This window comes from Vitis riparia, chromosome 7 (genome assembly GCF_004353265.1).
Source record: "Vitis riparia cultivar Riparia Gloire de Montpellier isolate 1030 chromosome 7, EGFV_Vit.rip_1.0, whole genome shotgun sequence".
NCBI classification, from domain to species: Eukaryota; Viridiplantae; Streptophyta; class Magnoliopsida; order Vitales; family Vitaceae; genus Vitis; species Vitis riparia.
The window spans coordinates 15,663,254-15,729,906 of record NC_048437.1 but is presented as its reverse complement, the minus strand read 5'-3'; the positions used below and the strand labels follow the sequence as shown (position 1 = coordinate 15,729,906).

Below are 66,653 nucleotides of genomic sequence, written 5' to 3'. Positions count from 1 at the left end.
AACTGTCTCGCAGGCCTCTGTGCATATGGTCTAGGTGGCGGGAAAGTAGTGACTCTCGAATGTGGTGGTCGTGGCTGCATGCTAGTTTGAGCAATGTAAGGCTACTGAACATAAACAGATTGATACTGATACTGTGGATAAGAGAAATGAGCTCTGACTGTAAAAGGCCTGTAAGGTGAGTGATGTGTGCGCCTTTGATGCTGATAACTAATAGCGTCAACCTCTCTAGATCTACTAGATGATCCAACTGGCTTCTTTCCCTTACTATTAGGGAAATGAACAGTATTTGTCCACAATTCTCGAGCAATGACCTCCTTAACACTAAAAGTTGCATGAACCAGACTCCTAAGATTCTAAAATTGAATGCCCATAAGGCGCCTAACAAAACTCAGCTCTAGGTTCCGAAGATCCATATCAATCTGATCTTGCTCCTGAGGCCAGTCTATCATACCAACCACTTTTGCCCTCCGATGACTGACAAAGGAAGAAATGGACTCGTCTGGCCTCTGTCTGGTGGCCTCCAACTCTCATCTAGATACATCAATGTTGGCTCTAAGAGCGAACTGAGTCAAGAACTCATGAGCCACATCCTCCCAGGTGCGAAGTCTCGAAGGCTCAACTGAGGCAAACCATCTTTGAGCTGCCCCACTAAGTGACATGGAGAAGAGAGCCACTGACTGTCATGCAATCACACATAAACAAGAAACTCATGCAATCACACGGAATGAGAGAAGTCATGTAACAGATAATCATGCAAAGCACATGTATATCATTCAAATCTACACACAAGCTAAGCAAGAAATATGATAATCATGATGAATATCTAACAAGAATAAATGGCATGCTCAGAGTTGATCAAAATAGTATATTACATAAAAAATCAAGATATAAAGATGAAAAGATGAGCGACATTGAGAATATACAAGTCAAGATGAGCACAGTAATCATACAACAAGAAGAGTCAATATGTGAGTATAGGCAAAATGATCAATCAATATGATCAACATGCCAATGCCTCAAACTAATACAATAACCAAGCATGCATCAAGGATAATGATATCAAGAACTTTCAATATGTAATCAACAGTCAAGCAAACAAAAGCACAAAGAGAGGTGGGTACCCACTGATGGACCAATCAAAAGCCACATTTGCCTCAACTGAAGTTCAAGCTTGACCCTCTAATGATCCCCAGTGGAGTCGCCATTTTGTGGACCCCGTATTTAGCGCACGCATGCGTTTCCCACTTAAATGGCACAAACTCGCTTTTTATTTTGAAAAAAATGATTTTTTTGAAATTTTTTTGGAGTTGCCACTTATTTTTGTTTTATTTTTAAAGGGAAAAACAAAGTAAGAAAGAAAAACCCTAAGTATAACTCCTAAAGGAAAAACAGGTTTATGAAAAAAACCAAGTCTAGGCCCAGGAGTCGGGTTACCTATTGAGAAGGTACGGTGATAGACCGTACCACCCCTCTAAGCCCTAAGAATTAAGTCTCTACTAATTAAGTTAAAGTAAGTGTGACAATTAATTGATCAAATATGAATACCAAAAAAATATCAATCTAAAAAATAATTAGATGAACAAGAAAGGCAAAAAGTGTACCTGAGTAATGAGCTAATTGCTTCATGAAAAATAAAGGTTAGTAAATGAACACAGAATAATCACATGCATGTTATAGAGTAGGGCAAGTCAATCAAGCATAACAATCCATCAATCAATGGGAAAATCTCATATGTTGGGTCCCACTAAAGCCCGATTTATTTTTGCACAAATTAATTCCATGAATTCCATTATTTGAAATTATGAAATTTATTTGTGCTTATTTTAAAACATTTAAAAATCAAGGAAAATGTGAAAAACACTTGACGAAGAGAAAATGGCAAAATTTTTTATTAAAAATGATGTTTTTAGGACCTAAAAAATTCTAAGGATGAAAAATTGAAGAGTTGAAATTATTTGGAAACTAGAATTTCAAGAATTATTTGAAAACAGGAGTTTGGGAAATTATTTTAAAATCAAAGATGAAGAAATAACAAGAGATGACACGTGGCTACAAAGATTGCATGCCAATGATGGCCATGCAAATTGGAAACCTGTAGGTGTGGGCCCAGGGTAGAGTGATGCTGACAGGAACGAGGAATTATTCTTTTGAGTCTGGTCTTTCATCATGTTTCCTCCGCTTGTGTCATTACTCTATTGATTTCCTGTCCTATAGTAGTGTATAATGAGGAATGTTTAGTATGATCCAGACATGTAATATTGCAACAAATGTATTTCTTGGTTTCGGCCATTCCAAAGTGCTATCAAACCTTCTTTCAAAGCAATAGTAACGATAGTAGGCATGCTCTTGTATTTAGGTAAACCCACTTCATTTTTCTCTTTGTTTCTTGCCTTCTTCATGTCATCCAATACCAAATTATTAACCTTTCAATCCGTCTTCCATAAATCCTCACTAAAATCCTAAGATGGTGCGGCCACTGCTGCGCTAAGCATTTGCTCAAGGCCACCATTCTCCATCTATGATACAACCTTGCGAATAATGATCAAAAACATCTCATCGATTGTTTATTTTTCGCAATCAGTATATACTTCCATGAGCTTTCCACACATTATCCAGACAAATCGGGAAAGGAAATCATTCATGGTTCCATCGTCAGAATCATCAGATTCAAATTCTGGGTCCGTGCCCGAGCCGCCCAATTTAGCTTATGAGGAACAAGGTAGTTAAGGTTGGTAAAAGCTGGTCGCTCGATGTCAAGGGGGCGCCTGAAAATATCATAGATGGCCTCATTGTCAAGAAGCACAACAACATTAGTGTGCTCCCGCAAGGAGTGAGCAGAGAGGATGAGGAAAATGGTGGGTTCAATGATGAATTTGGTAGATATGACTGATGGAGAGATGAAGGTGGCCATGTGCATGAGACTTCATCTGCGTGGGAAGGGGAAGGAAGTGAACCTAAAACAAGTTAAGTGGTGTGGTCTAAGAGGTGATGAGCTAAGTGGGTGAGGCAATTGTGGTGATCAGGTTCAGTGGGTATGAAGGATGGGGACCGGTTGACTGTTGTGGGTATGGTGTTGGAAATAAGTGAAAGACGATGGGTATGTTGATAAGTTTGGTGAGTATACAAGATGGGAAAATGGGTATGGTTATTGAATTTGGTGGGTATGAAGGATATAGAGAGATGAGGATGGTGAGTTGGGCACTTGTGAAGGTTGGTATAGGATATTCAATCATGGATTCGAGTAGCTACAAGGCAACAATGATAGGTTTATTTAGATGCCTGCACAGTTGAACAATCTCTTACTGAGTAGATGGGACTTTCTCTAATGGGATTTGAGCACCCAAATCTCCTCTGGTTACCATAGCTTCATCTAACGCTTGAATGATATCTTCCAAGTTCTTTAATGAGTCAATGTTCTCTATTTTTGCAATAACAACAATGTCACTATCATGAGATCTTGCAGCAATATAGCTTTTGAGATGCTTAATCCCTTCAATAGACTTGACAAATGATATTGCAATAAAATCAACATCCTCTGCAATCCTAAAATCTATGTCCAGTTAATCCTTAGAAGAAATTGTGGGGAGCATGGCATTACGTTCTCGCACCAAACTCCCATCCCACTAGAACATTAAATTAGCCCTTGGTAGCTGTAGTCCAGGATCAGTACACCAACACTTAACATCTGGACCAATCTTCTCAATCACATCAAACCTCACCATTCCACCATCCACAAGGAGTTCATCACCAACTTTCATATCTTCGGCAAAACCATCATAGTTGATGTTGATAGTACATTCCAGGCGAGGTGAATCAAATTTATATGGAAAAGATTAAAAATTTATAAGAAAAATTGAAAACATATGCTCCTTTAATGGAGCTTACAACATAACCTATGAAGAAACAAAGAAAGAAAATAATTATCCCATTCAATCAACACATGCAATAATAAAAAAGAAACATATATGCATCCCTTGGCCATGAGATAATATAAAAGTTGCAAAAAAGAGGTTAGTACACCCTAAATAAAGATCTAAGCATGCTTATAACATTATGCACTAATACCAATTGTTGGCATCTTATATCTAAGCAATGGAAGTAATACCAAATTTTCATAAAATTTATATTTTAAGGTTAAAGTACTAATCTTTAGGTTTGGATGTTCCCAAACCTTAAATTTCAAGTGTTGAAGAATCAAATTAAAGTTCTTGAAAGTCTCGTAGACCCACAATCTTTTGCCCAATGGCTTTTCCTTGATCTTGGCACACTTTCGGTGAGGGGGGAAGAAATAGTAGAGGCTATGACTCATTTTCTCTCTATAGGTGGAAGACAAACTCTGTGGAAAACTAAGAGGGATATTTAGAGGGTTCCTTAGTGGGCTTAAGTGACTTGAGCCGATTAAAGGTTTAGGTCACTTAATCTAGCTCAAAACGACTCGTAATTGATGAATTAACTCGATAGGGCCTACTAATTAATCAATTAGCTTAATCCATAGATCTTGTTCACTTACCCTTGTGCAATCTTATGTAATTACCAGAATACCCTTATGCACAAAAGTGAACCTAGGGCCAATCCAACCCTCACAAACCATGCTAACAAGGTATTTGAACTCAAGTAAGGACCATTGGGACCTATAGGAGTATTGGTTTTCTTAGAATCCAATTCTAAAGTTGATTCAACATCCTACTACAGAGAATCAACTAAACTCCAACATCTTATGTAAATAACAACGAGACACTATGTGCTTGTTTTCGTGACCTGTTATCCATTGTGTTTAGTTTCCATATGAACTGGTGTTAGTAATGGTCTAACAAGATGAAAACTATCAACCTTTCAAGACTACCTCTACTATCCTTGAGTTACAAATCCTCCTATTGTGTGTTCAACTGAATGTCTTAGCTCACAAACATCTTGTGTCAAGTTTTACTTAAGGAACTATTATGATAATAATTTTCATGAACACACTGCATTAGGATCATTTAAGTAGACACTTTGTCTCAATCCTATGAGATATCATGGTGCCTCAATTGAGAATAACTATTACTGTCGACTTCTATCAATAGTGATCCAATCCATAAGGAATATATGATTAGCTTACGATCTCACTTGTAAGTCAAAGACACTACTAACTTTAGTAGAAACTCAATATTCTCTCAATGTTGAGAGACAAAACAATAAAGTGGCTTAATGAAGTCATGACTACTTGGTAGCCTTATATCATAACTCACTTTAGATTTTGTCAAATGTGTAACCATACATATTAGTAGACTCATCATGGGAAACCCATCTCGTTGGTTAAGATCAGCTATCCCTCCAATTATAAGGTAGTGCATGACAACCTCTAATAGATTGCCTAAGTCCATGAACCAGCTGTGAACAAGTCATCTACTTGCAAGGAACCTAGGACTTGGATTTTCTGTAGAACTCCTAATGCACCCAAGTCGTGTACAATGCAAAAGATGCTAGGCAAGAATGCTCATAAAGTACAATGCATGGAATAAGGATAGATAAAAGTGAAAATGAAATATCATTTAATAAATAATGAATTCCAAATTTGTTAAATCATGTGTGGACCTCGTATTTCAGCTCAATGCGTTTCCCACTCGATGGCGAGCTCGATTTTTATTTGAAAAATTGATTTTTATTGATTAAGAAAATGACTTGGAGTCGCCACTTATTTTTGTTTTATTTTTAAAGGGTAAGCAAAATAAGAAAGAAAAACCCTAAGTGCGACTCCTTATTTTGGAAAAGGTGATCTACGAAAAACCGGATCGGGTTCGGGGGTCAGGTTACTTATCGGGAAGGTACAGTAAAGACCGTAGCACCTTTCTAAGTCCCTAAAGTCGGGTCTCTACTAATAAAATGAAGCAATCATGGTATCTAATAAGGAAAACGATGAATACCCAAAACTATCATGCACATATGAGAATCAAAACACTCAACAAAGAACGATCGAAGTGAGAATGAGGCATACCTTGGCATCAAACGATCAATGTGCTATCAAGAGAGGTGGTTAGTGAACAAACACAGAATGATTATATGCATATCAAGGATCAAAGTAAATCAATCACATACGGTTAATGAATCAATCAATCAGTCAATCAATCATGAGATCACTTATGTCGGGCCCCCACCAAAGCCCTTTTATTTTTGCATGGATTAATTTCGTAAATTCCATCAATTGGAATTACAAAATTAAATCCTTACTTATTTCAAAAATCTTTTAAGAATATAGAAAATGTGAAAGTTGCTCGCCATGAAGAAAAAAATGGCAGCAAAATTTTATTAAAAAGCAGATCTTGGAACCTAAGAATTCTATGGATGAAAGAGTGTGAAATTGAGATTATTGTTTCATTTGAAAAACGAGGAACTGGGAAATTATTAAAAAAATGAGATTTAAAAAAAAAATATTGTCAAAGTCAAAGCGGATAAAAAGGAAGATGTCACGTGACCAAAGGTGGCCATGCAGTTGAAGGCACATATGTGTGGACCCAAAGAGGTCACTGGGGCTGCTTTGATCATTACCATTCAGAGTTGTTGTCTTCTCTAGGTTCATGATTCTCTTAATATAGACCCAGCAGAGCCTAAACGCATGCATGCAAAGATGAATCGTGGAGAAGATGAACATGCAGAGAGAAACTATAATCACAAAGTCCAATATACTGCCCAACCCAATGGCAATGTTGATCAAATCGTTCGATGCTGTGGCGCTTTCTTCTATCATGTTCTTGGCAACCATTTCGGTCGGTGCATCCTTCGGTGCTGAAGTTGTAGATAGACATCAGTTTTCGGGACCATGCTCGTCTTCGTGGTCAATAGGGAAGTCGCCTGAATTGTGAGATCCATCTGCCCTATCATTTTCAGTGCCAGCTGCCTGATTAAGGTCAAATGACGGTGCAGAACTGTCTTTCTTCCTCGGCTAGGTGGAAATAGGGTTAACTGCATTTTATTGGGGATCATGTTGTTCAGAGCGGCATTCTGAGTTGCAGTAGTGATTGCTTGGGGAGCTATATCAATTCTAACTATTGAGGCAACACCAAACTTAAGTGTTGCAATTACAAGAATTCCAAAACCCGTGCCATAGTCGAGAAAGCGTTCTCCTCCTTTTATCAAGTCATGCAGCAACAATAGACACAGCTTGATTGTAGGATGTTCATCAATTCCAGAGGCTGATCCTAAACCCAATCGTAGTCGCCAATGCAATTCTCCAGCTAAACTTCAACTCCAGTCAAACTTCTTCACTGCTGGATGACATCGATGGGAATAGGTACTGATGAAGCAAGTAGGAGAGACTGTGAAGGTGGCTTATATCCAAGACTTCCATGAGGGGAATTCTGAGCCAGCTTCCCATCTTAATGGATACCAGGAACTTAGCGCGGAAACCTTACTTATAGTTCAGGTGGTGACTTCAGTCCAATCCACGAGAGCACATTTCGCTTGGTGAATGGGGCACATGCAACGGATAACTCGGCATTGGGAGGAGATATATTAGGTATATCCGAAGCTGCAGCATGGGTTTTGAGAGACGGCATTAGTGGCGTTTCTGGCGTGAATAAAGTGGGAGGTTGAGAGATGAAATGGGTACAAAGAACGGCGGGTGAGATGGCTCATGGAGATAGGTACGTATGGATTTATGCATGACGAGGGCAAATAAGAGAGATGGTGAAATCGTGAGAGGAACGGATGGAATGGTGGAATTGGAAAATGGGTATGGAAGGTGTGTATGGGATGTGATAAGGGTGCATGGGGGTATAGATTGGTAAGAAAATCAGTGTCCATGATAGGTATGTGGAGTACAGAGAGAAAGGTGGTAGGATGAAGTGGGCAGTGAGGAATGGGTATGAGATTAGTGGAATAAAGGGTGGGTGAAAGGATAGGTTTAATGGATATTGAGAGGGGAAGCTATTGGTATGAAGGATGGAAGATGATGTAGGCATGGGGTTAGTGGTATGAAGAGAGAGAAAAAAAAGGTGGTGACAGGCATTTGGGCTTGGAAAGGTCCTCTGACTGTATCAGATTTCTTGGTCATCCGGGATGTAGCTGGAATGGGATTCAAAGGCCACTGCCTATGTCGTGCTTCTTCTACCTCGCTCCCAAACTTTCTGTGGGTTGGATAGAACATCTCGTCTAAGAGACAGAGAGAATGTTCCGACATATAATACACATCTTGGTCTTTGGGATTGTGAAACATTATATCGCTGAAAGTTGACCAAACATTTGAAGCGAAGTCAAGTGGTGACAAGTATGCTTTACTGTCAAGCTAGGATTTCACACCGCCTGAGTCCATTTGCTGCTTGACTATTTCATGATAATCATGAAGCCTTAATCCAACCATATTGACCAGCTTGTTGAGCAGCCACCCGAACTTGTGCTTTATCAGCTTCGTCAAGATTTGACCACACCTTTTCATCATACTTGACACAAGTTTGTCCATCAATGACTTAGGCTCAAGCATAGGACGCTTTGAATCTCTACCCGAAACAACCTGTAAGCTATGTTTGCTTACTCCATAGGTGGATTTTAAATCACCATCACATAACAGATTAGATACTTTCCCTGTAGATGAAATGAGTTGAGTGCATGTGGTTGCGATCCTCTTCTCTTCTTCCTTTAACTTTACTGAGCGTAATGCAAAGCCAAATTTGTACGGTCCTGCAGAGGCAAACCAGATTAGAGCTTAGGTGGTCATGCAAATTGCAATTACACATATGGGCCCGGGATTGCAAGTGGGACTGTGTTGCTGTATCTCATGTTGAACCTTCATCTGCGTTCCACCTTCCTCTATGATCAATTTCTGCATCAAAGCCTAAATAAACCTAGATGATATTTCCTGCCAATTTTTGGATGCCCTCCCTGCGTCCTAACCCTTCCAACCAGAACCATAAATACTCACTTGAGGAAGAACCAGCAGTAAATTGAGAGTTGCGTCCTTCATGTATCCCACCAAAAGCATCTTGTTCTTCTACAGTACCAAGAGAAACCTTTGGTAACATGACTGTGCTTTCTTCATTTCCTGAACTTCTCTCGAACTCATCACTTGGCATTCTAACTTCAGCACCCTCAATACCCGATATCTCAAAGAACCCGGAAGCTGACTCAAGTAGGAACAAACCCAATCATCCGATGTCAAACTCAACAATACCTCATATCATCATAAAATCTTCTCGAGAAGAAAAGAAGTCCATCCCCCATTGCGAGCCAGAAGCAGGAGAAAATAAAAGGGAGAGGAAAACAAAGGAAAAACTAAAAACAAATTTAATAAATAAAATAAAAAAAAACTTAGTCCAAGCTTCATCTCATGGACGATCAGTGAGCTTGAAAGAAAATGAGTGGCTTAGACAAAGAGGTATAATTCAAATATGAATGGGTAACGCGACTGCAAACATCGAGGAAGAACGAAGTCAAACTAGTTCCCAACAGAACCCCATGAAGAATGAACACATTAGAGCACTATAAAAGCAATTTAGAGATCACTAAAAAGAAAACATGTGATTCTCTATACTTTCTCACAATCAACATAATGCTGAAAACAATCAATGACAAACTGAGGAAAACAAAGAATAATGAGGAATGAGAGGATTGCAGAGTACGTACCTGGTTTCCTCAAGTGAAATAGTCGAATTTTCCTTTTCCTCCCTGAACCTCTCCCTCAGAAAGCTTGATGCATCAGCTTCCCCTTCTTGCCTCCTGAAAAACTCTCCCTAGCCGCCTGCTCTCTTCCCCTTTTTCCCTGTAACCGCCCCGCTCTCTCTGAAAACAACCAAACAAAAAGCTCTCCTCCCCTCTATCGGATTTGCCCCTCCTAAAATATCACCCAATGGCAGCCCAGACCCTCTGCACCTCTCTGCAGCTGCCAGCTAAAAATGTCCCCCCTCAGAAAATATCCTCCAACAGCCAGGAAAGAGAGAGACCAAGCAGCTGGCCACCCCACTCCTCTAACCGTCTGCAGCTTTTTGCAGATTCCTCGGACACGTGTCGACCCCTGATTGGCCTTCAAAAGCACTACTCTGATTCCATGATGGCCAATCAGGGATTGACAAGTGGATGCTTAGGATCGCGACACCTAGCCAAACAAGCTGCAGCAAAACAAGCCCCACATGGGGGTCTACATCATGTCATGCTTTTAAGGGCTTCATCCTAATAGTCTAGTCTCATTCTAGTGGAGAGTCCATATCCCTTGATTCTTAAGGTCTAATCTATCTGTGGGGTGGTGATGAACCTAATCAAGATAGACTCGACAATGGAGGTTGTGGGCTTTTCTATTGCCTTTTCCCACTTAATCTTTTGAAAATAGAGACTTTGAGTAATTTTGGTAACCTTTCTCAAAATAAACTCTCTATCATGAGACTTTCCAAATTCGTTATTTATTTCTTAAACTAAGATTTTTATGCTAAAATAATTGTTCTCTTATTCCTTATCCTTAAACTATTTATACCCACAAAAGTCATTATTCTCTTACGAAGAATAACATAAAGGATTAGGTGGTATTATTCTTCTCTCACAGGGAAAGCCTGAATAGGTGTGTTTTCCTTCTCTTAGGTTGGGAGAATAGAGAGAACCACCTATCCATTATCAAGGTGATAGTCAAAAAAGGAATAACAATATTTTTGTAAGTAATAACGAATTTGATAAAAAATAAAAATGGAAAATAGCTTCTCATAAAAATTTTATTTTCTTAAGAAAAATCCAAAATCACTATCTCATTATTTTGTTATCCTTTAACACATGCTAAAAATAAAAAGAGCATAATAAACATAAAAGGAAGTAAAATAAAATAATTCTAATGGCTTTAAGGATTCTATTGCATATTTGGTAATTAAATTGTATAAAATCTAATTTACCAAAATTACTATAATAATTTGGCAACAAATATCAAAGTTAGAAATTAGGAAAACAATCCCTAAAATTTTAAAAATAAATTAAACTATCAAAAAAAGATTCTATAAGTAGATTGCATGCGGACTACTACACGTAGATTTTGAAACAATTAAACAAACAAATCATTTTAACATGATAAAATAAACATATAACTTTGATATGGTTAAATAAATAGGTAAGTTTAACAAGAATGAGTGAATGGGTCAAATAGGTTCATTAGTAACGATGTGTTTATTAAATGGGTCGTACAAGTTAACACAATTGCAACACGAACATGATCATACCTAATTTTAACCACTAAAATTCATATCTACTTGATAATCTCTTCTGTAAGCAGATTGCATGCAGACTAGTGCACATAGATTTTGAAACAATTAAACAAACAAATAATTTTAACGTGATAAAATAAATATATAACCTTGATATGATCAAATAAATAGGTAAGTTTTAAAAGAATAAGTGAATGGGTCAAATAGATTGCTTAGTAAATCGAAACACAGTGTGTTTATTAAATGAGTTGTACAAGTTGACACAATTGCAACGCGAACATGACTATACCTTATCTTAACCAACTAAGATTCATATTTTTATTGTGTAATTATTTCATGTTAAAATTGCCACGCCCACTAAATAGAAGGATCTCAATTAAGTGTAACTAAAGCAGAATTCAGCTTTAGTGGACCTTCCAAATGGATCTCAATAGTTATTGTTGGCCCAAATATGAGTCATACTGGTACTAACGTCCTCTTCTTCACCAACTTGTCTTATACGTAATATAATTTCTTTAGTATAAAAAGGTTACACTTCCACAATTTGAACAGTCACACAGTCGTATTCTAACATTGTCAAGAAAAATGTCTGAGAAACGTGACAGTGCAAGTTTCCCAAATGAAGAGGCGAAGAAGAAGATCAAGCTTGATATATCTTCATCAAGCGGGTCGCACTCTAATGTTAAACAAGGAGATGGCTCAGAAAAGGGTGCTGTTGATTCATCTGCAAGTGCAATAGTGGAGAATAAACCCAGGTCTTTACAAGAAACAGAAATTCAGAATTTTCTTTCATGAATATTTTAGTGCTTTCTCTCTCTCTCTCTTTGAACCTCTTCTTGGTTGCCTAGAAATGGTGGAAATTAAGAATTATGCCACATTAATTATGACCTCTCTCTTTGTTATTTCATTTTTTTTTCCTTTCTTTTTTCTCATCATCCGAGCACAGGAATAGGTTAATTTGGTTCGTCTGCAGGGTTTAGGGATTTCCTCAAGATTCTCTCTTGAAGTTCTCTAGAATTTCTTTAGCTCTTCCTCATTTAAATTCTTGGGAAGAAACCGAAGAAACCCGGGTTCTTTATATGCGGATTGAGTAAAGATAAACCATTGTCTGTCAGCTGTGCTTTTGTTCTTTTTTCTCGTCAACCAAACACAGGAGCAGTGTTGATGCCTTTCAAAGAAATGAAATTCTTGTTTCAGGTGATTTTTCAAGAGAGGAAATGAAAAGGAAAAGGAAGTCTTGAATCCTTCTGATGTTTTTTTCTGTGATCTCCTGTGCGATCTTATCTCATGCTGATCAATAATTTTATAATATTTGAACTTTGTTATGGATTCTCAAAGAGGTCACTTAATGTTGTTTCATATAAGATGTACATGTTACTAGCTATATTTGTTGGCTAGGGACTTCTAATAACACCGAAAAATTAATTTTGTTTTCAACCTTTTCATGTGCAGAAACCAGGATGATATGGATTTCTCATCTAGGACGGTCCCAGCAAGCATTCATGATCCAGATTCTCAAACCAAGAAGACGGGCAGTTTATCAGCAAGTTGCAGCAGCAAAGACCAGCCTTCCATCAAGATGAATAAGAGAACCCTCCTCTACAAGAAGAGCTTAACCCATGACGATGTCACCAAGTTCAAGATCATGATTCCACTAGAATCTGGTAGAAAATTTATCCCTGAACCTGAGAAAGTTGACGGAAAATATAAGAGCAGAATAATGTTGCTTATGGACCATGACCAACAGATCTGGCCCATGGATGCTTCATTCGACGAGATGAGCAACTCTTACATGCTTTGTTTGAACTGGGACAAATATTTTAAGAGATATGAATTGGAGGCCGGGGATGTGATTTTCTTATATATCGATCCTGCAATTCCCTCTTTTGGCCACTTCTTGATTGAATATGAAAAGAAGGGGCGTGACAGCAATCGCAAGGAGACAGCTTGAGGGCATATATGAAGCGAAGCCTTTTTGGTGGGTGAATGCATTCAGAATCTAGCTAGGTAATATTGTTTCTTCTTCTAATTCTTCCAAGGAGACTCAATTTTAATTAGTTTTTTACATGTACAATCTTGCCTTCCATATGTATCATCTACAGTCATAAAATGTTGGATATCAAATTTGCAGTTTGAAAATGTCCTACATTGTGATGATAGAAAAGTAGTGATAGGCTGATAGCTAGAAGGAAGGGAACACTAATACCAAAATCTGAATTTAATTTTTTCTTGATTATGAAGGTTTTTCAAAGAGCTATTACCAAATGGGTTTCTAACTAATTGCTACCTGAGTGGTTATGTTTGGTAATGGCATGTGCATACTAAATCCTAACAACTTCTAGCTAATTAATTACAGAAGGAACACTAATCAAACTAAGTGATCATGATTCTTAACAGAGAGGTTGTGGAAAGGCTAGAGATGAAGGTTTGAAAATGAGAAAAGCTAAGAGAGTAAAGTGGATGATTAAAATCAGCACAAAATTTAATTATAGAGAAAGGTAAGAGCTCATAGGTAATGAGCTAAAGGAGACTCCATGTCATCTCCTTTTCCGTCAAGCTCTATAGCCTAAAGAGAAGAAAAATCCTAACCCAAGATCTTAGAAGGCTTTAAAGAAGGGGCAAAATTTAGGTGGTGTTTGTTTTTTTGGCTTTTTGCTGAAAACAATTTATTTTCAGAATTTAGGTTGTTTGTTTTTTTACTTTTTCATGACTTATTATAAACTTTTTACTAAATAGAAAAAGCCAAAATATGTAGCTTTTTCTAAATAGAAAAAATAACATATTGGTTTTTTTTTTATTTTTTTAATATTTAATAGAAATAAAATACTATAAAAACAAACAACCTAATATTTAACACTATTAAGCATTAAGGTTCTATTTATAATTAAGTAAAAAAACAAACACCACGTTAGTCAATCAAAATTGATTATGATGGGCACAGAGCTGCTTTGGTTATGGTCTTGTTGATCACAATTTTGATGAATGTCCTAAAATGGAGAAAATGATTGACATCCAAATTGAAAAAAAAAATATAGAGATTTCAAAGATGCAAATGGTTAAAATGAGACACCTTTTGAGAGGAATTTAGTTGGAAACTTGGATTGAAGTTTGATCAAAGAGGGAACTAGGCCTTTGGGTTTAAGGATTGGTTATAACCTCGGTAAGGATGGGACAAAACTTTGCCCAAGCAAGGTCATCCAAGGAAAAGAGAGGACACCTCATATGCAAGTAATGCTTCTATTACTAAGTATTGGGTACCATCCCTCCTGGTGGCAACCCCAAAGATGGAATTGTTAATGAGAACAATTTGAATCAAATGACTCAACTGCACGAGAAAAAGAAGGTACAAAAATTCCTAGAAAATTCAGTCCAATTAATAAAGAAGTGGTGCTCACTTCTAGCCCTATCTTCATGTCGATTGGAATCTCTACCTTTTGATTATCCTATGGAAATGGATTTGCATGGTGCAAAAGGTAAGAAGGTTGCCAAAAAGGAAAAAAATGATTGCAGAGGGCTCTAAAGCTAGTGGTAATGCATTCAAGAATAAAACAAATGGTAATGGACTTATTTTAGGAAAAAGAGGAACATTTAATGGCTTAAACTCTTTCAAAATAAATATAAAAATAATAAAAATGAAGGAATTAAGATGAGGGGTAAGGAGCCCTTGATCCATCCAATCTTACCCTATGAAGGTCGTGGCCTAGAATGTTAGAATGGTTGTTCTCTTCTTGTTGAATTTGGAATATATTAACTAAGCAATTGGGTGTTGGTTTTGGGTTTTGTGCTAGAGATGGTAATTGGAATCTTGTCTTAGTTATGAAAGTCAATAAGTTATCCTTATTATTTCTTTTATTATTTTATTTTTTATTTTTTTGCAAATGTAGATTTTTGGAAGCTGATCTCATCTTTTAGAAATGCTTAGCTATCATTAATGTTTTTTTTTTGTTTTTTTTTTTTCATTTTTGTTTCTTCCATAATGTCCATTGCTTGCAAATTTAGAAAGATTTTCTGCCCTCAAGCTTGCTTGATATTTAATTGAATTAAATCAAGAAGAGGATCCTTATATGCTTGCACTGATTGGTTCCAATTTTTTCTTGTCAACCAAACAACATATTTTTGCTATTGTTATTATTATTACTTCTATTAATGATTTAGATTATAGTTTTCAATTTTTGCGATGGCTTACAAGTTAATGATTGTTGTTAGCTTGTGTTTGTTCAAGAGAATTGTTGAGTCCTTGGTTTGTTGGTGTTTTTTTTTTTTTTGGTTTAAAACAAAATCTGAAATTAATTTTTAATAAATTTTTACAAGAACAAAATTTTAAACTAGAGTAATTGTTGAAACTTTTATCTCTTGAACCAAAAATACAAAAGGAGCTAACAGTTGTATAGTAGTTAGGTAGTCTATATCGGGAACTTAGAATTAAGAGTATTAAAGGTACGATGTGTAGGTGTGAGTTCTGGTTGGAAGAATTAAAATCATAAGATTTTAATTTGAGGAGGGAGGGATCTTAGAAACCAAAATAGAAAAATTGCAATTATTTACTAAACTTCCAACATTGCTTAGGATATATGCATATTTCATAAATAATGTTTTTCAAAAGGGGCGACCACAAAATTTTTAAGAATAAAATTGCAGGCTTTATATATGCCCTTGTCTAATAAGAGTTATATATATAAATCCAGTCCATGCAATTGTATTTCTTAAAAATGTTAATTATACTTTCCCTTCCCATAAGTGAATACCTATTCAGCTCCACAACAGAAAATTCCTCATAATTAATATACCTCAGCAATGGGATATCAAACAAAACAATAACCTAATAGAATTAGTGCTTCAACTTACATAACACACAATTACAAAGGAAGAAATAAAAATTTTATTGTATTCTACCACTCTCACTCTTAATTATTCATATATAATATAATATCCTATTTATAACTACTCAAATTAAATAAAATAGAAACTCCTAATTCTAACATATAGAAACTTCCTAATACTCAACAATTTAAAAATAGAAACTAGAATAACTATTCAAAAATAAAATATTCTTATTAACTTCTAAGAAACTAAATCAAATTGTAATATTTTAGAAAGTTTCTAAATTCAAGTTTGCTTTCCAGCACCTAGCCAAAAAATATAGCTAGATTGTGCAACAAAAGCACAACGGGGCAATAAGACTTGGGGAAAACCCTATAACCTGTAGAGGAACCAAATTAACCTTTTCCTGGGTGTTTGGTTGAAGAGAAAAAAGAAAGGAAAAAAATGTAACAACAAAGAGAGATCATAGTAGTAGCATAATTCCTAATTTCCGCAATTTCTTGGCAGCCAAGCGAAGATTAAAAGTGAGATGGAGCTCTAAAATATTCATGAAAGAAAATTCTGAATTCTGTTTCTTGTAAAGACCTGGGTTTGTTCAAGCTGCCTTCATTAACAGCTATTGCATTTGCAGGTGGATCCTTTACTTCCTCTTTTGAGCCATCTTCTTCTTGTTTAACATCAAAGGCTGACCTGTCTGATGACGATCTATCAAGCTTAATCTTCTTCTTCTCCTCTTTATAATCTAGGAAACTCGCACTGTCCCTCTCAAACATTTTTCTTGATTTGAGACAGATAATCAACTTTCAAACTAGTCTATATATCTATATATATATATAACAATATAGACTTGAAAGTAAAAAAGTCTTCCATCCACATCCATCGTATGATATCTATATGTACATATGAGTCAAGTCTATGTTGTGGAAACAAATGTTTCCATAACTAACTTACCGGCCATTAGAGTTGACCATGTGAAGACTTCCATGTTGTCAAGGTGGGACACTTCCATGCAATAGAAATGGAGAAATGGCCGTTCCACTTTTTGAACTTTTATTTTTCCATTTTTATTTTTTAATTTTAATATTTGGAGGACTTGTCAATTAGTTTTTCATCATATATTTTTTGAACAATTAAGGTGTTTGGAAAATAAAGTTCAAGATGTATGATATTTTTATTTATATTTTTGGGTGGTGAAGTGGAGCGTGACAACCTTTAATTAGCTCATTACCTAGCTATAAGCTCTTATCTTCCTCTATTGTTAATTTTGTCCTGATTTTGATCATCTACATTTACTCTCTAAATCTCTTCTCATGTTCTAACCTTCCTCCCTAGCCTTTCCACAACCTCTCTGTTAAGAGTAATGATCACTCAACCTGTTTAAGCCTCTTCTAACAACCTTCAGAATCAAGAAAAATACAGAATAATTCAGATTTTGATATGGGCTTTTCCTTCTTCTAGCTATCAGTACTTTTCTATCATCACAACCTAAGACATTTTCAAACAGCAAATCTGATCTCAAATCCTATGTTCTATGAATGTAGATGATACATATGGAAAGCGAGATTCTACATGCATGTAAAGAGCTAATTAAAACCGAGTCTGCTTTGTTGAATTTGATGAAGATAAGAAGAAACAATATTAATGACCTAGCTAGATTCTGAATGCATTCACCCACCAAAAAAGGCTTTCTCTTGTTATATAGCTTCAAGTTGTCTCTTTGGGATTGCTGTCACGCTTCTTTTCTCATATTCAATGAAGAGGTGTTCAATAGTGGGATCATCATAAAAGAAAATCACATCCTCGGGCTCCAATTCATATTTCTTCACATATTTGTCCCAGTTCAACCAAAACATATAGGAGCTGCTCAGCTCGTCGAATGCAGCCTCCATCTCCCAGATCTGTCTCTCATGGTCCATCACTGATATTTCTATGATGCCATATCTTCCTTCATGTTTCTCAGGTTCAGGGAGAAATTCTCTACCATATTCTAGTGGAATCATGAGCCTGCAGTAGAAGACATCGTCACGGGTTAAGCTCTTCATGTAAATGAGGGTTCTCTCATTTATGCTGCTGCTACTTGCTGATTCCGTTAACGATGAAGATGAACTTCCTGTCTTCTTAGTTTCGGAAACATGATCATGATTGCTTGCTGGGACCGACCCAAATGAAAAATCCTTATCATTCAGGTTTCTGCAAATGAAAAGGTTGACAGCAAAATTAATTTTGTGTTCTTAGAAGTTCCGAGGGAACAAATATAGCTACAACTTATATGAAACAACATTAAGTGATCTCTTTGATTATTTATGTAAATCGATAACAAAGTTCAAAAAATTATAAAATTATACATCTGCATTAATAAGATTACACAAGATCAATTATTGAAAGATCAAATTCTTTATCATTAATTCAACCAACAAAATCATGACTTTTCCTTCTCATTTCCTTTTTTTTCCTGTCATCCAAAGTGAGGGTGGTCCAAGAAAATCCTTTCCAGAAAAATCAGCTGTAACAAGAATTCTATTTCTTTCAAAGGCATCAACATTGCTCCTGTGTTTGGTTGATGAGAAAAGGAACAAAAGCACAACTGAGAGACACTGGCTTATCTTTACTCAATCCACATTTAAAGATCCTGAGTTTCTTCCATTTCTTCCCAGGCATTTACACGAGGAAAGGCTAAAAATATACTAAAGAAAATCAAGAGTGAATCTTGAGGACAACCCTAAACCCTGCAGAAAGGAACTGAATTAAACTACTCCTGTGTTTGGTTGATAAGAAAAAAGTAAGGAAAAAATTGAAACAACAAAGAAAGAGGCCATAATTAATGTAGCATACTTCTTAATTTCCATTTCTTGGCAACCAAGCAGAGGTTAAAAGAGAGAATGTGCACAAAAATATTCATTAAAGAAAATTCTGAATTTCTGTTTCTTGTAAAGACCTGGGATTATTCTCCATTAATGGGCTCAAGCTGCCTTGGTTATCAACTACTGCACTTGCTGGTGGATCAATAATTGGATCAATAACACCCTCTTCTGAGCCATCTTCTTCTTGTTTAACATCAGAGATCGATCTGCTTGATGAAGATATATCAGGCTTCATCTTCTTCTTCGTCTCTTCATCTGGGAAACTTGCACTTTTCCGTTTCTCTGACATTTTTCTTGACTTGAGAGGGATTATCGACTTTCAAACTAGTCTATACAATAAATATAATGGATAGCGGATTGTTTTTACTTTTCAAGTCTATATTATTATATATGGTTCTACATATATGACCTCGAGTCTATGTTGTATAAACAACTGTTCCATAACTAACTTACCGGTCATCACAGTTGACCACGTGGGAAGACTTCCATGTGGACAAGGTGGGACACTTCCATGGAATAGAAATTGGGAAATGCCCGTTTCAATTTTTAAACTTTTATTATTCCTTTTTTATTTTTTAATTTTCATATGCTGAGGACTTGTCAATTATTTTTTCCTTTTCATATTTTTGGAGCCATTGAAGTCGTTCCAAAATAAACTTCAAGATGTATGATATTTTTTCTTTATATTTTTGCATGGTGACAACAGAAGAAAATTGAGATGGATGACCAAATACTTTCTTGAAGGGGAAAATGAGGTTAAGTGTGGGGGTTGGCATGCGATTGATAAGATAGATGACAGTGGTGAAAGCATGAGACCAATATGTGAGAAGAAGAGATGCATGAGAAAGAAGAGAGAGACTAGTTTCAACAATGTGGCAGTGTCGTCTTTCTGAATAACCATTATATTCTGGTGTATGTGGGGGGTGGTGAGGTGGGAAATACTGTTAATAGAGAGAAAACTTGCAAGAGCTTGGTATTCTCCACCATTGTCTGTGTAAAGAGTAATAATTTTCAATGAAAAATAGTTTTCTACAAGAGCTTTGAAGCAAATAAAAATGTCATGCGCAATAGATTTTCTTCTAGAGAGAACCATATGTACTTTGTAAAATGATCCACAAAGATAACATGGTATTTAAAATCATCATGAGATAAAATAGGAGATGTCCAAACATCCGAGAAAATAATTTCAAGTGGTTGAGACGAACTAAGATATGAATTAGCAAAACGTAATTTATGACTTTTATTGCAATGACAGTTGTTACAAGTAAAAGTTGATGACACCGGGGTAGATAAATTGAAATGGTACTGAGAAACAATATTTTTAAAAATGTGGAAAGAGTGGTGACTTAGTCTATGATACCACTCGGACTAAGTGGTCTTGACACTAGATAGAGCTAGTAAAGGTGAAGACTTGGGTGAAGCAACATCTTTAGTTTGGCCTTGAAGAAGTTGTGCCCCCGTTTGAAGACCCTTCGTAAGAAAAGAATGTGGTAAGAATTCAATGGAAACATTATTGAGAATACAAAATTAGGAAATAGAAATCAATTTTTATTTTTTATTTTTTTTTCATGTTGGGAACACAAAGCACATTAGTGAGGCTAAAAGTATGAGTAGAAGAAGGTAGAGAGGTAGAACCAATATGGGTAATTGGTAGCCCTGTGATGTCGTCGGAACCATGATACGATGATACGGTAGTAGTGAAGTGAGATGTTGTTTAGGTCGGCAGTAACATGAAGGGAAGCACCACTGTTAAGGAGCCATGAGGGGATGCTTGTGACAGTGTTGGCTGCGAAAAGTGAGCTCTTGGCTACCAAGGTGCTTGGTGTTGTCTAGATTGATGGATAGTGGGCGCTTGGTGAGTCGGCACTAGGAGGAAGAATGGGCACCGTTTAGCAGAGTGCCCTTGAGTACCACAGATTTGGCACCAACCAAGGTATGGTCGTGGTGAAGAACAATCACCATTGGATGGTTGCAGGGAGGGTCCGTTGTGATGGGACATAGGTGTGCGAGGAGATCCCGAGTGTCTAGAATGAAAAGAAGGATGAGACCTTGAATTTCTGTGTTGCGTTAGCGGTCGCAGGAATTGGTTAGGACTTGGGAATGTTGTTGCGTTGCATGGCTTCAAGAGTAAAAAGTTTCTCATGGAGTTCCTTAATTGATATTGGAGTCTCACGGGCTTGGAGAGCAAGAACAAGATCACGGAATTCATCACCGAGGCCATCTAGAATTTTTTTCCAATGAGATCTTCAGCATGCATGGGAGCACCAAGTGGTGCAAGTTCATCGACATGACCTTTAACCCATTGTAAGTATTCAATAACACTTCGAGAACCTTTTTGAGGATTCTTAAGATGACTTGATTTGGAGACGACGACCACATGAAGGCTTGGCATAGGTTCTGGAAAGAATATTCCAAACTTCATGAGAGGTGGTAGCACTAGCAATGAATGAAATTATGGTGGAGGAGATAAAACCAATTAAGGCATTAAGGATCAATTGATCTTGACGTTTCCACTAGGTATATGCTGGATTGGTAATTTCGGAGCTGATTGTGGCAATAGTGGATAGTGGACAAGGTTTGGAGACATCAATGAAACTAATGAGATCATAGCCAATGAAGAGTGTGTTGAATTAGAGTTTCCAAGAGAGAGAGTTTGTAGCATTGAGTTTTAAGGGGGCTTCGACGGAGACGTCCATGGCAATCAATTGTTGATTGGAGTCTTGGGCAATATTAATAGAGGAGGTAGCGAATGATGAGGTGGTGGAAGCCATCAAATGAAGAGTAGTGGGGTACGTTGGAGAATTTAGGCAGAGAATGTGACCTGCTCTGATACCGTATAGAATATGTAGAATGATGGAGACTTGGAGATAATGGCTTGACTTTTTCTATCAACAACAGTTGCATATTTATACAAGACGAATCCCTAATTAAAAACAACAATTGAATATACATACAAGATGAATACCTAATTAAATCAAATCTCCTACAATTAAGGTTACAACTAATCACAATTAAGGTTAAAAGTAATTAGCGATTCCTATTATAGGACGACATCAATTATCCTTATCAGTTTCTATTTTATTTAATTTGAGTAGTTATAAATAGGATATTAATTAATGTTTGAATAATTAAGAGTGAGAGTGGTAGAATATAATAAAGTTTTTAATTGTCCCAAATTTATCTTCTTTTGTAATTGTGTGTGTTTCCCCTATCAACCTCATTACTCCATTCAAATTGGTATCATATCCAAGCTAAGGATGTTTAATAACTGTGAAAATTAATTTAATTTTCAACCTTGTCATTTACAGAAACAAGGATGATATGGATTGTTCATCTGGGTCCATCCCAGTAAGGATTGATGATAAAGATTCTCAAACCAAGAATATGGGCGGTTCATCTTCCTCATTAGCAAGTTGCAGCAGTGAAGGCTCCATAAATGGCGGATCAAGTCAGAGAAACCTTTTCTACAAGAAGAGTTTAACCTTTGCGGATGTCTACTTCAGCAGGCTCATGATTCCACTTGAATCTGCTGCAATAGATTTTCTCCTTGGACCTGAGAAATGTAATGGAAGATATGAAAGGATATTAATATCACTTTTAGACCATATATAAGGATATTACTTTTGATAAACTGAACAACCCTACATGCTTTGGTGGAACTAGGGCAAAGTTGTAAAGAAACATGGACTAGAACTGGAGGACGTCATTTTCTTATATGACGATCTCTCCAATTATGGTCCATTGAATATGTAAAAAAGTTGTGGCCCATTGAATATGTAAAAAAGTTGCATGAAGAGACTTGAGAGCATACAAGAAGAGAAACCTTTTTCGTGTGTGAATGTATTCGGAATATTCTAGCTTAGGTAATATTCTTCTTTCTTTTTCAAAGTTGAATTGTTAGGAAATAAACCTTCCAAAAACTGGATTAATGAAACAATTAAAAACAACGTGGAAATAATAACGAAATGAAGTAGACAAAACAACACACAAATTTATGTTGTTCACTTGCTACATCACGGAGTTGCTGTAAATCTTCATTATAGAGTGTTTAAAAGTACTCACTCCTCACAACCCAAATCCCGATTGCACCGAGAAAATAATAATTCTCTAACTCTTAAGAGAACCTCACTTTTTTAACTCAAAGAGTTATACCACACTTTTCTCTCAACTTTGGGATAATTAGAATGAGGTGGGGAGACCTCTCTTTATAAGCTCCTACCACCATCAAATTTCCATGTAAATCACTAGCTATTTGCAAATATATAAATGTAATACACAATTCTAATTTGCCCATGTCCATAATTTCCTTATCCAACATTCTTTATATATATCATACAAGCACACATATATGATTGTGAAATTCTCCATGTGCATTTCATGTCCTTAAGTCAAGAACTATTCACCCCCAACAATCTTCCACTTGAAGACTTACTTCACACAAGATCAATGCAACAACCCATCTTTCTTCTCCTACGTTTACAAGCTAACTAAAATTGAACATAACTTTGGTTTGTCAATTGTCAATGTCTTTGTTAGCATATTTGTAGGGTTTTCATTTCCATGAATCTTCTTAAGCCTTAAAGCTTTGTCCTCCAAAAGAGATCGAATGAAATGACATTTCATCTTAATATGCTTCATTCTGGCATGGAAAGACAGGTTCTTTGCTAAGTGAATTGCATTATGACTATTAGAATAAAGGATATTGTTCTCCTATTTCTTTCCAGCTCTTCCAAGAAACCTTGAACCCAAATCATCTCCTTACTGGCTTCTATAATAGCAATATATTCAACTTCAATAGTGGAGAGAGCTACAACTTTCTGCAATTGAGAAACCCAACTTACCACGGTTCCTCTAAGAGTATACACATATCCTGTAGTGTTATTTTTGTTGTCGACATCTCCAACTAGGTCAGTATCAACAAAACCTTTTAGTTTCATATCTCCATTTCTAAAATAGAGTGTCATTCTTTTGGTACTTCACAGATATCTGAGGATCCATTTAATTGCTTCCCACTGTATCTTACCAAGATTGTTCATGTACCTGCTCACCACTCTTACTACTTACGCAATATCTGATCTCATAAAACCATGGCATACATCAAACTTCCAATGGCTAAGGCATAAAGAACCTTCTTGATGTGATCACGTTCTTCCTCAATCTTCAGTGATTGCTATTTGAAAACTTTGAAATGGGCACCTAAAGGTGTGCTCACCGGTTTAGCATTTTACGTGTTGAACCTGGAGAGTACCTTGTTGATGTACTTTGCTTGTGACAACATCAAAGTTCCTACTCCTTTGTTCCTGCTAATCCTTATTCGAAGAATCTACTTTGCAGCGCCTAGATCTTTCATTGCAAACTGTTCTGACAATTCTCTCTTTAAGTTATTTATCTCTTGCATATCAGAACCTGCAATGAGCATATCATCTACATACAAAAGTAAAATAACAAAGCTATTGTTAAACTTTTTTATATAACAACAATGATCTACTTGACATCTTGTAAAACCATTGCTACTCATGAAGCTATCAAACTTCTTGTACCATTGTCTTAGAGTTTGTTTTAAATCCTACAAATTCTTCTTTAGCTTGCACACAAAGCTTTCTTTGCTTGCTACCATGAAGTCATTTGGTTGCTTAATATAAATCTTTTTCTTCAAATCGCCATGAAAGAAGGTTGTTTTTACATCTAACTCCCCAAGATGTAATTTTTTTATAGCTACCATCTTTAGCACCAACCTGATTGTTGATTGCTTCACTACCGAAGAGAAAATCTCAGTGTAGTTGATGTTTGCTTTCTACTGAAATCCTTTGACTACTAGCCTAGCTTTGTAACGCTTTCTTCCATCATGCTCTTCTTTAATCCTAAAAACTCATTTATTATGTAAAGCTTTCTTCATTTTTGGTAGTTCAGTCAAATCCCATGGTTGATTTGACATCAGTGAGTCCATCTCATATTTCATGGCAGACTCCCACTCGATTGAATCTTCAACCAGTTTAGGAGTTCTCAAGAAGCATCTCACTTATGCTATAGGAGTGTGTGGTTCTTCTTAAGAGACTTCATTTCCAAGATTTTGTCGATTCCTTGATTGCACTTCTTTCTTAGAGTTTTTCTCAAACTCAATGTACTTACTTTTTTCAATTTTGACTTTTGTGTTGGTAGATTCTACATATGACTTTTCCTTGTACATTTCCTTCTCATTGAAGATGACATTCTTGCTTCTAATGATTTTCTAATTTTCAAAATCCCAAAATTGGTAGCCAAATTCATCAATGTCATATCTAACAAAAACACATTTCTTGGACTTTGTGTCGAGCTTGCTCCTTTCAGATGAGTTAATATGAACATAAGAAATACAACAAAATGCTCTCAAGTGTGAAAAGTTCACCTCTTTAGTGCTCCATACTTCCTTAGATAACTTCTCTCCATGAGGCATTGAAGGCCCATGATTGATAAGGTTAGTTGTTGTTCTAACGACTTTAGCCCAAAACATTTTGGATAATCTTCCGTCTATTCTCATACTTATGGCATGCTCATTTAGAGTTTTGTTCATGCACTCTACTACACCATCCTACTGAGGTGTCTTCAGAATAGTTTTTTCTAGTTTAATTCCATTGGTTGCGCAAAACTCTTTAAGCTTCTCATCGCTGTACTTTTCTCCATTCTTAGACTTCAATCATTTCACTTTCAAGCTCGTCTTCTTCTCTACCATGGCTTTTCATTTTCTAAAAACATCATAAACTTCTTATTTCTTTTTTAGAAAATAAACCCATACCTGCCTAGTAGAGTCATCAAAGAAGGTAATGTAGTATAATGAGCCTCTAATAGATGAAATTGATGATGACCCCCACACATCTACATGAACTAGGTCTGACTTATCTGCTTTGGGTGGCTTGTCGATCTTTGAGAAACTAACCTTTTTCTACTTGCTGAAAATATAGTCCTTGCATAGATTGACGTTTATTGATTTCAACTCTAGTAGCTTCCTCTTTGAAAAAAAAAAACCTTCATCTCTTTCTCACTCCTATAATTGAGTCTCTGGTGCCAAATTTTTTTACTTATCATATGATTTTGCAACTGCAACAATATTCTCCATGCTAGAAGTAACATAAAGTGAATCGTTTTTCTTTCTATGCACTATGACCATAGTTCCTTCGGTGGTCTTCCATTCGCTTCTTGCAAAGGTTGTACCTAACCTTCTTAATCAAGTTGACCCATCGAGATTAAATTTCTTTTTAGACCAGGAATAAATCTCGTCTTTCAACTTCCACACAGTCCCAATTAGCAGCTTCACTTGAATATCACATTTCCCCGTAATCTACAAGGTCTCATCATCAACCAAATGAACCTTCCTGAAATCACCACTAATGTAGTTCTCCATGATTTCATGATGCGAGGAGTAGTGAAACGGTGCCCTAGAATCCAAAATCTAAAATTCAATTAGACTATTGACACTTAGGATTAAAGCATCGCTAGTATCTTCGACCACATTTGCAGATTCCTTTATATTGCCATTGTTCTTTTTCGGTGCTCTACAATCCTTCTTCAAGTGACCATTCTTGCCCTAGTTCCAATAGCCAATCTTTTTTTTCCTAGATCTTAACTTGCTCCGTCGTGATTTTGATTTGTTTTGATTTGAGTTTTTTTCATTGGATCTACCACTGGATTCGGTGTTTAAGGTATAACATGATGTTTCTCCTAATTCTCTCTAGCGTATTTCTTCACTTAGAATTATATCTCAAATATCCTTAAATACCATCTTCTTATTCTTAGAAGAATTACTTACTATCATCACCATCGTGTTCCAACTTTCCCGTAGAGAGGATAAAAGGATCAAAGCTCAAACTTCATTGTCAAACTCAATTTCCATCGAACTTAGTTGTGTTGTGATTGTACTAAATTTGTTGATGTGAGTTGAGATAGACGCGCATTCTGGTATTCACAAATTGAACAACCATTTCATCAAGTGCACTTTATTTGAAGCGGATGGCTTTTTGTACATGTTAGAGAGAGTCGCCATAAGACCCACTGTGGTGTTCTCCTTTGCTATGTTGAAAGCGACATTGTGAGATAATGTTAACCGAATAACTCTAAGTGCTTGCCTATCAAGTAGATCCCACTCTTCATCCTTCATATTATTGACTTTTCTCCCAAAAGAGGCAAATGCATACCTTTCTGATATAGATAATCTTCAATTTGCATTTTCCAAAAGCTAAAATCTTCACCACTAAACTTCTCAATTTTGATGCTCTTTTCTTTATCATCTACCATCACTCCCACTCAAATTTGGTTTCTTAAGAATTCTACAAAAAATTATACTTTTATAGTACCTCTATACCTATCAAAAATTGCAAAGAAACTTCCACATAGAGCTTCAAACCACTAGGAAAGTTCCCAAGAAAGATTGGAGAGATTGCAATAGTCCCACTTAATACCCAACCTTAGATAGAATTAAAAGTCCCAAGAAAGATTGGAGGGGTCACAATTGTTCCTCTTAAATTTCAACTCGCTTAGACAGAACTTCCTTAGATTACCACCAAGCTCCTAGAAATACCGTAGAACCTCACTCAGATACTAATCATTAGGAAATAAACCTTCCAAAACACCATATTAATGAAGCGATAAAAAAAATGTAGAAATAACAACGAAATGAAGCAGACAAAACAACACACAAATTTACGTGGTTCACCCAAAACAAGCTACGTCCATGGAGTTGTTGTAGATTTTCACTATAAGGGGCAAAATGACCATAAGTGTTTATAAGCACTCACTCCTCACAACCCAAATCCCGATTACATCCAAGAGAATAACAATTCTCTAACTCTCAAGAAAACCTCACTTTTTTCACTCAAAGAGTTACACCCCTCTTTTCTCTCAACTCTGGAATAATTAGAATGAGGAGAGGAGGCCTTTATTTATATGCTCCTACCACCACCAAATTTTCATGCAAATCACACGCTATTAGCAAATATATAAATGGCAATACAATTTGATTGTGTCCATAATTTCCTCATACAACATTCTTTATATATATATATATATATATATATATATATATATATATATATATCATACGTGCACACGTATATGGCTGTGAAATTCTGTGTGCATTTCATGTCCTTAAATCAAGGACTTCACCATCAACATGCATGTACAATCTTACTTCCCATATTTATAATCTGCATTCAAAAAAAATATATCAGATTAATTTCCAATTTGAAAATGTCTTTGTTCAATGGGTAAAGGAGTCTTATTCTCCAATGGAAGAATGAATGAGCACTTTGTATTCCGTAAGGTGAAGCACTTCTATCAGGTTATTGTTTTGTTTGATATCACATTGCTCTCTTATATATTAATTATGAGAAGTTTTTTGTTATGGGATTGGATAAGTATAAACTTATGGGAAGGGAAAGTATAATTAACATTTTTAAGAAATACAATTGCATGGACTAGATTTATACATATAAATCTTATTAGACAAGGACATAGAACTTTTAGCTATAAAGCTTGCAATTTTATTCTTAAAAATTTTGTGGTTGCCTCTCTTGAAAAATATTATTTATGAAATATGCATATATCTTAAGCAATGTAGGGTTCTTGGAAAAAATAAAAGAAAAAAAGTTTAATAAATAATTGCAATGTTTATATTATTTATGAAATAAATATAAACATTGTTTTCTATTTTGGTTTCTATGATCCCTTTCTCCTTCCTCAAATTAAAATCTTATGATTTTAATTCTTCTAACTAGCACTCATACCTTTGATAATGTTAATCCAATATTCCCTATGGAGATGACCTAATTGTTATACAACTGTTAATCCTTTTTGTATTTTTGGTTCAAGAGATAAAAGTTTCAACTACTTTGGTTTAAAATTTTGTTCTTGTAAAACCTTATTGAAAATTATTTTCATATAAGAAAACACCTTCTAACCAAGGATTCAACAATCTCTTGAACATACACAAGCTAACAACAATCATTCATTTGTAAGTCATCGCAAAAAAATTGAAAACTATAATCTAAATAATTAATTGAAGTAATAATAATAACAATATATAGCAAAAATATGTTGTTTGGTTGAGAAGAAAAAATCAGAACCAACCAATGTAGGCATATAAGGATCCTCTTCTTGATTTAATCCAATTAAATATCAAGCAAGCATGAGGGCAAAAAATCTTGCTAGATTTAAAAGCAATGGACATTATAGAAGAAACAAAAAATGAGGAAAAAAAAAAGAAAAACATTGATGATAACTAGACATTTCTAAAAGATGAGATCAGCTTCCAAAAGACTACATTTGAAAAAAATAAAAAATAAAATCAAAATAAAATAATAAAAGAAATAATAAGAATAACTTATTGACTTTCATAACTAAGGCAAGGTTCCAATTACCATCTCTAGCACAAAACCCAAAACCAACACCAAATTGCTTAGTTAATATATTCCAAATTGAACAAGAAGAGAATAAAAATTAAGAAATAGAAAACAACATAAAACCCAAAACCAACACCAAATTGCTTGGTTAATATATTCAAGAAGAGAATAAAAATCAAGAAATAGAAAACGAAATACCCCTTGAGTCCTCTTTCCAATTACAAGACACTTATTAAGACCACTTTCCCTTTTTTTGGTGCTCTGATGCACTAGTTTCCCACCTAAATTCCAACATTGAACAAAACTAAATCATAGATCAAATCTCACAATCTCAAAAAACACATACAAACAAAATGATATGAATCGATACTTTCGCAATCTCACACTATATTAATCCAAAACACAAATGACCTCAATTCCAAAAGTATGAACCGAAGAACAACTTCAAAGCTCGAGATGAGAGGGAGCTCACAATTTGAGGCAAATAATCTACTCAAATTGTTGAACCCCTAAAATGCTTGGATGGCATAAACTAGTTTAGGGCTTGTTCAAGGGGGATGACCTAAAAAGCCCCATAAATCTTTTAAAAACCAAATGATAGAAACCCTGAAAAATTAGAGAATAGAAAAAATAGTGAATGAATTAAAGAAAAAAAGATTGAAGATTTTTCATATTTTTCTTTAAAACTGTTGAAAGATGGGTAGGGGAAAAAAAAGTCTAAAAGGATTGAAGATTCGCACCAACAGTGATGGAATTAAGAAAAATTGGTTCTTAGTGTGGGGTAAGTGGGAGAAGTGTTGGTTGCTTATATATTGGATCTATGGTGGCAATCAAGCCCATGACTTTAAAATCCATTTGTTAGTGGACCCAAAAAAGATGTGCCTATAGGGCCCTTATAGTAGCAGATCGTTACTTGCTACAACTATAAGTACTCCTTTAGTTGCACTCAATCAATTCCCGCAACTATAAGATAGAAGCAAGCCTTCTTCCACAACGAATCAAATAGATAATATATATATATATATACTCTATGGTTGTGGACTTCTCTGACCCTTACTAAAATTACGTCACCATATCTCACCTTTCTTGTAGTGTCACCATGCAAAAATATAAAGAAAAAATATCATACATCTTGAAGTTTATTTTTGAACGATTTCAATGGCTCCAAAAATAGAAAAAGTAAAAAATAATTGACAAGTCCTCAACATATGAAAATTAAAAAATCAAAAAGAAAAAATAAAAGTTTAATTAAAAAGTGAAACAGCCATTTCTCAAATTCTATTGCATTGAAGTGTCCCACCTTGTCAACATGGAAGTCTTCCCATGTGGTCAACTGTCATGACCGGTAAGTTAGTTATGGAAACAGTTGTTTAGGCAACATAGACTTGGCTCATATATATAGACTTGAAAGTAATAACAATCTGCCATATATAATACTAATAGTATAGACTTGAAAGTAAAAACAATCTGCCATCCATTATATGCGTTGTGTAGACTAGTTTGAAAGTTGATAATCCCTCTCAAGTTAAGAAAAATGTCTAAGAAACGGGATAGTGCAAGTTTCCTTGATGAAGAGACGAAGAAGATGAAGCTTGATATATATTCATCAAGCGGGTTGGCCTCTGATGTTAAACAAGAAGAAGATGGCTCAGAAGGTGTTATTGATCCACCGGCAAGTGCAGTAGTTGATAATCAAGGCAGCTTGAGCCCATTAATGGAGAATAAACCCAGGTCATTACAAGAAACAGAAATTCAGAATTTTCTTTAATGAATATTTTTGCGCTCATTCTCTCTTTTAACGTCTGCTTGGTTGCCAAGAAATGGAAATTAAGAATTATGGTACATTAATTATGACCTCTCTCTTTGTTGTTTCATTTTTTCCTTACCGCTTTCTTATCAACCAAACACAAGAATAGGTTAATTTGGTTTCTCTCTGCAGGGTTTAGGGTTTTCCTCAAGATTCTCTCTTGATTTTCTCTAGTATATCTTTATCTCTTCGTCGTGTCAATGCATGGGAAGAAACGGAATAAACTTAGGATCTTTATATGTGGATTGAGTAAAGATAAACCATTGTCTCTCAGTTGTGCTTTTGTTCCTTTTTCTCATCAACCAAACACTGGAGCAGTGTTGATGCCTTTGAAAGAAATAGAGTTCCTGTTACAGCTGATTTTTCTAGAAAGGATTTTCTTGGACTACCCTCACTTTGGATGACAGAAAAACAAAGGAAATGAGAAGGAGAAGTCTTGATTTTGTTGGTTGAATTAATGATAAAGAATTTGATCTTTTAGTAACCGAACAGTGGAATTACTGTGATCTTGTGTAATCTTGTTTCATGCTGATCTATAATTTTATTATTTTTTGAAATTCGTTATCCATTTACATAAATACTCAAAGAGATCACTTAATGTTGTTTCATATAAGTTGTAGCTATATGTGTTGGCTAGAGACTTCTAAGAAGGCGAAAAATTAATTTTGCTGTCAACCTTTTCTCTTGCAGAAACCAGGATGATAAGGATTTTTCATCTGGGTCGGTTCCAGCAAGCACTCATGATCATGATTCCGAAACTAAGAAGACGGGAAGTTCATCTTCCTCGTTAACGGAATCAGCAAGTTGCAGCAGCATAAATAAGAGAACCCTCGTCTACAAGAAGAGCTTAACTCGTGATGATGTCTTCTACCGCAGGCTCATGATTCCATTAGAACTTGGTAAAGAATTTCTCCCTGAACCTGAGAAATATAAAGGAAGATATGACATGACAGAAATATCAGTGATGGACCATAAGAGACGGATCTGGGACATGGAGGCTGCATTTGATGAACTGAGCAGCTCCTACATGTTTTTTTTGAACTGGGACAAATATGTGAAGAGATATGGATTGGAGCCCGAGGATGTGATTTTCTTATATGAGGATCCCACTATTGACGACTACTTCTTGATTGAATATGAGAAAAGGAAGCGTGACAGCAACCCCAAAGAGACAACTTGAGGCCGTATAACAAGAGAAAGCCTTTTTGGTGGGTGAATGCATTCAAAATCTAGCTAGGTAATTAATATTGTTTCTTCTTATCTTCATCAAATTCAACAAAGGAGACTCAGTTTTAATTAGCTCTTTACATGCATGTAGAATCTCGCTTTCCATATGTATCTTCTACATTCATAGAACATACGATGGAGATCAGATTTGCAGTTTGAAAATGTCTTAGGTTGTGATGATAGAAAAGTACTGATAGCTAGAAGAAGGAAAAGCCCATATCAAAATCTGAATTATTCTGTATTTTTCTTGATTCTGAAGGTTGTTGAAAGAGGCTTATACTGATTAAGTGATCCTTACTCTTAAAAGTGGGGTTGTGGAAAGGCTAGAGAGGAAGGTTTGAACATGAGAAGAGATAAGAGAGTAAGGTAGATGATCAAAATCAGGACAAAATTAAAAATAGAGGAAGATGAGAGCTTATAGGTAACGACCTAATTAAAGGAGACCCCATGTCATCTCCCCTTAGCTCAAGCTCTATATCTAGCCTAAAGAGAAGAAAGATCTTAATTAGAAGCCTTTATAAGAAAGGCAATTGAGGTGAATGTTCCTTTTGCTGGATGCTCCATGTCAACTTAGAATAAATATTTCAAAGCCATGTGTGTATGAACCCAAAATGAAGGGTTGTCATGCTACACTTCACCACGAGCAAAAATATAAAGAAAAAATATCATACATCTTGAAGTTTATTTTCTAAACACTTTAATTTTCAAAAAATATAAGATGAAAAACCAATTGATAAGCCCTCCTAATATTAAAATTAAAAAATAAGAATGGAAAATTAAATAGAAGTTTAAAAAGTGAAACGGCCATTTCTCCATTTCTATTCCATGGAAGTGTCCCACCATGCCAACGTGGAAGTCTTCATATGGTCAACTCTAATGGCCAGTAAGTTAGTTATGGAAACAGTTGTTTCTACAACTTAGACTTGCTTATATGTGTATGACCATATATAAAAATATAGACTTGAAAGTAAAAAAATCTACCATTCATTGTATGCTTTGTATAGACTAGTTTGAAGGTTGATAATCTCTCTCAAATATCAATCAAGAAAAATGTTTTGAGAAGAAGAAGAACAAGAAGAAGATTAAGCTTGATAGATCGTCATGGGTCAGCCTCTGATGTTAAACAAGAAGAAGACGGCTCAGAAGAGGGATAGATCGTCATCAAACGGGTCAACCTGCGAGATTAAGCTTGATAGATCGTCATCAAACAGGTCAGCCTCCGATGTTAAACAAGAACAAGATGGCTCAGAAGAGGGAGTTAAGAATCCCCCTGCAAATGCAATAGCTGTAAACGAAGGCAGCTTGAACAAACCCAGGTCGTTACAAGAAACAGAAATTCAGAATTTTCTTTCATGAATATTTTAGGGGTCCATCTCTCTTTTAATCTTCGCTAGGCTGCCAAGAAATTGTGGAAATTAAGAATTATGCTACAACTATGACCCTCTGTCTTTGTTGTTTCATTTTTTTTCTTTCTTTTTTCTCTTCAACCAAACAGGCAGGAATAGGTTAATTTGGTTCCTCTGCACGGTATAGGGTTTCCCTCAAGATTCTCTTTTGATTTTCTCTTGAATATCTTTAGCTCTTCTTCATGTAAAGGCTTGGGAAGAAACAGAAGAAACTTGGGACCTTTGTCATTTTGTTCCACAAACTATCTATATTTGTTGGCTGCGGATGTCTAATAACAGTGAAGATTAATTTTATTTTCAACCTTGTCATTTACAGAAACAAGGCTTATATAGATTATTCATCTGGGTCCGTCCCAGTAAGCCTTGATGATGAAGGTCCTCAAACCAAGAAGATGGGCAGTTCATCTTCCTCATCATCAAGTTCCAGCAGCGAAGGCTCCATAAATGGTGGTTCAGGTCAGAGAAACCTCCTCTACAAGAAGAGCTTAACCTACGCGGATGTCTACTTCGGCAGGCTCGTGATTCCACTTGAATCTGCAACAGCTTTTCTCCCTGGACCTGAGAAACGTGACGGAAGATATGAAAGGATATTAATATCACTTCTAGACCACAAGAGAGAGGTGTGGACGATAGGGGCTACGTTCGACGAACTGAACAACTCCTACATGCTTTGGTGGAACTGGGGCAAATTTGTGAAGAAACATAGATTGGAACCCGAGGACGTGATTTTCTTATATGACGATCTCTCTCTTCAGTTCTGGTCCATTGAATATGTAAGAAAGTTGCATGAAGAGAGCTTGAGGCCATACAAGAAGAGAAGCCTTTTTCGTGTGTGAATGCATTCAGAAAATTCTAGCTTAGGTAATATTCTTCTTTCTTCTTTCTTCTTTCTTCTTCGAAGTTACATGTACAATCTCACTTTCCATATTTATAATCTGCTTTCAGAAAACAATACCAGATTAATTTGCAGTTTGAAAATGTCTTTGTCCAGAGGGTAAAGGAGTCTCGCGTTCCAGTGGAAGAATGAAGAAGAAGCACTCTGTATTCTGTAGGTTGTTGTTTTGTTTTGATAATTGTGTATTAATTATGAGAATTTTTCTGCTGTGAGGCTGGATAAGTAATCACTTAAGGGAAGGGAAAGTATAATCAACATTTAAGAAATAAAATTGCATGGACTGGATTTATATATAAATCTTATTAGACAAGGACATAGAATTTACAGACTAAAAATTCTGAGACTGCATGGGAGGAGCGTGTGTCCAGGGATAGGGATGATGAAATTCGGTGGACTAAGTATAAGGATGGGGCTTTCTTTGTCAAGTACTTACGAAGAGGATAGAGCGTTTTCCCAACAAGTGTGATTTGGAATTTGTGGATGCTACTGAGGGTGGCCTCTTTTCTTGGGAGGCTAATTGGAGAAAGGTTTTGACTTTAGATCATATTCAGAGAAGAGGGTGGTCTTTGACAAATTGATGTTTCCTTTGCCTCAAAGAGGAAGAATCAATAGATCCTATTCTCCTTCATTATGTTAGGACAAGAGTTTTATGGCATATTATGTTCTCGCTTTTTGGTGTGTCATTGGTGCTCCCCTCCTTAGTTAAAGAGGCTTTGTTTTGTTAAGATGACATGATTTTTTCATGGGAAAGAAAAGGAAAAGAATAGTAGTGTTTGACATGAGGGGTGGTCGATTCAAGGGTTGAAATTCTCTTTTGTTTGTAATCTTTGGGCTTGGTGCAAGCTGCACGTAGTTCTTAGTCCTCTTTTCTTTGTAGACTTTGTGGAGTGGCTAGGTTGAGGGTAACGGGGTTGTTGTTGATGTCCCTCTTTGTTTTTGTGCCACCTTGAGGTATTTTTTTATATACATCACGTGTACTTTAGAACCTTTTTTCTGGTGTTACTTTTTATAAATTGATTCTAATCACCCATCAAAAAAAGAATTTTCAAACATAAAGCTTGCAATTTTATTCTTAAAAAAGTGTGATCACCCCTTTGAAAAAGATGTGGGTTCTTGAAGAAAATTTAAAAATAATAAAAATAAATTTAAAATTAATAAATTATTTTTACATATTATATTAAATTTGTTTCACTTTTTTATTATATGTATAAATATTAAATAATTTAAAACTATATAATTTTTAATTAATTTTAATTATATTTGATTTTTTTATTTTTTAATAATTAATTAAATAAAACAACTTGTCTTTATGATTTTCTAGAACCATATCTAATGATGACAATTGATGTGATGATATCACACTAATAAATCCAAGGAAGATCCCATTGATGGCATAGTGACATAGTAATATTAATTTACTTAGGAAATAAACAAAGAAGCAATTCTTCTATTGGTATATGAAAATTATTTAATCTCTAATCTTTTTATAGATTTAATTACTATTATAAGTTCAAAATCTTTGCCTTCTAATTTTATAATTCTATATGCACTCCATTTACTAACATCCCAGTTTTATCTTCTAATTTTACAAAATCCTTGATTAATAGCTTACTTTGAACACAAACTTATAGGTATTTGGTAAATCAACTTTATAACTTAAAGTAACTTAATAACTTAATTTAAGTCATTAAGTAAATTAAGTATGTTTGGTAAAATAACTTAATAATATGATTTAAAGTAAAAAACAATTTTAAGCAATAAGTAAAAATAATTAACTTATTATTAAGTCCACATATCCATTTTACCTTTTTACCTTCATTTGTCCTAATTATCTCAATGATCTCTTTTACTACTCTATGACTTACATTGTTACTTGAATTGTTTTTCCCTATTTATAATTTACAAGGATAAATAAGTTAATTTGATGATTTAAAATAAATTTTAAGTTAATTTTATCAAACAAACTTAATACTTAGAGTAAGAATTAAGTAATAAGTTTTAAGTCAACAACTAAAATAAAATTTAATTCAAATTCAACTTAAGCCATTAAGTAATAAGTGTTAAGTTTTACTAAACACCTTTTCGCTATTATTAGTTAATTTTTTGTTGAGTTTTTGAACCGTTGGAATTTTCTCTTTTAATTCAAATTATTTGTAATATTTTATTTTATTTTATTTATTTAGGTTTTGAAATTTTGGAATTTTTTTATTTTAATTCAAATTATTTGCAATAATTAAAATTTTACTCATGAAGATGTACTCAAATAATAAGTGACATACTCTAATTTTAATTTGTACTTATTTTTTTTAGGTTTTCTTTTACATTTTATGTGTTATTATTTAGTGTTTGTTTTGAATTAAAATAATAAGAAATATAAGAAGTTAGCTTAATGAAATATTTTAAATTATTTAGAATGTTAATCGATAATCTCAAACATTTATGTTATATCTGGTTTATGGAAAAAAATGATTTTTTTATTTAGTTTTACTACAAAATAAAAAATAAAAAAAATACAATAAATAAAAAAAATATAAAATTAATTAGAAACTTATATATTTTAAAATTATTTAATTTTTATATAGAAGATCTCAAATAAGAAAAATAAATTTGAAGTAAATATATATATAAAAAAAATAATTGATTAAATTTAAAGTTATTTTTGTTTTCATGACTTTAATTTCTTTTTTCTTTATTTTGATTTCCATTTTTATTTTTTTGTCATATTTTTTTAAAAGTGAAAAAGATTATTTCACATGAGATACCTCGAAGAATATCCTTGTGTAACTCCAACTTGAGGGAGTTAACATATCTCTTGGCGAGTGTTTGGTAAATTAACTTAATAAATTAATTTAAGTTATTAAGTAGATTAAACATGTTTGGTAAAAAAAAAAAAATTAATATTACAACTTAAAGTTTTTTTTTAACTTTAAGTAATAAGTTAAAATAGATAATTTATTCATAATTTCAAATCTTTTTTACCTTATTTGTCCACACTAGTGGGACTATATTTTAGAATTATGATTCCACATCCATGACTAATTTTTTCTAATAAATATTTTCAATTATCTTATGCATCTACAATACTTCAAATATGTATGTTTTACAAATAAATTTATTACTTTTAATGAAAATATGAGTTAAAATTAATGAAGATAAGTTAAAATTAATGAGGGTAAATATGTCAATTTGACAATTTAAAATAAGTTATAAGTTAACTTTATAAAACAACTTTAATATTTAAACTAAAAAATAAGTAATAAATTTTATGTGAACAATTGGGGGTGTTTGGTAAAACCTAATACTTATTACTTAATGACTTAAGTTGACATTAAGTTAAATTATACTTAAGTTATTGACTTAAAACTAATTATTTAATTTTTATTATAAGTATTAAGGTTGTTTGATAAAATTAACTTAAAACTGATCTAAATCATCAAATTAACATATTTATTATCATAAATTATAATTAGGATAAAAGAGATCAAGTAACAATAGAGGTGATGGAATAGTAAAGGAGATTGTGGAGATAATTAGAGTAAATGAAGGTAAAAAAGGTAAAATAAAGATATGGACTTAAAAATAAATTAATTGTTTTTACTTATTACTTGAAGTTGTTTTTGACTTTAAGTCGTACCATTAAATTATTTTACCAAATATACTTAACTTACTTAATAACTTAAATTAAATTATTAAGTCACTTTAAGTTATTAAATTGATTTACCAAATATCCACTTAATGATAATTTAATTTAAAGTTCATTTAAATCATTAAATAATAAGTATTCAATTTTAACAAACATTCACTCACTCTTTTCTTATTTAATTAGAATATCCTCTCTCATCTTTCAAACACCACTATCTTTACTACTTAACATCCTAGTTGATATGAGTCTACCATTTCAACTTTTTGATTTTATTTTATTTTTTCATCATTTCAGGTTAGTGGTTCACCTTACATTTAATTCATATATCAAAAATATTAAATTCATGTAAAATATTTGAACTGCAAAAGAAAGAACATTAATGTGATAAATTTTAAAAAATAGTATTTGGTGGACGTGTTGTTATGGGATGATATTCTTGAGGTGAGGATGAAAGTATCAATTCTGATGAATATACTAGTAACTCGATTTTACGGATATATTGAGAAATATTTGTGGATATTTTGATACAAAATATTGATAGGATAAAAATTGATTAAAACTCGTGAAAATGTTGAGAAAAACTCTAAAAATGATATAATAAGCAATAATAGACATTTTAAAGTTATTTTATCAAAGAAAATGATATATGTATTATATAATTTATCATATTTGATAATAATATCGTATACGCCGATAAAAAATATGAATTTTATAAGTGTACATTTATTATTAAATTACATCAAATATTATTTTACAATAATATTGTGATATTTGATTATAATATGTCTAATTTTAAAATATATTTAATATTGAAGTATAGCTCATTTAATTTGATTGTATTATATGATATAAAATAAATGGTGATACATGTATAATTCTTTAAATATTTAATTAATATATTAATGATATTAAAAAGACCTATGAATAAAATTATCATGATTTTATATTTTTTGTAATTAATTAAATGAAAATTTTTCATTTAATTATAAAATAATTAGAATCAATTTGTTCTTTAAAATATTCATTTAATATTTTGTTTATATATATATATATATATATATATATATATATATATATATATATATATATATATATATATATATATATATTTGGTGCAATATGCTTAATAAGGGGTGACTTGCCCTAGTGGTTGGCTAATGTTTCGTAAAAATTCCGATAAATTAACGAAAAATAAAAAATATTTCTACACTATACATCATTTTGAGGTGCATCAAAACTCAATACTTCAACGATATTTTAATCCTTGCTTGAGATAAGGTTAATATATGAAATAATACTTTACATATGAATGACACATCATGATTTTAATATATATAGTATATATATTGATGATTTGTTGATACAATGACTGTTGGTGCATGGCCAACAAGAGTGTAATCCGTCTAGTTCCTGAGATGTAGATGGATGTTTGACTTGCACAAAAGAATGTCCAGACAGGTAGTCTGGGCACATCCTTCTAAAGCTTAAGTTAAAGAGAGAAGACTTGAGAAAGAAAAGATCCTTGGAAAAGAAACGACATACCGTTCTTGTGGTCATGGGTGACTATTTATCCTTGCTCAAGTGTAACGTCTCCTCAAGTGTCATAATGGCATTTTCATTGTGCTTGATTGTGCATTACTACCTTTAATGTCAATAATTGTCGACTTATAACAGTTGTCACACCTAGTGATTAAAATATCGAGTATTAGTGGATCTCGACACAATATATGGGAGAGAAATATTGGTATTTCGATATTTTAGCAATTTATCGTGAATCTTGCTGAATTTTCAAAATTTATCGATATTTTACCTATTTATTGTGATATTTTGGGGCGATTAAGGGGCGGTCAACGCGGTATGTGCAGTCAAACTTCAAAAATTACTTACATTTTTCTTCTTTGTGAGGGCTCAAACCCCTGCCAAAAGGTTTGCAATGTATTGAGCCAACCACTGGGTTAAGTTTGCCCCTTGTTATATAAGTTGCACCAAATAAATATCTACTAAAATTCAACACATAAACATAATTTTAAAAAAAATGTTTGAAAAAACAAATTAAATATAATTATTTTGTAATTAAATGAAAATTTTTCATTTGTTTGAATACCAAAAATATAAAAATTATCGTGATAATTTTCTTCATAATGTTTTAATATCATTAATATATTAATTAAGTATTAAAAGTTATAGATATACTATCATTTATTTTATATCATTTAATACAATTGAATTAAATGAATTATAATTTTAATATTAAATATATTTTTAAATTAGACATATTATAATCAAATATCACAATATTATTATCGAATAATATTTGATATAATTTAATAATAAATGTATACTTATGAAATTCATTTTTTTATTAGCACATATAATATTATTATCAAATATAATAAATTATATTATATATATATCAATTACAATTCTATTATACTTCTAATTTTATTTTTAAGAGTTTTTCTTACATTTTTATAATTTCTGATCAATTTTAGGTTCACCAATATTTTGTGTCAAAATATCCATCGATATATCTTCGATATATTCGTAAAATGGAAGTACAGATATATCCATAATTATCGATATTTTCATCCTTGGTCACACCTTGATTAGTCTTAAAGACAGACGTTTTAGCCTTGTAACAATTGTTTTAATCAAGACGCCTAATGACTATTGTAGTTAATGCTTTCATGCATATTAGGCGTCATATTCACTGCCCGGTCGATTGGATGTCCGTCTATTACCCTTAGGCTAGACGGACAAGCCACTCAACCTTATGTCATCAGATCATGATCCACAAGGTTATAAGGGATAATTGCGAGTGGCCCATAATGCTCCCTAATTCTTGCAGTTGTGCCCAGATAAGAAAGAGACGACCAAGTGGAATAATTGAGCCACATGATGATTTGAATATTTTGGTGCCATGGGACACATGTCCATTGCTCGTGCTTCGAGGGGTCACATCAATTAAGGTGACTTGTCAAACAGCCTATCCTCTCGAATGCCTCGATGTACGCACTTATACCTTATATAGGTTAGTTGTTTTTTGGGTTTCATTTCATCTTGTGTCTTTTGCTCCTTCATTGTTCCTTTTTTGCACTTGCATTTTTGCCATTATCGTTAGCGATGTTCTTGACTTTTAGTGGTCGTTGTTAGCGGCGATTTTCACCGTTAACAGTTGTGCTTCTCTCTATCAGGTTCATTTTTTGCTACTAACCATTTTTATGGTTTCTTGTTGTTATTTCTTTGATTCATTCTATCATGCCTGAATTGTTTTCTACATCACATAACATTAGTTTTTCTTTGTCTTCGAGCATTCTTGCTTGTTTTTTGTTGATTTGTGTTGCATAAACTAGCATCTTTATTGTGAGGGCAAGCAACAAGTTGCCCAATAAGTTAACATCCATCTAGGTCATCCTCATGTTGATTGGTTTGCACTTCTGTCATGCAGGGATTTATATGGCCCTTGTTCTTCCTACTATTATGGATAGGGATGGGGTTGTGTCCACAATCGGTAGGTCACAGCGCGGCGGGTCCAAGAGTTCCAACACTGGTTGTTCCAGGATAGATCGTCTTGTAGATGAGCTTTCTGAACAAGAGTTTCAAGCTCACTTCTATATCTTGAACTCGATCTCCATTCTATTATCAGATGTAGAGGCTTCATTCATAGACAGGCTACCTCAAAACATGATTTATTTTTACCAAGGAGCAGTTTGTAAAGGGACTCCATCGCTCTATTCCATATTTTCTTAAGCAATTTCTTCACTTTTTTAAAATTTCATCTATGTTCATCCACCCCAATGTTATTCGGATTTTGATGGGGTGCAGTGATTTGGTTGAGATATATTAGTCAGACCTCTTCTTACTAGAGGTATTTTTAGTCTATATACTCAAAATAAGCCCCAAGGAGTTTTTTAGCTTGTTGGCTCATATTTTGTCTCTCCAAGTTGTAACTGGCCTCCCTGACTCAAGCAAAGGTTGGGTAAAGGGACACGTCTTGGTATCTGATTCATGCCTAATTGGTGTCTCAGCTGATTCGTGTCCAGCTGTTGCTCCTTGATTGAGGGATTAATCAACAAAATTTATAACCTATTACACCATATACTAGGGTAGCAAAGACAAAGCTACTATAGCATAGTGGCTCTAGGATCGTTCACTGGGATGGGTTTTCACTTCACAAATGATATTAATTCAAAGCTGAATTGGTGGCTTTTCATTTCAAGGTTAGCTTTAAAAGAAAACATAAAGATGTTTGAACAAAGATTGGTTTTAAACTAACCAAAAGTAGTAACTGATTTTACTTACAAAGAAAAGCGTTTCTTGGAGTTTCAGATCACTAGGCTCAGATTCCTCATACAAAAAAGAGAGTTCCGGTCACTTGTTTCTTTTCCTCGCATTAGAGAATTAACATATAGTTCATTCTCCAACCGGTGTTGTACAGATGCTTCCCATTAATGGGTTCAAACACTAAATCCCTCTCACTGATGCACTTTGCAATGGCTCATACCTCTCACCTAGCACTTGCCATTCAAGGTGATCTTTAACCTTGGATTACCCGTCAAAAGCTCGCAAGAGGTAACTAATGGATGTCTCCTTGGAGTCCAAAAGCTTACCAAGTGTTGGAAATTCTAGAAAATCCTACCTTCAAGTCACCTCCCAGAGGCTCGCAAGGGGTAAACTAGTGCATCTCCATGGACGGAGATCACTTGCCTTACCAAGTGTTGGCCCAGGTGATTTAAAGGTGTTTTAAGTTAACTAAAAAGATAAAAACCATCAACGGGTCACACTTTCTCTTCATTAAACACTAAAACAACAAAACTTCCAATTTATGCATGTGGAAACTTACCCGGTTACCTTAGCTCCAAGAGACAAAGAGTCTAGCCTCTCATCCTCTGAGAAAACATCTCAGAGAATGTTTGGCTAGCAAGAAAAAAAATGAAAATGAAAGAGAAGACAAGAATATATAGGAAAAACAGAGCAAGTGCTCTGTTTGCCGATTACATAAATATTATATGATGGATTCTCCTGGAACCCCTTCGAGAGTCCTCTTGAGAGTTTATATAGGAAGGTAATTTACCCTTCCTTGCATACTTCCTAACTAAGGAATTACATGAGTGGCTGAATACAAGGAGAAAATGGAAATTTAGACACAAAAATATCAGAAGAAAAGATCTAAAAGAGTCGGTGCACAGCTATCGGGAAGCTTCAGGACCATTTCGCAGGTGAAAATGAGGTCTGCGAGATTTTGCAGATGTACAAAAAGGACTGCGAAATTTCTTCATAGCAACCAGCTGATTCAACACCTTTGCAAAGTGGACTTCCATCTTGTGGTGTTTGGCTTCCATCGCGGCGTGAGGCTTCAGAGGAACTCCACAGCACTGTGCAAAAAGGCTGCGAAATCACTTTGCAACAAAATGGTGATTTCGCAGCACTTTTCTGAAGCTTTCCTTCAGCTTGGAGTGATTGGCTTCCAATGGCTGTAACTTCCTCATTTCAGCTCCAAATCGTGTACCGTTTGAAGCATTGGATTCTTGACTTCCTGAGCTTTGAAATGGTATATAGCATGTAGAAAATGGACTTCGGGAAGTGCTCCAAAAGTGCGAAAGAAGACTGCAGCTGTTGTCCTCTGTTTTCTTCTTTGCTTTTCTCCTCTTTGCTTCTCTCCTTGCATACTTTGAACGACTTTGGCAAAGGGCTATGGAGCTCCAAATCTTGGTTCTTCATGAATTTGAGCTCTTCATTGCTTTGCCATGGATTCCAAATAACTCTCCTCAATCTTGGATTGCTTTGGTGATCAAAATACTAACAAAAACACTAAAACTTACACAATTTGATTAGAATTGATTGAAAGGGGCCTTAACATGCTAATTGGGTTAAAAGGCACTAACTACTACTCAAAAGTGTTTAAAAGAGTTAATTACATGCTATCAAATAGCACTTTTTGAGTAGTAATCAGTATCCGACCCTTAAAGTGGGTCAATTGAATGGTCGAACCAGCTCTTCAAACTTAAGCATTCCCTTGAAATACCAAGTACTTTCTTCATCTGCATTTTCTCAGTATCTTCTTGTATGGATTAATAGAATGACCATTTAACACACTATTTTTTTATGTAGGCAAAGAAAAACGGGGACACCTGGTTGAGTAGGTAGAAGAATATTCTTTCGCCCATCTCAGCAAGCTATTCGAGATTGACTAATATGAATGGACACACATCGTTTTGCTCATGAAGAAAAATTTGAAGACTGTTTTAGAGCATCCTAAGTTGTTTGTGATACTAGTGATTTCGTGCCCAACTGGTGTATGTCCTGTTGATTGGTGCTCAATCAACTGGTGTACCTTGATTTCGGTCCTCAGACGGGAGTAATCAACAAAATGTATAACCTATTTCACCATGTACTAGGATAGCCTCAGCTAGCATAGCATAGTGGCTCTAGGATGGTTCATTGGGATGGGTTTTCACTTCACAATTGATATTACTTAAAGAGCTGAATTGGTGCTTTTTCTTTTCAGGGTTAGCTTTAAAAGAAAACATAATCTTTGGTTGAAAAAGGGTTGGTTTTAAGCTAACCAAAAATAGTAACTGATTTTAATTACAAAGAAAAACGCTTCTTGGAGTTTTAGATCACTAGGTTCAGGTTTGTCATACAAAAAGGGAGTTCCGATCACTTGAATCTTTTTCTCGCATTGGGGATTTAACTTATAGTTATTTCCCGAACCTGTGTGGTACAGATGCTTCCCCTTAATAGGTTCAAACACTAAATTCCTCTCACTGAATCATCTTGCAATGGTTCATACCTCTCACCTAGTATTGGTCATTCAAGGTGATTCTTAACCTTGGATTACCCATCAAAAACTCGCAAAAGATAACTAATGGATGTCTCCTTAGAGTCCAAAAGCTTATCAAGTGTTGGCTATTCTAGAAAATCCTACCTTTAAACCACCTCCCAAAGGCTCGCAAGAGATAAACTAGTGTATCTCAATGGATGGAGACCACTTGCCTTACCAAGTGCTGGCCTAGGTGATTTTAAGGCGTTTTAAGTTAACTAAAAAGATAAAAACCATTAACGGGTCACACTTTCTCTTCATTAAAAATTGAAACAACAAAACTTCCAATTTTGCATTTGGAACCTTACCTAACTTTCTTCACTCCAAGAGACAAAAAGCTTAGCCACTCATCCTCTGAGGAAACATCCTCAGAGTTTGTTTGGCTAGAAATAAAAATAACGAGAAAACAAAAATGTAAAGGAAAAGCAGAGCAAGTGCTCTATAGATATATTTCTTACTATGATCCTCCTCTCGTGGATTACATATATTCTTTTACATTGGTTTAGAGATATATATAGAATATATTTTCTAAGAAATATCCCAATAATATCTTTAGTTGATTACAAGGAGAAAATAGAAATTCACACAAAATATCTTGAGAAAAAATCTAACTGAGTCGATCGCAAATATCTGAGATTACACAGGTGGATTTCGCAAGTTGGAAGTGTCCATTTCACAAGAAAATGTTGATTTCGCAAGGTGATTCACATGGTGAGAAAATGGAATTTGAATTGCGAAGTGGCACACGTGTGCTTGCAGGTGGTTTTGTAGCTGCGAACTTTTCGCTCAGCTTGATGTGGTTATCTTCAAACGGCCATAACTTCTTCATTTCAACTCCGATTCGCACACCATTTAAAGCGTTAGACTCCTGACTTCCCTAGATTCAAAACAACATATAGTATGCATAAAATGGACTCCAAGAAGTGCTTGAAATGTGTCCTATAGTTGCTGTCCTCTTGGATTTCATGTTAGATTCCTCTGTTTTTCCTCCTTGCATTCTTGATTGGCTTTGGCAAAGAACTACAAAGTTCCAAAGCTTGAATTCTTCATGTAAATGAGCTTGCATTTGCTTTGCCATGGACTATACAAAGATCTCCCTCATTCTTGGATTGCTTTGGTGATCAGAAAGCTATCAAAAACACTAAACTTAATACAATTTGATTAGAAACAATTGCAAGAGTCCTTAACATGCCAATTGAGCTAAAAGGTAATAACTACTACTCGAAAGTGTTTAAAAGAGTTAATTACAAGCTATAAAACAACACTTTTTGAGTAGTAATCAACTAGTCTTTCCTTAGTTTGTACCTCCCACTCTAGTGTCTAACGACCACGTTGTCTTAAAGGATTTGTCATCCTACGAGTCACTCAGGTTCCAGCACAGCAAGCCTGACTAGACGCACGTGAGAAAAAACACCAAAAGAGGACAATGTGTCAAGCTCCAACATCTTCTTCTCGCCAAGCTATGAGCTCTAGCACCGCAACAAGCTTGAGTGTTTGTAGTTGTTCTTGACAATGCGCTTAAGGTAAACGGGACTAAGTAGAGTGAGACATCTGAACAAGTCGTCCAACGCATAGTTCTTGAAACAGACGAGGAAAAAAAAATGACTGTCACCTTGTGAGTTGGTTTTCGTGAGAAACAACAAAAGAGGTTATCTGAAGCAATTGAAATTAGCCATTTTTTAGCCAAGAAGATGAAGACAGACATTGAGAAGGGTTCATCCTCCAAGCCCACCTCTACTCTTTCTGTGGCTACTATTCCCTCGTCCCCATAAGCAATCAAGTCTTCAGGTGTAGAGAGCATCCAGTTCCATGGCATAGGGGAAACCTTCATAATCTCGAGTGATGACTCCATCCCAAGTGCACAACCACCACCGGCCGCTTCAACAGACATGCCTAGTTGAAATGAATTGGATGAATTGTTGGAGCACTTTCCCACGTTCATTGACATGGAGCCTCCTGCGTCTAACATGAGCACGCTTTTCTCGACTACTTAACAAATTTTAGTGGACGTCGTTGGTGATCCTAAGCAAAATTTCATTGCTTGAGTTCCATATGGGACTTCACATGAGACTATTGAGGTGATCGTATGATTGAAAAAAATACTCTGTTATGCGGACAGTAGAATTGGTAAAACACTTTGTCATTTGTCTTATGTTTCTCTATACACTCTACATTGCATCTGACTTTGGTTTTTTTTTTTTTCATAGATCATTGCTAAGGTGCACAATTTGATGAGATAGTGCAACTACCTATTCCAACGGCCACAAACAACTAAGAAGATCAAGGCCTATACAACTCAGAATGTAGTTGGCTAATAGGAGTTACGTGAAAACTTAGAAGTGGCTAAGACAGTTGAGGTCGTTGCTTGGAAGGCAGCCAAAGGGGGAGCCAACATGTTAAAGAAGGCGGAACTAGAGAATGAAGCGCTCCAGGCTGAAGTTGGACAATGTCGCCTTAGGGTTTACCAAATCCAAAGCTGAAAAGGAAAGCACTCAACTCAAACTCAAGCTTGAGCAAAGCTAGGCCAACTTTGTCAAAGAAAAGAAAGAGTTGGAAACTGCTTATCAATAGCAGATGGATGACATGTTCTTCTGTGGCTATCGTTGTTGTATGAAGAAGCATGGAATCACTGATGACATTCCAAGCATTCCATCTAATGATGATGATGAAATTGTGTTGGGAGACGTCTTTACAACGGATGGTCAAGAGGCTTAAGACGAGGAAGAATAGTTTCGTTTATTTTTTATAACAACATTTCTAGTTTCTAGACTTTGGGTTGTAAACACCTTGGTCATTTTAACCTTTATGACAATTTTAAACATATTCTTGAGGAACTTCCCCCCTAACACTCGTTTCTTATGTGTAATTGATTTTTATTTATTTATTTATTTATTTTTACATATGATTGTTGTCATTTGGCTTTGTCAAGCTTTTTGCACCAAGGTTCGTCTGCTTGGATGGTTCCCACATATACCCTCATGAAGTTCCGCTAGGATATATTGAGTTTTCATTCCATTCAAGCATCTAAAGTAAGGCCCTCCAAATGATTATTTCTAAAGTTGGTTGTTTATCAAGGTATAGTGTGTGGTTTCTATGCGAAGCTTGTTAGCTTGCTTGCCATATTTAGAGACTTCTCCGGTACGGAGGTATTTCACAATGTTTTCCATCCATCCTAGATCTGCTTGGTCCATCTCACACATCCATTCAAGTGTGATGAAGGGAGTGGCCTTGAAATAGACTGGCAACATGATGGATTCTTGTATTAACAGGGTGGTAGCGACTTCGGCTAGCGCATCAACTTTCTCGTTCTCTTCTTAAAGTATACGCTTAACAGACCATTCGTTTAACTTTTCAATGCGAGCTTCTACCTTGGTGAGATAGCAGGCCATGCATTCATTTCTTGCCTTATATTCCCGTTGGATCTATCTGACAACTAATTGGGAATTCTTCTAACTTCCATTTTTGTTACCGTAAGAGCTAAGGCGAGATAAAATCCCATGAGAATTGCTTCATATTCCTTCTCATTATTGTATGCTAAAAAGTTGAGGTAGACGACCTACTCAACATGTTCTCCAATAGCAGAATGAAATACTAGACTTATTTTGACCCCTAATGTTCTTGAGGCTCTATTTACATGGAGAACCCACCATTATTCTTCTCTATTGACATCAAATTGTATCCTCCTTTGAGGTAGTTTGGCTATGAAATCTGTAAGAACTTGCCCTTCAAGAGACAACCAAGACTTGTAATATATGTCATACTTACACAATTCGATCGCCCACTTCATCATTTGGATGAACAAGTTTGGTTTGTGCAATGTGACCCTTAATGGTTGATTTTTTCATAATCGTTACTTGGTAAGCTTGAAAGTATGGATGGAGTTTTCTGGCGACAATTTGCATCACTAAGGCTATTTGTTCTACTTGGGAATAGCATGTCTTCGCATCCACTATAGCTTTGCTCACATAATAAACGGGTCTTTGTTCATTGATTTGGTTGTGCCAGAATAACACGATGCTGACAACATAATTTGATATAGTTAAATACATGTACAACCCGTCCCTAACTTCAGGACTACTCAAAATTGAAGCAACTATAAGATAGTGCTTAATAGCTTCAAAGGTGTGCTTACATTCATCTATCTAGTCAAATGTGTTTGCTCCCTAGAGTGTGCTAAAGAATGGGTGGAGCTTATAAGTGAAACGTGCTATGAATTAGCCCAAAGTGGCTAAACAGTCAATTAGGCATTGCATTTCTGTCTTGCTGGTTGAAGTGGGAGTTTCTAATACGGTCTTAATTTGAGTCGAATTTACTTCAATCCCCCCTTTGGGTCACCATAAATCCAAGAAATTTTCTTATGCTGACCTCGAATGCACACTAAACCGAGTTGAGCTTTATGTCATACTTATGCATTAAACTAAATGTTTCTTCCAAATGAAGGAGATGTTCAGAGTGAGTTCTACTCTTGACGACTATGTCATCGATATAAACTTCCACTGTTTGGCTTATCAATGGCATGAAGATTCAAGTCATAAGTTGTTGGTATGTTGTTCCCACATTTTTCAGCCCAAATGACATGACTTACTAACAATACAACCCTTGAGATGTGATGAAAGTCGTTTTCTCCTCATCTGGTAGGAATATTGAATCCAGTGGTATCCGGAGAAAGCATTAAGGAAGGAAAACATCCCGTGCTTGACTATTGAGTCGATGATCTAATCAATTCAGGGTAATGGGAAGCTATATTTCGAGCAAACATCTTTTAGGTCTGTGTAATTGACACATACTCTCCATTTACCTCATTTATTTGGGACCACCACAACATTGGCTAACTAGTTTGGGTAGGTGACCTTCCTGATGAATCCCACCTCTAGTAGTTTTTCAATTTCCATTTGTATGATTTTTCAACGATCCGAATAGAAACAATGGATTTTTTTCCATATAGGTCATGCGGTAGGGAGGATATTCAATCTATGGGAAGCCATTGACAGATCTATTCCAAGCATGTCTGAGTGACTCCATGCGAAGATATCCTTATTTTTTTGGAGCATATCTCCAAGATGGTCACGCTCGTCGTCAATTAGAAGAGAACTAGCATTAGTCGCTTGTTCCTTATTTTATGATAGATGTAGCTATTGCAAAGGGTAAATTATCAACGAGTTCCTCTCCTCGAACCGGTTCTTAATTGTTATTGCTCCATTCCACTAGAAGATTCAGGCTCGTTCTTCGCTAGGCTATCATGCCCAGACTCTACTGCCACTTGATAACATTATCGGGTAGCCAACTAGCTCCCATGCAGATCCACCTATTTGGCTTCTATCAAGTAGCTCACCATTTGATGGTAAGTAGATGGAATAAACTTCATCTTGTGTAGTCATGCTTGTCCCATAATGGTGTTGTATGACGAGAGATTCTCCACAATAGAGAACCATACATTAAGAATGGTTGGGCTGGCTTGGACGAGAAGTACAACATCACCCAAGAAAATTGTGGTGTCTCCATTAAATTCGAACAAGACATGACTAGATTTCTAAGGCGGATGAAGAATATCCCATTTGCCTATAAGTTGACATCTACAATAGGTCGACAAAACTACCTAGGTCAACTAGAATTCTTTGCAAGTTGAATTTGTTGATTCCCAATGTCAACACTAAGGCATCCTTGTGCGGCATAATCACTTAGTTCGAGTCAACTAGAGAGAAAGTAATTGGTTCATCACTTGGTCGGGCATTTTCATCAGTGAACGTACATTGAACTGTGCTCACTTTTTCCATACTGAGGTTGCTCATAACATTCTCTTTCTCTACCTTATAAAATGATACTTTTCATTCACTGGTCCTCCGTGAATATAATTAATCACTGCCTTAGGTACTGTAGGGGAAGTAGGAGCTCGCTTCGATTCTTCTTATGTCATTTCATCTTGCCCGTTATAAGCCCAGACATATTGTTTAAGATGTCTGGACTTGATGAGTTTTTCCACTAAGTAATGCAAGTTCTTGCATTGTTTTGTGGTAAGCTTGTGCTCTTTATGATAGGAACATCATCGTTTCCTGTTGTACTGAGATAGATAGGTTTTGATTGGCTCTAGCCACTTGAACTTTGGCAATTGCCGAATTAGTGGGAAGAACCTTTCATAAGAAATGGGTCAATGGAGTGAGCCTAAGTGGCTTGTTGCTACTGTTCATTTTATGTCTAGCCACCTCATTTGGATTAGCCGTTTGAGGGCTTTGAACTCCAAACTTTGTTATTCTTGGCAACTTGGTTTGTGACCAAAATCTGTTAGGAAGTTGCTTGAACGTCATCTTCGAGCGTGAATAAGTCATCCATTAAGGCAGACAACTTTTTAACGAGGGACTCAAAAAAAGAGTACTCGGGTTGATGCTTCGTTTGAAAATTTGTAAGATAGCGTCCATACTGTAGGACTCCATTTGGAGCACCGCTTGTCCGAATCGCTTCATAAAGTCCCTCAGCGATTCGTTTTCCTGCATCTTGATGTTCTACATGGTGCTTATGTTCTACTTTTGTCGAGCAAAACATAGGTAATGGCCTACAAAAGTCTTTGAGACATCCTGAAAAGAGTTGATAAAAGCAGGAGTCGGTGGAACCAAGAGAGGATCGAACCATGGAGGCTAGTCATAAAGACCTTGCAAAATAGCATGTTGTTGCCAATATCCAACGTCATCAATTGTCATAAATGCATCTGATGGTCGAATGGATTACTTGTCCCATCATACATGGTAAACTTAGGCACCAGGAACCCCTTCAGTGGCTTGTAGTTGATGTTATGGGGGCCAAACGGCGTGGAGAGCATGTCATCCAGTCGTCAACTAATAGAGCAGATGGGGGCCTTCATCGCCAAGTTAGTTGCTGGTGGCAATCTTGGTATTGAATGTTGAGGTAGACGACTTGGAGATGTCTCATCATTCGATTAAGCCAATGGTGCATTCAAGGCCTTTGACATGCGCGTCGATGCTTGCTCTTCAGTCTTGAGGCCCTAAATGGGCTTTTAGAATGTTGGACAGACGCAAACCCCATTCTAGTCCCCTCTTCTACTTATCTCTCACGAAGATTGCGATTTTATCTAGTTGAGTTAGGTCGGTTGATGAATATGCTGGCTCAGGCAACGTTAGGGAACTATTGGCCAACAATTCCTCATCTACTTATAGGGATGGCTTAGCATATTGCTGAAATGCTTTCTCCATTTGGCTTCGATTCCGTGTCAAAGCTGCCATTGATTGGGGGTACAACTACTTTTTGAGCGGCGTCCCAAAGCCATTTGAGCTCGTAGCTCTTGGTTTTCTTGCTTCAATTGTTTTGTCTACCAAAGTAGGGATTGCATTCATCACTTAATCTCTTCTTGCTTTCTTTCCATCTTTTCCTACCAAGCTTGAAATTGTTCATCGGCATTAGCTAACTTAGTTGCAGGATAAGTATTAGTCATCATGCTTTGTGGACTTTTGTGTTCGTTTCCCACATATGGCGCCAATGTTGGTGCATGACCAACAAGAGTGTAATCTATCTAGCTTCTGATATGTAGACGAAGGTTTGACCTACATAAAGGAATGTCCATACGGGTTATCTAAGCACATCCATTTGAAGCCTAAGTCAGATAGAGAAAACTTAAGCAAGAAAATATTCTTAGAAAAGAAACGACATTCCTTTCTTGTGGTCATGGGTGGCTCCTTATCCTTGCTCAAATGTAACGTCTCCTCATGTGCCTTAATGGAGCTTTCATTACGCTTGATTGTGCATCACTACCTCTAATGTCAATGATTGTCGGCTCATAGCAGCTGTCATGCCTTGATGAGCCTTAAAGCTTGGTGTTTTAACCTCGTAACGACTACTTAAATCAAGGCACCTAATGCCTGTCACAGTTAATGCTTTCAGGCATATCAAGCGTCATATTCACTGCCCAATCGATTGGATGTCTGTATACTACCCTTGGGCTAGATGGACAAGCCACTCGACCTTATGTCATCAAATCATGATCCAAAAGACTATAGGGGACGGCTGCAAGAGGCCCACAATTCAAGATGACGTGTCATGAGTGAGATTTTGATATGAGTATATAGAATAAGTTCTAAGTCTCAAAATACAGTGGGTTGGTTATGCTCTTAAGTTGTAAAACCCAAAAGACATCTATTGTTTACCCTTAGGTTAAAGTTTTTAAAAGAGCTTGCTTTGATGTGGCTTCAGGTTGGGTTATGTTAACCCTTCCCAATTGTACCCCTAGTTTTGATGTGGTCTATGTGGATTGCTTGGACCCAAACCAAACCAATGTCCTTGGTTTGTAATTAAACTCAATTGAATTTTTTAGTTCAATCCATTTAAAATTTTAAATTTAGAAAATGATAGCATAAAACCTATAAACAATACGAATTGACTCTATTTTAAGGGTGACAAAGGTTGATATAGTTTGTCAAGATGACTCAAATCCAACATATTTTTCGTAGATTTTGAAATTACTTTTTATCTTTTTTTTTTTTATATATGATTAAACATTATATGATATAATACGAAATACATATTTTTTATAATATATATGTATATATGCACTCACATAATATTAAAATATGTCAATAAAAATATAAAAGTATTACTATTTGTTTGTTACTAATAACTATGGCCATAAAAAAAATAAATACTTTGATAACAAAGTAATTTGTCACAAAGAGTAAGTGGTTAAAGTTTTATTATTATTATTTTTTTTGCAATGTAATAGTATTATCACAAAATAATAATTATAAACAACAAATATATTTTCCCAGGTTGATGATTTGGTAATGAAAAATATTCATCACTAGAAATTGAAAACTAATTACAAATAATTTCATCACAATTATGTGTATTTCATCATTGATGACGAAAAATATTCATTATTGAAAATTAAAAATTAGTGATAAATAATTTCATTAAATATATATATTTCATCATAAAAAATGAATAAATAAATAATTCTAGTACCATACGGTGGGAGTATCAATTTTTTTCCGCCAATTCTCTAGTAGTAAGTTTTATTGACAAAAAATAGTTTTGTAAAGAAAACTTAATAGTAAAATATTTTCTGACAAAATCTTTCTTTTGTAAAGTAAGATTTATAATTAGTAATGAAATTTTAGTTATAGACCCCAAAAAAAAAAATTGTCAGCAAATCTCACATTTGTTGTTGTGGTGTCTAACATTAAGAAAGTGATCTTGGAATACAAGTGAAATGCAGAGGTTTGAAAAATAGATGATAGATTGTTTAGGAAACATTTTTTCTTTTAGTTGATTGAGACAAGGGTCATAAATTTTTGTGAAAACAAAGGAAAATAAAATAAGTAAAACTTAAACTAAAACTCGTTTTTACAAAATTTAACAAAATGTTGAGGAGAAAAGGATCCTTTGGGTTCCTTTCTTACCATGAAATGATCCTCAGATAAAGTAACTCAACCAAGAATACATATGGGTCTCTTAACTAAAATATTTTCAATAAAAACACAATTACATTGAACCTAAAACCTCAAACTTGTAAATTGGATTTTCTTGTAAAACACTTAGGCTGCGTTTGGTTAGCGGGATAGAATAGGATAGGATATGTATATCGTAGGATATCATATCCTATTTGATAGGAAATACATATCTTAGGATATAATTTTCAATGGAATATGATATCCTTGATATACATATCCTATGGACATGATATTCCAAGATTGCATATCCAATGCTATGTTATATTATGTTTATATTTAATTTATGAAAAAAAAAGTATGAAATATATAATATTTTCAATGTTTAAAATAAAAATTATATCACATTCCAATATTTTTTTATTTAAAAAAAATGAAATTTCTCTTATATTTAACAATATTCTATTAAAATATTTAAACTTTATAAATAAATTGTTTTTATATTATACTATTCAATATATAAAAATAATTTATATATCAAATATTAATATTATTTTATTTTATAAATATTTTTTAGTTTTTCTTTTTTAATAATAAATCTAATTTATAATTTAAAAAAATTATTTTACAAAATAAGTATATAAAAAATAAAATAAATAAATTGATAAAAAAAATTATGATATATGAGATATGTATATCCCATATCTTAGCATGAAATAAATAAAATAAAATAAAATAAAATAAAATAAAAAAGATGGATAATATATCCCATTATTTATCACATCTCATGTTTGGTTGAACTTATGATAGGATAAATGATAAAATAACTTATCTTATCTCATTAACAACCAAACATGGGATATGATTATAGACCCTCAATTTTGTCCTCCTATCACATGTCCTATTAGATACTCGTTTGATACTTTACAGTAGTTCCTTGATGGCCCATAACTACTCATACTACTTACCTTTTTTGAGCCACCTCGAAGACTTTGGTTGAGGGATTTATCTAACCTTATTGTGACTCTTGGCAGCCCTAATTTAGACTTAGGCCCACTTAGGCACCCTAAACCCATTTAGATACACTTGGCCCATTAGGCATCACCTTAGACCCATTTAGATGTACTTGGCACCTTCTAGTTTGCACACATTCACCCTAGGTTACTTAGACAATCTTTCAAAATAGGTCACTTGGATACTTCTTTTGGCATAGCCCACTTAGGCGTGTTCTTGATTTTGATTACTTCCTTTTCCGAGATAGGATGAGTATTGGCTTGACTATTTATTACATGAAATGAATTTTTATTTTTTATTTTTTAGGGTTTGAGTTTGACATTTAAATTATTATAATCAGTTGCATTACTTCAATTTCTTGATTTTTTTCTAACTGCATACGTCTGATATTTATTTTTATACCCTTATCAATTTATTTGTTTATTTACTCACTTATTCATTTATTCTTTAATTCCATGAATTGCCATTTTGGATTTTTGTGGCTATGTGACTTGATTTTCTATTTTATTTTACTCTATTTCCAATTACATGATTTCTTATTTCAACTTTATTTTTAATTTTGCATGAGACTTGGAGCCATCAAGGAGAGGAGATCACGGCCAAATAGGGAAACTTGGAAGAAATCCGGGCTACATATAGAAAGTGGGCAGATCACGGCTGAGGCACATCCGAGAGCATATGGAAAGAAGATTAAAGGGGATCTGATCACTTACCAAATAAGATACGGTTGCATCCTTGGGGAAATCTCCAAGTGAGCCACACATAATGGACTTCCCATATCCACGTGCACGTAGGAAAAAATGGAAATAAGATATTCCATAAGGATTGGGCTGCCTTATAGATAAAGGAAAGAATCCAAGCATAAGTGAATCTTTTTTTCGGAGGGGAATAGGTGGAAAGAATTTTCACGCAGAACTTTGGAGGAGAGCAAGGGACTTCAAGCAGAAATCGAGCTATCACCTTAGTCACCAAGAGGGGATTTTCTCTTTCACTTCACAGGTTAGTTTTCCATATAATATTCTTATTTAGTCTAGATTTCTTTTAAACAAATTTCAGTTTTTGATTAATTCTTTGTGTTAAAGTTTATTTTCTTTTTTAAATTCTCAATTAGTTTAGGTCTAATCCACCTCTTAATTTTAGTTTATGATTTAATTCAAATGTGTTAGTGACTTTAATTCCTTAGTTTAAGTAATTTTTGAAGTAAAGTTTATTTTTTTAAAATTCCGAATTAACTTAATTTTAGTTTATGATTTAATTTGAATGTGTTAGTGACTTTAATTCCTTAGTTTAAGTAATTTGTGAAGTAAAGTTTATTTTTTTTAATTCCGCATTAGTTTAGTTTTAGTTTATGTTTTAGTTTGAATATATTAGTAATTTTAATTCATTAGTTAAATAATTTTATTAGATAAAGTTTATGTTTTTAAACGAGTTTTGATTTTGTTTTGTCCTATCTTTTTATTTGATGCATTTTTATAATCTTAGTTTAGTTTATTAGATTAATTAATTGTATTGATAAAATTTATGCCTTTGATCTTGTTTTAGTTTAATTGCAATTTATTTGTTTGGTTTGTATTTTTTTTTTAATATAATCTTAGTTCATTAATTTAATCAATTCTATTGATAAAATTCATGTTTTTAACCTTGTTTTAGTTTTGTTTTAATTTATCTATTTAGTTTAGGTTTTTTTTAGGATTTTAGTTATCAATTTGGTTGATCCATGTAATTAATCGCATGTCTTTTAAAATTGTTTGTCCTTGTTTTGATTCATGTTATCTAGTTTAAGTGGTTTTAGAATTCTAGTTTATTAGTTTAATTGGTCCTATGCGATTGAATACATGTTTTTAAATATTAATCTTATTTTTATTTCATCTTTTTAGTACATGGGTTTTTAGGACTTGAGTCGTTTAAGTTGATTGGTTCCATGTCATTTTCATATTCTGAACTTGTTAATTTTATTTCTTGGTTGATCCACTTTTGGTTTGTATGTTTTCAAAGCTTTAGATAACTTGTTTAATTGATCTTAAGTTGTATTATTTCTATCTTAAATATACAAATTTTCATTCTTGGATTGATCATAATTTAGTTCATATGTTTCTCTAAAATTTTAGTTAATTAGCTTAATTGATCTTATGTTAGTTTTTTATTATTCTTCTGTGTTTGATTCCCCATTTTTAATTCTTGATTAATATCTTCTAATTTTATTTGATCTAAAGTCATTTAGTTTATTGCTTAATTTGATAGTTTTTTTTAGTTTTTTTTGTGAAGTTTAATTTTTAGAAGTCATTAGAAAATCATGAAGATTGGCCTCTACCCTCACCTTTATTAGTCTTGTTGATTACCGAAAAAATTTTACTTTGTGATTTTGTTTTATTTTGGGTTGCCTATATTTGATCTTTGCGAATTTTTTGTTTGTGAATAATGTCTTTCCCTTTAAAATAAAATACTCTTCTCAAAATGTTCCTTGTAAAAATCTATTTTAAAAATTCATTTAGAGTCCTTAGAATAAAAAATCTCATTTTCTTAAAATAATATGCCACCATTTTTTTGATCGGTTTGCATCTTTCTCGGTTTTTTAATGAAAATTTTGATTTTAAATTAGACACGAATCCAAGCTTTTGGTTCCACATAAATGAGGTAATTCCAGGTTAGATTTGTGTATATCAATTGGGGAATTGGTGAAACCCCTACATAAGAAAAATCTTTTCAAAACTTATTTTTGCTACCACCTTTGTTGGTTGTTACAATCATATCTATTTTTTTAGGTATTATATACAAGACGTATGTGATAATTGATGAATTTGTATACTCTAATAATTTTTGCTATGCTAATTAGATAACAAGCATACTAGGATTTATCTTATTATTTATTATCTTATTGTTTGTTTAGCTTGCCATGTTTGATTAAGAGACTAGGGTAAAATATATGTTGTGTGTTTTATTTTCCAAACTAATCATTGATGTCTTTTGATGGCGCTTAAGAAGTAGTCCAGGTATGCACCCTAACTCTCCTTTATTGTAATTTGATCCTGTTTGACATGTTATTTTTTAAATCACCTTAGTCTATCTAGGTATCCTCAATTAATCAATTAATTGTCATATTTCCCCCAATTTAGTCAGTAGAGACCTCTTTAGGGTTTAGAGGGGTGCTACCTCTTAGAAGTACCTTCCCAATAAGTAACCTGATCCCCAGACCTAGACTCGGATTTTTCAAAGACGCTTTTCCAAAAATCATGGAGTCATTTTTTTAGGGTTTTATTTCTTGTTTTATTTTCTCTTTAAAATAAAAATAAAACAAGTGGCGACTCCGACTTTTTCTTTCTAAAAATTAATTTTTCACAAATAAAAATGCGAGTCTCGCCGATCGAGTGGGGACACACGTGAAAAATGCGGGTCCACAATGATATAATATCATTTTTCTTATCTAATCTCATGTTATATCTGATCAACCAAAAATAACTTTAAAGTTCTCATTACCTATTTACTTGTCCAATTGCATCATCAAAGGCTTAACAACGGTCATTTCAAGTCAAAATGGTTCTTCTCATTAAGTATTTGAAATACTTTCAAAGGTGCTCCTGCACTTCAATTTCCAAACATCAAGTTATGACAATTTCATAAAAATCGAAGAAATCCAAATTACAAGCCAATTAAATCAATAAATGCCTAAAGTTAAGAGGATCATTCCATGGATGAAATTAGGGAGTGTCCTAGAGCCCTTTTCCTCAACCCAATGATCAACTACTCAAAAGACATGAAAATAAGACTAAACTTACGAACAAAAATAGAGCATAAGAAAATGAATATTAAAATCCAAGACTCAAATAAAATAATGCCTTGATCCATTGAAAATGAGAATAATCAATTAAAACTAAATGAAATGAGCTAAAATGATTGCAAATAATCAAAAGAAAATCGGAAAAACACAAGCTACCCTAAACTTCAACCGCTTCTTATCGAAAAACCAAAACGAAGAACAAAGAAAAACCCCAACATAACCACCAAAAATCTCTTTTATAGGCTCTCCAAACATGACTTAGATGGTCTACCACATGGAGGCATCCGAAGATCAAGTGGAGAACCAATAATTGCTTGGAAAGGTTTTTTAAAAAGTGGGCTCCATGCGTCCTTGCATCTCTAGTGTAAAGTGGTGACACCACTACCAAAAGTAGCAGCACCAAGGGGTATAGTGCCGTTTTTACTAGTGGCTTGCCTTCACTTTCTGCCAGAAGAAGTGGCAACCTTGGTGGTGGCACCACTTTGATCAAAATGCTCTTGAGCCTATTCAGTTTCTTCCCTACTCTTCACCAATCTTTCCTAATTTATTTACAAAAGCAAATGATATCCAAATCTTTTGAAAATTGGTGACGTTGTCCTTCAAAAAGTCTAAAGTTTAGCAAAATTTATTTTAACTCATTTGGACATCTCTAACCCCTCCAATCATGTTATAACTTTTTTGTTAGTCGACATGGGATAGTGCTTTGATCCCCATGTTACGTCGATCTTTTGGCTAAACTCATGTTTCATTCTTGCTTTCGGGATGTTCCAAGAAAATCGCAAGACCATAATTATTCATAAAAGTAACTGCAAACATAAAAAATTAAAAGAAAAAAGGAGAAAACCGAACATATACAAGGTAACATACAAATGACTAGTTTAAAAGTGCATTTAAAGTATAAATCAAGTTTATGACATGTTTTTTGCCCTTATTATCATGCAATTTATGACATCAATTACAAGCTTACCTCCTTACTCATCATATCCTCACAATAACACCATAGGCATCATCAACCCGAGGTGTCAACCACTTTATATTTGAAGTATGATGTAATAATAGTTTTAGGATAGGTAAAAGTATTTGCATAATTAACCATTTTATAGTAGTGGTCTAAGGTAATGCCCTCATTGGGATTTATAAGTGCTATATGAAAATTGTATGTTTGTCATTCTTGGCTTATTAGAAAAAAAAGTTTACACATCGTATTTATTAATAATACATATTAACACTAGCGTTTGAATTCAAACAACATAAACCCTAACTCTAAATCTTAAACCTTGAATTCTGAGCCCTGAATCTTAAATCATAAAGCCTTAATCCTAAACCCTTATATTACAAACTTTATACACTAAATATTAAACCATAAACACTAAATTTTATATACTAAATTCTAAATTCCTAAATAGAACATATTGTGTGGTTAGGAATAACAATGAACAAGTTTGGGATGATTGCTCCCATCCCAACTCCACTTTGCCTATTCAAAATAATTCTCATCCTCATCTCATTAATTTTTTTTTAAAAAAGGTAGGTCGGGGTGGGAATGGGAAATTCTCATACCTTTTCTGTTCAACTTTTTGTTTGAAAATTTTTAATTTTTTTAAAATTATTTTAATTTTTTAAAATTACATTAAAATAAATATATTTTATAAATAATTAAATTATTATATTTTTTATAACTTATTTTATTGAAAATATTTTATTACTATTATTATCCATATATTAAAAATAGGAAAATAAAAATTAAATTAAATTAATTTTTAAAATTAATTTTATATATAATTGGAGCGGGGTGGGATAAAGCAATACCTGAACCTACCCCAAACCTATCCCGAGGTTGTAAAAAAAATTTCAAATTCGTCCCAAACCCGTTTATTTAAATTTCAAACTCATCCCATTAGGGGTGGTACGGGTTAAAAAAAAAAAAAAAAAAAGACCTAATCCATTGTCATCCCTATGTGTGGTACTTGTGGGGACATTATTGAAATTAAAGAATTTTATATTTATTAAAAAACGTCTACATGATTAAAAAAAGTTTATATTTATATTGTGTCATAAACTTTTTCTCTAGTAGATATGAGATACCATAACATCACTTTAAAACAATACACTCATGTGATATTTATAATGTATAATATTTCTACCAAAACTACAAACAAATAAATTTATTAAAAAAAAAAAAATGAGAGAGAGAGAGAGAGAGAGATAAAACAAATACATTTATTAGCTAATTTGAGCTTATCTAAGAATGAGACATGCAAGCCTTTCCAAAGATAAAATATATACATTTATTTAATTAAAAAATAATGTATTATATTCAAAGGTCACCCGCTCGACCCGCTTACTAAGCTTTGACCCGAGATCTGCTACATCACTTACTAGGCTTTGACCTGAGATCTGCTGCATGACTCTATTAAAAATATGGGATTGGCGTTCAATTCAGGGCGACTGAATAATGGCATCATAGATCATGGAAATGGAAATTGCAAATGGCAAGACTAATTACCAAAAGATGATCTTTCGATTCAGAATATACTTTTCCCATGATTAGATCAATTTCTTAGTAAAGAAAAAAAGAAAAAGGGAACTAAATTTACCATTACAAGCCAGAAAGAAAAATCAAAATAACAAATCCATTTGTATTATTCAAATTCCATATTCGAACACATGGAATGGAATTCATCATTCCTCCTATGGGGAAAAGTATCCATAGAAAAATTAGAACATTAAACCAAACATCACTGGTTGATGACTAAAAGCAGAGAACAATGAAGCTTCCAAGGACCAGGAACAAATAGAAACTCATGTTGCTCTTTTTGATTCCTGAATCGCCGCCGTGAGAACCGCCCGGTGCAATGCTTGGAGAAGGACTGCCGGGAGTACCACTTGGAGGACTGCTAGGAGAACCGCTAGGAGCATTGCCGGGAGCACCGCCGGATCCACCCAATCCCGCAATCAAATCCAAGGTTCCTTTAGCATTCAAATTCGCTGGTTCGAATTCATGCTTCCGCGGGACGCCGGACGCCACCGCAGCCCCCACCTGCCATATGTGGTAAAATTTGGTCATCTTCTCCGGTAATTGGAAGATCGCGAACAAGGTCATCTTTCCGTCCACCACTTCTGCGCTCGTACCGGAGACGGGGTAGGAGAGGTTGGTTTGCACAATGGAAGAGTAGTTGTTCAGCACAAACGGCTTGACCACCAGGGAGCCGCCTTGTCTGAAGGCGATCAGCGACTGAGCGCCGGCCATGTAGGCGCCGTTTGGGTTTATAGCCCAGGAGACCCAGCCGTCCGCGGCTGCCGGCGGTGCCGTAAATGCAACGGAAAGCGTAGAATTGGAGGAATTATAGGTCCAATGCAGAATGGAACTGAGCACTGGAAGATCGCTGCAGTTTTGAAACACCCTGTTGCTACTAAACTTCTGAGTAGTGCAGTTGAGAGTGTAAGCGGGTGCAATCATCAAAATGATCGTAAAAATAATTCCGACTGGCACAAGCGTCGCCATTGGAGCGAAGCCGAAGAGAGCGTGTGTCTGACTTGACTCCGTGGGGGAGACGAAAGGAAGAACTCAAGTGAATAAATATAATGAAGTTGCGGAGGAGAGACGCTGGGAAATCCAGAAGAATCCGAAAGGGGGGTTCCGAACAGGGAAATCGAGGATTCGCCTTTGGAACTACCCATTAAAAAAGTTAGAGAGCATGTGGCACGTGAGTGAAACACCAGTTTTTTCCTTATTTACGCTCTCACGTGCCTTAGTTTACCCTCGTCATCGAGATGTGTACTGATATCCGTTGAGCTCTCTTAGTCAACCATCATAATAATAAGATCAGAAATTCTGTCCAATATTAAATTATAAAAGGGAAAACATGTGTTTTCAAGTAAAAATAATTATAAAAGGAATTTTTTTAAAATAATCCAAATTTTAAATAAAAATAATTATAAAATAAAAATTCTCTAAAAATAATTCAAATTCATGTATTCACTGATAAAAGAGGATAAAAAATAGTATCTATATCATTAATGGTATCTGAATAGTTAAAAGTATTATTTTGATCATGGATAAAATGTTAATTATTTTTAAATAATTACTTAAATTTTGTATTTTATAAATTTAGTTCCTATTTTATGATTTTTTTTTCACACTTTTTCCTAATAAAATTATCAATTGTCAATGAATTAAGAATAATGACACGTTTCATCAACTTTTTAAAATTCTAACTACTCATGTTTTTCATTTATGCAAATCAAAATTATATTATTTCCTAATAAAATATTTTAAAATAAAAATTTACATGTCATCCTCGTTTCTTCTCATTTTAGGTTTATTTCACCTAATGTATTTATAGAAATGTCTTAAAATGACCCATATATTTTTCTATCCCCCACGTTAAATATAGGAAGAACTATAAAATAATAAAAATTAATTATATTTTGTATTTTGTTCCTAAAAATAATTTTTTTTATACTAAAAATATGCATTAAATTGTATTTTTTTTTCTATTTTTTCCCTACTTTTTAAGCATTAATGTCCAATAATTATGAGTGTTCTCCAACACTTATGATTATATTATCCAACAAGTATGACTATTATCTAGTAACCATGATTATTGTTTGGCAATTATAGCTCTTATGGGGTGACTAATGACTCATACAACTTGGAAGATGGGAATTGTTTGACAATTGTAGCTATCATTGGGTAACTATGGCTCATACAACTTGGAAGATAGAAATTGCCTCACATTGCATCCACATAGAAGCCAAAAAGAAATATCAAGTGTACATCATAGGATAAGCTAATAAACATCTCATATATAGAAGAATATTTAGAAACAAACAAACCCCTATGTACTCAATATCATTTGATTGAATAGTTGACCTAACTCCTTGTTTGAAGAAACCCTTTACTTCAATTGACATTTTTTCACAAAAAGAAGATATGAGAAAACAAATCCAATGTTTCACTAAGATTTCAAATAGTTGTCCAAATTCAAGTTGATTATATTTTGCCTCTTCCTCGGAGAAAGACGATCAAACAATTCACAATCATGGTCCATAAATGAAACTTCAAATATTAGATTTTTTTTTTTCTTTGAATAAGATCTCAATTTCAGCAACAGTCTCATTAGATATCTTACAATTAGAATCCTTTTTTTTTTTTACCCAATTCCCCCACCACCATGACCCTAGTTAGATTCAGACATGATATATTTTTTAGTTATTGAGAGAACCCCAACTAGAATCAAGCATAACAAAGATGTTGTGTTTGCATGAGGGAGAGAGGGGAGGTGATTGTAATATCTTACATCGAATACAAAAAAAAGTTGTTGACACTATATATATGAACTCCTTTTAATTTTAAGATGTGTTATAAAATCACAATGACTTGTTAAACTTAAAGTAGACAATATTTACATGATCGAGAACATGTCTGTAGACCCCCATGATGGGGTGCATTTCATACAACCTGTTTTGCCAAATGTCCGGATTTCAGGAGGCCACGTGTCGTTTCCTGGCTGGTTGCTGAAGAATCAGGTAGTGGAATTGAGGAGCAACCAAAAGGTGACACGTTGCATGGCAATCTGGAAGCCGTTATGGAGGAGCGTCTCTGGCAGCTGGAGGTGGTGGTGCTTTTTGGTGCAGGCTTTTTGGACGTGCGGTAGAGGGCTAGGAGAGGGAGAGTATTCCTGGTGCTTAGAGGGACTACGGAGTAAAGGCTTAGAGGAGAGGAGCTAGAGGAAAAAGGATTTTTCTTGGGGCTGGCTGTTGGCTTGAGAAGAGAGAACCTGAGAGAAGATAGGGCTTTCACAGGAGAGGTTTGCTTTTTGGAGACTGCTGGTGAGAGAAAAACAGAGCAGGTTTTTTTTAGAGAGTTTAGTTGGGGGAGGTGAGAGAGAAAAAGGAGAAGGAGCAAGTCTGGTAGTAAGAGAGAGCGAAGAGGAGAGAAAAACAGAGAGAGGTTGAGACCGGAGGCAGGCTTGTGACTGAGAGGATCTGTAGAGAGCGGCGTTTCTATTACAGAGAGCAGGGGACTTGAGAGAGGAGAGGCTGCCGGAGCTATAGGAGGTGGTGGTGTCTCCATTGTTTGTTTCAGAGATATCTTTGAGAGAGAGCTTTTTGAGAGTAGCATTGGGAGGAAGGGAAAACGGGAATAGAGGCAAGAAAGGAGACAGGTGCGTTTTCTAAACCATGTATTGATTGCCATTGATTTTCTTTGGGTTGCTGTAACTATATTAATAAATCTGTGCTTGGTTTTTCATGTGATTTTTGTTAGAGAGTGTTCTAATTCCTTTTTAGCTCTCCTTTGGGTGTTTTGAGTCATACCTTTGGATCTTATTCCCACTTGGTTTTTTTTTCCACCTATATACAAGCCCATTGATTTCTGTATGAGATGAGGTTGAGTTAAAGTTGTTTTAGTTCATTTGATGCTCTGTTTTTATGCTTGCTCCTCTGTCATTTGTCCTCTGCTCCCGGTGACCATCTGTACTCTCGAGAAGAAGAGTTTTGGCAGCATGAGCTGTTGGTTTTCATATGGGCTCAGTTTCTAAAGTTTGGGACCAGAGAATGGTTTTGTGGAGTGTGTTTCCAGAGACAGAGGACCTTTTGCACATAAATGGGCCTTAGAGAGGTTATCATGGAGCCAGATTTGAGCAAGCTGAAGGATGAAGTTGCTACGACATGTGTCCTTTGTAGATTGTCCGGGGCATGATATTATCATGGCTGCAATGCTTGATGGAGCGACTATTATGGATGGGGCGTTACTTCTTATAGCTGCTAATGAAAGCTGTCTACAGTCGCAAACTGCAGAGCATCGGGCTGCTGTCGAAATAATGCGTCTTCAGCGTATTATAATTCTTCAAAGTGAAGTTGATCTCATTCAGGAAAATGTAGTCATCAACCAGCATGAAGCGATTCAGAAATTTATTCAGGGAACTGTTGCATAGTACCAATTTCTGCACAGCTGAAAGATAATATTGATGTCGTGTGTGAATATATTATGGAAAAGATTCCCCATTCTTCATCACCCTTTGTCCTTCTTTTCATCAAGGATACCCACCACCTTCAGCTTCGGACCCACTTCCAATACCCAGCTTACCAGTTTTTTTCCTTGCCACTTTTCTCTCTCTAAGCTTATTCATGCCTCGTCCATACCCATATTTTTAAAGCCCACTACACCCATACACATAATCCTACATTCATCATATTCCCCATGCCCATTTCTATACCACGTCACGTACCCACCACTCTCTTTCTCTCTCTTTCTTCACCATTTCTACACTAGTGTTCATCCATAGCTACATGTACCCACAGCCAATCCATGCTACATGAGCTCAAGGCCACCAAACCCATTGTTTTCATACCCGTATTACCCACATTTCTTACCTCCTCTCTCTACCCGTGGCTACACCTCATCCATGAGATCGCATGCCTTTCATATTCACCATTCACCCCTCATTCCTTGCATCCTCATACTCCAC

The 66,653-nt window shown here is 34.6% G+C and overlaps 3 protein-coding genes across 4 annotated transcripts; 2 read left to right on the top strand and 1 right to left on the bottom strand.

The window, feature by feature from the left end:
• Positions 1-11,732: 11,732 nt before the first annotated feature.
• LOC117918088 (B3 domain-containing protein At2g36080-like) lies at positions 11,733-13,239 on the top strand. The gene is made up of 2 exons (XM_034834614.1): positions 11,733-11,902; positions 12,600-13,239. The coding sequence occupies exons 1-2, from the start codon at positions 11,733-11,735 to the stop codon at positions 13,096-13,098; spliced, it is 669 nt and encodes a 222-aa protein (XP_034690505.1). The 3' UTR covers positions 13,099-13,239.
• Positions 13,240-30,724: 17,485 nt separating this feature from the next.
• On the top strand, positions 30,725-34,673 carry LOC117919339. 2 transcript variants are annotated; one of them, XR_004652058.1, is made up of 4 exons: positions 30,725-30,930; positions 31,697-32,243; positions 33,956-34,500; positions 34,633-34,673. XR_004652058.1 is itself a non-coding variant. In XM_034836513.1 (2 exons), exons 1-2 carry the CDS (start codon positions 30,734-30,736, stop codon positions 32,184-32,186), a joined length of 687 nt encoding a protein of 228 aa, XP_034692404.1. In that variant the 5' UTR covers positions 30,725-30,733; the 3' UTR covers positions 32,187-32,483. The 2 variants fall into 2 exon arrangements, 1 of the variants encoding a protein (XP_034692404.1); XM_034836513.1 differs by lacking the exons at positions 33,956-34,500; positions 34,633-34,673 and having other exon boundaries at positions 31,697-32,483.
• A 27,257-nt stretch (positions 34,674-61,930) lies between these two features.
• Positions 61,931-62,683, bottom strand: LOC117918087 (auxin-induced in root cultures protein 12-like). Its single transcript, XM_034834613.1, has one exon. It carries the CDS (start codon positions 62,681-62,683, stop codon positions 61,931-61,933), a length of 753 nt encoding a protein of 250 aa, XP_034690504.1.
• Between the last annotated feature and the right edge of the window lie 3,970 nt (positions 62,684-66,653).

Excerpts from the sequence above, each read along its gene's own strand:
- LOC117918088 (XM_034834614.1), top strand. The coding sequence starts at position 11,733 with ATGTCTGAGAAACGTGACAGTGCAAGTTTCCCAAATGAAGAGGCGAAG. Across the intron at positions 11,903-12,599 it reads ATAGTGGAGAATAAACCCAG|AAACCAGGATGATATGGATT; the intron begins GTCTTTACAAGA and ends TTTCATGTGCAG.
- LOC117919339 (XM_034836513.1), top strand. The coding sequence starts at position 30,734 with ATGTCTAAGAAACGGGATAGTGCAAGTTTCCTTGATGAAGAGACGAAG. Across the intron at positions 30,931-31,696 it reads TTAATGGAGAATAAACCCAG|AAACCAGGATGATAAGGATT; the intron begins GTCATTACAAGA and ends TTTCTCTTGCAG.
- LOC117918087 (XM_034834613.1), bottom strand. The coding sequence starts at position 62,683 with ATGGCGACGCTTGTGCCAGTCGGAATTATTTTTACGATCATTTTGATG.